General features: G+C 37.5%; 1 protein-coding gene across 3 annotated transcripts; it reads right to left on the reverse strand.

Annotated features, from left to right (window-relative positions):
- Positions 1-34823: 34823 nt before the first annotated feature.
- Positions 34824-47279, reverse strand: LOC141605689 (AUGMIN subunit 4). 3 transcript variants are annotated; one of them, XR_012526428.1, is made up of 14 exons: positions 46933-47279; positions 46779-46826; positions 46531-46701; positions 45731-46072; positions 45529-45625; positions 44859-44904; positions 44248-44341; positions 44059-44130; positions 43898-43956; positions 40738-40806; positions 40604-40655; positions 40305-40406; positions 35242-35319; positions 34824-35163 (listed from the first exon to the last, which is right to left on the reverse strand). XR_012526428.1 is itself a non-coding variant. In XM_074424561.1 (13 exons), the coding sequence occupies exons 1-13, from the start codon at positions 47059-47061 to the stop codon at positions 35086-35088; spliced, it is 1290 nt and encodes a 429-aa protein (XP_074280662.1). In that variant the 5' UTR covers positions 47062-47279; the 3' UTR covers positions 34824-35085. The 3 variants fall into 3 exon arrangements, 2 of the variants coding, with proteins under 2 accessions (XP_074280662.1, XP_074280661.1); XM_074424561.1 differs by lacking the exon at positions 40305-40406 and having other exon boundaries at positions 46576-46701; XM_074424560.1 differs by lacking the exon at positions 40305-40406.
- Between the last annotated feature and the right edge of the window lie 24810 nt (positions 47280-72089).

Consider the following 72089-nt stretch of genomic DNA (forward strand, 5'->3'; position numbering starts at 1 on the left):
AGTTAATCAAATCGTGCCATCTTAGGAGAATAGTCTTTAGTCAAAAGAATCGACTCATTTGAATACTATAGTAGCTCTCGCCACGACCAGGCTATATAAATTTGCCAGAACTCTATAAGCGGTCATAAGGCCCGGCAGAAAGTTCCTAACAATCTGCCTATGTGATCGACTAGTCATCTCACATGACGGTATGGCACTTGAACTTGCCATCAATCGCCTCACACTCTAGTCACTTCGAGACGTCACCTCATATAAGTAACTATGGGCAAAACAATGTTAATCCATGTTCACTTTAACGGGGTTCAATTGTCTCCACAACCCGTTTGGATGTAACAATGTACAAGGTGAGTTAATAATAACTCAAACGACAAATGTCGACATCACACTCGGGTAGTCAATATCATATTACAACCTTGTGATGTTTATCATAAGTGTAAACACTCATTGATTGCAATAGAAGTTTAACATCCCATGTGTCCATGTGTTCAAACTTCTTACACTTGCTTCTTCCTTTACATTCATGTTCTCTCTCATAACATGAATCTTACCAAGCACACATCAAGGTTCCCAACCTTGGTTTCGGTTCTTTAACTTGAAAGAACTTTCTTATCGATCATCTCATAACGAACGAATTTGCTATGAATAATACAACTTGCACCGATCAAGTATTTTATCCACACACAATGCACTAGGTATATGTTTTGTAGAATCTTGTAACAATTGACAAGATTATTTAGCATAGCACTTCTCATAAGTCCTAGCTTTTACTAGGAAAGATTGTTATTGAATAACCTCTTATTCAACCAAGCATCTTTCCAAAAACTTCTCATTTCTCTTTCTAGGCTTGAAAGAATTGGGATTCTCATAAATCCTCATATTGTTCTCGGATTTTCTATAATATGTGCAACTTCTTGAAACATAATAGAACATTCCGTCAAACACCGAAATCGCTCATCGGATTCTACTCGAGAATTCATGACGTTTTTATTATGGCTCACCAAGTCAATCATCATGCTCTTATGCATATGATTCATAATTGACATGTACATGATTATTCTAATGGCGGAAACATTAGTTACTAATAATCATGAGATCGACCGTTCTCGGTTCAATGAACTACCATGACTCAAAAAGGTAATCCCATTTTTCATTCATATGAATAACCTATGTAAATGTTGATACGATGTGTATCTCTTTAATACTAATCCAACATCTCATGATGTAATTGGATTCATCATTGTCCATTTTCATCCAGAATTGAAAACTCAAAAGCTTCTTTATGAAAGAAGGTATTAGCTCGTCATTCTTTAATGAGTAATGAGTTTTATACATTCAAGGATGATAGCTCCCACTAAATTCCATGTCTTCACATGAGAATTTCCTGACTCCCACTCAATTCTACATATTTCAAAATTGACTTCTCAATCAAAATTTGTCAAGAATATAAATATAAATCGCTTTGCCAAGTTACTAGGATAAAACCATATATGTTCCCATCATATCCTTTCAAAATGCCTATTTTGAAGTGGTCTCATCTCAACCTTACGGAAAGAGATTTTAAATCTCTAACTCACTCATGTCATAATGATGTGTAGCAATGTCATTATTCAAATACAAATAATATTTAGAATAGGTCCTTTGGAATACCCTTTCGGAAGGAGGTTTAACCATTTCATAGCGAGGTTAAACAATGACATTTGCGTGGTTGTTGGCTATTGAAGATATCGGAATATCAATCTTTGCAACTTGATCATAACTAGTATGTTACTATGATTCATTTAGGCTCTTAAGTAAAACTCATGATTGAAACTATTGGTCAATTGATTCATAACCTTAGTCAAAAGCTTGTTAAGACTTTACATTAGTCATTTTTCTTCCAAAACTTCTTTTGGTCTCCTCGTGTAGTAATCTTGAGAATAAACTTTTATGATTACTTCACTTGGTCTCTTAAGTCATTTAGAACTAACTTGAGACTATAGATCTCATCTATTTGGTATACTATGTAAATAGATATACCTTCATTCAAATCATTCTCTTTTGCGTAGATCTTCATTTACACAAGTACACAATTATATCTTGCCTTGTGTGTTGTGTCCTCATTTTTCTCCCACTCTATCTTTAGAATGAATACACTAAACATTCAAAGATAGCATATGAGACACAAATTAATGATGTTGAAGTATAAGGAGAACTATCTCATAGATTAGACTAATAGTTATTGTATTCATATGTATACTTGGTGATTGCCATACCTTTAGGAGAGTTCATAGACTCAAAATCACTTTATAAGTGATCATACACACGCCTTAAGCATGTGGACATATAATGAAACCGGTCATTATATTTGTCTATTAGATCACTTTAAGTGAATAATCTTATGTTTCAAAACGCAAGCATTTTAAAGATGAAATTTAGAACATTAAAAGGATAAATGATAAAACGGGTGACTTGGGTTGCAAACCAAGTCACTATCATCCAAAATACAAATCATCATCCAAAATACCTTTCCATGTCGAACACGGAAACTAAAGTTCTAAAAATTCAAAGCATAACTTAAAATAAGACAATGAAAAACAAAGCTCCACAAGAGCTATCCTTAGCTTCTCCATGGTTTATCATGCTTGTTTTTCTTTTCCTTTGTCTTTGCTTGGTGGAGGCCCTATTTACAATAAAAAAGGAGATACATTATCACAACTTTGCATCATAATACCATAGTTGAATTTAGAAACATAAAAGAAGGTTAGTCATTTACCTCCTGGAGTGATCTTTCCAGCTTTGATATCACCAAGGTATTTGGAACAATTCCTCTTCCAATGTCCCATGCCATTACAATAATGGCATTTGTCAAGAGGACCCTTCTTGACTTTGGAGGTGCTAGCTTCACAAGACTTAGCTTTGGTGAATGTGGGAGCTTGCTTTTTACCCTTTCTCCCATTCTTCTTGAACTTCCCCTTACTCTTTGTGCTTATGTTAAGCACATCCTTGGGAGGGTTCACATTTAACCCCATGTCCCTTTCGGCTTGCACAAGTAACTTGTGCAACTCCTCAAGAGATACATCCTTGTCTTGCATATTGAAATTCATCCGGAATTGCACATATGCCTTGACCTTAGACAAGGAGTGTAGAATCCTATCTACGATGAGTTCTTTGGGGATTTCAACCTTTTGAATTTTCAAGGTCTCGACAAGCTCCATGAGTTTGAGCACATGAGGGCTAACCTTTTGGCCCTCTTTGAAGTCGAGATCAAAGAATGCCGCGCCGCCTCATATTGGACGATCCGCGGAGTTTGTGAAAACATGGTCACAAGTTTGGAGTAAATCTCATTAGCATTGCCCATTTTGAAGGCTCTCCTTTGGAGTTCCGCCTCCATCGCAAATATTAAGACATTTTTCATTGCGGCGGACTCCTTTTGGTAAGCCTCATAGGCTTCCCTAGTGGCCGCGGTGGACCTAGTGGAGGGCTCGGGTGGAGAGGCCTCGGTAAGGTAACGAAGCTTGTCGTCACCCTCGGCGGCTAATTTGAGTTGGGCATCCCACTCGGAGAAATTTGACCCATTCTTTTCAAGTTTACATCGATCCATAAAGGATCGGAGCCAAGATGAAGTAGCGAGTGGTGTAGCATTAGGAGTTGGTGTTGCCATTTGTTATGAATAAGAAGTGGTCTACAAAACAAAATATAAGGAGTAAAACAATTGTCGTTTTAATTATACTCGTAAAAATGAATGATTTAAACAAGTTTTATGCATTTTTCTAGTGACCTCTACCCAATTAGAATAAATGATTCCAAGACCCAAATTCATATCGATTTAGGCACGGGGTAGCCGATGAAACCCTCATCAATATAACTCGGTGGATTAACCTTTTAATCGATTCTACTTTTAGAACTCTTGGTCGATAAAATTACTCTAATATTTATCTATAGCCCAAAACACATCAATAAGGGCACGGGGTAGCCGATGAAACCCTTATCAATTACTTTTGTTGAGTTCAATCCAAATTTCGAATAAATGTGTCCATTATCCAAACCCACATTAACTTAGGCACGGGGTAGCCGATGAAACCCTCATCAACATGAATTCGGTGGATTAGACATTTATCACCCACTTCCTCTACGTAACAAGGTTTGTACCCCGGGGTAGCCGAGTGCACTCCCTCGCGAAATAGGTTTTCATGGTTTCTACTATTTGGTAAGGCTATGTCTCAATTGATAGTTTTAGCGTGAGGTCATGTCAATTTATTATCTATCACGTTTTAAGTGAACTAAAGCGGTGAACTACGATAATTCTAATTGACACGGTCGATAAACTCGATAAAATAACAATGCATGTTTAGTTATGGCGATTTAGCGATGCATGTGACATAAAATAAAATGCAAGCATAAAAGTAAATGAATCCTAGTATGGCCTTTCCTAAAATAGAAAAACTATTAATCTATTACATATTCGGAAACCAACTCCATTGGTCCCTTGAACTTGGGTTGTGGCACACATCTCGAGGTAACACCGTCTTTATGTATCGCCATTCTTGAAGAAATCCGTCTTTTGGAACTCCTAAATGAATAAAATTACATAATAAATTACATAATTTCCTATTATACATTTGTAACTAAAATAAAATAAATCTATTAAATTACAAAACGGTGATACGAGATCACAATAAAATTACAACCGAATCGATATTCCCATACATTTCTGGAAATACCAATTAAAAATCTAAGGCCATACTAAGTAAATTACATAATTCAAAATTACATAAATTAAAATTATGACAATCATAAAGAAAAATGCAGCATTATAATATGTATGAACATGCTCAATTTTTATGCTAAATCGCCTTTAATTAGCCAATATCGTATATTACTCGGTTTTTACGGTTTTGCGTGATTTCAACATTTTATAATCACAAAAATGCATAAACTCATATTTATGCATAAGTTAATTACCCTAACCTCTTAGGACTCAAAATATAGTCTCCACTAGTAATTTGACCATAATTAACTTTTATTTACAAAATTGTTCATAAAAGGACCAAAATTACAAAAATAAGCTATTAAACTTCAAATAAATCACAAAATATCAAATAAATTCAAAATTTGAAATTTAAATTCATGAACATTCTGGAAAAATTCCATGACACTCATAATGTTCAAAATCTTAGGTTAAAAATTTCGAAAATTTTCCGGAAAAACAATGTTGCGGTTTATCGATATTTAATAAAATAATCATAAAAACATGGAAAAATTATTTTCATTAACTTTTCAATTTTAGATCTGAAAAATACAATAAAATGCAACATTAGACGTTTTTCCTAAGTCATAGAATATATTTTATTAATTTTCACTAATAATGTCACTATTTATGTCATTTTTCTTCAAAAATTCATAAATCATGCTAAAAGACTTCTTTATAGCCAATTATTTTACACACATCTTGTAAAATTGCATGTGACAACATATAAATTTTCTATGACCAGATTCGAAATTTAACTCATATTAACCTATTTTTCTCTTAAATCCATATTTAATAATGAAAAATTCATTTTTCGAGCATAACAAGTGCAAAAATTATGAAAAATTGCAGGTTATCTCAAAATAATATGTGTGACAACATATCCAAAAACCAAGTGAAAATTCGAAGTATAGCTAATTTTCGACCAAAAATGACATTTTTACTCATAAAATCACATTTAAATGTCATTATTATTAAATATGAACAATAAAAATCCGAAAAATTAACCAAAATATCCTAAAACCTTTAGGACCAGAAATATTAACATGCATGTAATTATTTCGTGATATATCATAATAACACAAATTTTACAAGTTTTATTTTGTTATTCATATAACTCGGAAAAACTTTTAACCAATTTGCATGCAAACAACCGTGGCTCTTGATACCGATTGAAGGAAATGTAGATTCATATACATGTTAACATATTCTTATATGTCTAAATAATTTGTCATAAAATAAATTACGGATCTTATGCATGCAAACAATAATATAAATAGAGGAGAAATCATGTCCATACATTGTAAATTTCGGCTATTAGGGCACAAGAGAGATCTCCTTTCTCTTCTTGTTCTTGAGCTTTTCCAATGGAAGAACAAAGATCTAAGTGTAAGATCTCTCCCTATGTATAATACCCAAGGCTCCTCTTAATAAAAATTAATATTACAAGTACTAGTTATAATATTAATCAAGGTAGAAAATGGAACCAAAATATTTATAAACTTCTTATGTATTTCGGTTTTTAGAGAGATAATTAGGAGGATTTTTCTTCTCTCTAAAACAATATTTTGGATGATGGAATGAGAATGAAAATAATACACTACCTTTAGTATATTATTAGGCAAAATAAAAGAAAAACAATGATCACATTTTTCTTCCCAAAACCGTGTAAGAGGAGAAGGAAAGGGAAGCCAATGCATGGACTTGTTGCTCTTAACAATGTTCATAGGCTTGCATGGCTAGACCTCTAGTTAATCATTATGTTTTCTTATTAAAATACAAACACAATATTAAGTCTATTCCTCCCCTTTATTTTCGGCACTTTACATAATATGGTGTCCATATTATTTTTGTCAATTGTCTATATGTTACATGTCACATGTCACATATATTTGTTATGTATTTTTAACTTATTAAAAATCAACGTATTAATAAAAACACGTCATATACAAAATCGACTTGGTAATATCATAATTACTTGTGCCAAAAATATTTTACCATTTATAAATCACAACAGATTGTATTTATAACAATTCATTCAAATTTAATTGTTACATTAAACAATTTATTTCATCCGAGTAATTATACAATTTAATCACTCAGACCGTATCTTATTTAATCACATTTCAATATGATACGTAAATTTTACTTCCAAAATCGTCCGTCAATTTTCTAGTAATTTAATTAACTCGTAACATTATACGATTAATTAAATAATCAATTAAGAGTATTGCCCTTTAGGTATGACCTAGGGGTCAATCGATCACCACCGTCACACGACAAGAATGTCAAACTCTAGCCACCAATCATTACCGATATATGTTGACCGGTTGACAGTAACAATATTACTTCCCAATTGTATTCATTTTAATGAGACTTAAACATGTGATCATCATGATCAACAGTCGTGATCGCATTATTGTCGGAGGACACATATTCCAACAATTAATTAATCTGTATCGACATACAATTAATTAACCTTTTTCAATTAAGGGAATTGTCCTTTAGGTGTGACCTCAAGGGATCAACTGATCACCACCATCGCACGACAGTAATGTCAAACTCTAGCCAGCCAATCATTACCGATATATGTGGACCAGTTGACTATATATGTAATGTATCATCCCTTTTGTATTCTTGTAATGAGATTTAAATATGTGATCAAAATGATCGACAATTGTTCTCATTATTGTCGGAGGACATATACTCCAACATAAGGGGCTCTACCCAGGTTTTGAAATATGAAATCAAAGGGCCTCTTGGGGGCGCGAGCCATGGGGAGAATCAAGGGGCGTCTCCTGGTTGTTAAAAAGGTTGTTTAAAACCGTTTTTTGTGATTAATGATTTGCAAGTATGATTTGCATGACTCGGAATAATTACTATTATATTAGTAATATTCGTCGTCGGATTTGCATGTTTGAAAAGTATAGTTTACAAATAAAAATATAAAATGTTTGATTTGAACTAAATATGTTAAGTTCATTTATTTGTAATTAGTCAAGTTTGTCATCGTACTCGGATTAAACCGACATGGTATAAAGAACCAAGGATAATTATGAATTATGAATAAAACTTGTAAAAATAAATAAAATAAAATAATAACGGTTTGAAAATATTTGAAATGGTAAAAACCGATTATAAATATAAAAATGAATTAAATGGAAATAACGAGAACAAACATGGTTGAGTTCTGACCTGGATACCCCATTGAGGCGCGGGCAAGCCGGCGAACCAAGGGGCTTCTGTCTCAGGCCAAAAATCAGTGTTGGCTCGTTTATTCCAAGTTTTGGTTCATGTTATGCATGTTTTAGCATATTATAGTCATGAAACAAATAGAACATGATAAAAGAAGGATTTTTTACACCCTCATACTTACATGTTTGGTTATGGCGAGTGACCGACGTAAGTGTAACAACTCGTTTGGTCGGAAAATACTCGGTTTAAAACCGTTTTGGTAAGTAAAAAGAGTGTTTTAATATTAGTGACGGTGTAGTGGTCGAACTGGTCGGTCAAGTGATTTAATGCACGATGACGGTACCAAAAAATGTGTAAGGCTTGTATTTACGATCGGTAGGTCGTAAATACGCGTCGGATTGTGACATAAGAAGTCGAGTATAGAAGTTTAAGGGAGATGTGAGGGGGAGGACTCTCGCGTGAAGATTATAGTGTGTGAAGGGTGGAATTTATAGAGAATTGTAGGGAGGTAGGTCGGTTGTGTTCTCTTAGAGGCTAAGCAGACACCTGCTTTAGGCGCGAGCTACCTCGGGATACAAGTGGGTGTATTGTCCATTTCGCAAATTTGGATTTTGCATTTGTTCTAACCAATGTTTTATTGGTTGTAATTTGTGGTCTTTGATGGTTGCTTAGCCGTGTAAGCTTCCTCTTGGGTGATATTTTGGGTAGGTATTTTGTGTCTTTGACTCGGGTTTGACCCGTGTGAGTCGGGATTTGAATTTCGAGTCGGTTTTTGGCTCGGTGTCGGTTTTGACTCTAATTAGGGTCATTTTAATGGAAATGACATGATGAAGACATTCATGGCATTATTTTTGACATTCAAGATTTGGGTTGACTCAGGTTGACTCGAGTTGCGGGTTTCTGAGTCGGTTTTGGGTCCGAAGACGGTTTTAACTCTAAATAGTGTTATTTTAATGCAAATGAAGTTAGAAAACCATTTATGAAATCATTTTTCATATTCGAGTAGTGCATTAAACTGTCTCATGTATAGCCAATCCACGCACGCATATCAAAAAGACGTTATAGTCCGATCATCATCGGGTGGTTTTGGGAGGTGCAGATACTGGGTATCTATAGAGCCCCCACTTTGACTGAGGCTTGGACAGGGCGAAAGTCAAAGTATGATCTCCATGTCAATCGAAGATTACAACCTGAAGACCATTGCGACGTCAAGGCGACTCAAAAGGGTTTGAGCCAAGGACCTGCCGTCGGGAAGGGCGACGTCGAGGCGACTCGGGGATTCGAGTCAAGGACTTGCCGTCGGGAACATTTTATAGTCTTTCGACTTCTTATTCGGGTCGTTTAAAGTCCATTAGACTACTTATAAAGGCTCGCCAGCCATAAGAAGGAGTCATACCTGAGGCATCTTCGGGATACGTCCTTGAATTGTTTGCGCGCAAAGGCTCGCCAGGCGGTGTTGAAGGTGGTGCGTTTTGAGGCTCGACAGCCATATGAATGAGTCATACCTGAGGCATCTTCGAGATATGTCTTTGAATTTCTTCTTGTGTGCGTGAAAAGGCTCGCCAGCCGGTGTTGAAGGTGGTGCGTTTTGAGGCTCGCCAGCCATAGGAAGGAGTCATACCTGAGGCATCTTCGGAATATGTCCTTGACTCGTATCTTGTGTGCGTGCAAAGGCTCGCCAGGTGTGATAAGGAGACGTACCCGAGGCATCTTCAGGATACGTCCTTGAGTTGTATCTTGTTTGCGGACAAAGGCTCGCCAGCTTGTGAAAAGGAGTCGTACCCGAGGCATCTTCGGGATACGTCCTTGAGTTGTATCTTGTTTGCGGACAAAGGCTCGCCAGCCATCTATGGTCTAATGATCGACTGTAGAAAATAGCATGTGTGACATCCATTTAAAAATCGGCACTCGCTGGGGAGTTAGAAACTTCTCAAGACTCGCCGGGGATATGAGTTGCTGCTCGCGGGGAGGTAGCGTAAGCCATGTAATCGGTGAGGTTAAAGCTCTTGGACTTGATGGGTCGTCGTTTGTTTGGAAGAACCCAGCACTCAGTTGGAGTGAGTTTGTCTTCTCAAGATTACCTGCATGGTTAGTGAGCACACAAATCCGTAGTCGCATAGACAAGCACGTAGGCACGTAAGCATATAAGCACATAATCATGTGAGCAAATAGCATATAAACAACTGGCATGTAATATCTCACGCGAGGGGAGATAGAAATTTTGAAAAGTTTTAAAGTTTGAAGGCGAGTCTTGTTACTCGTAGATATGTGATTTAATAGATTGGAGACACGTGACTTCTGCGATATTGACTCACACGAACGCACACTGACAGACTGACAACTAGGCGATCGTGAACGTGATGTAAACTCAGTATCGACACGACACGGGGGTGACTCTGACAGACTTTGCACATGTGTGTGCAACTCCTAGCTAAGAAAGGGTGACAACGCGTATCAAATTTACGAGGTAGAAGGTCCGCTCGACTGGGGAACACGAATTGTTTTTCTTCTCCAAACATCTTTGCCCCCGTTTGCTTGTTTGAGATCCCTTCTCGAGGTATGATGATTCAGAGATTGGAACCAAGACCTTGTCATCGTCCGAACCGAGCACTAGGCTAAAGGCGGTTTATTTTAGACTGTAGTTGAGACTCAAAAGATGTTTGTGGATAAAGGATGGGTGGCGTCTCGAAAGAGAAGCCCCCAGAGTGAAAAAGTAAGAATTTGACAAAACAAGGAATGGGCGACGTCTTAAGGAAGAAGCCCCCAGTACAGAGGTATAAGATTAATTTTGGCAGCTGGGTGGGCTGCTTTTGAGGATTGATGTTGATGGTTTAGATTGAAATAGTTGTGCGGTTGCGTCCTTGTTGGGGGACTGCCTACGTATTCGCGTGTGTGCGAAATCAAACCAGATCGTAGTTCTGAGCTGTGTGTGCCTAAGCGAGTTGTTAGGACCTTAAAGTGATTTTGAGGTGGATGGTTGTGTCCTTGAAGGACGGCCTACGTATTCACGCGAAGTGAAATCAAACCAGATTGTAGTTCTGAATGTGTGTGCCTAAGCGAATTGTCAGGACCTTAAAGTGTGAGGGTCACGACGGTAAATTCCGTTTGGTGACTCGAAAATTGATTTGAGATAATTCCCCTCGATCATGAATCGAAGAGGTGTAATTTGTAAAAATGTTCCTTATCATGTGAGCACATTAAAAAGTGGACCCTAAGGGTAGATTGGGTATGTCCCGTTCTCGATAGCAAAGCATTCGAGGACTCCGTATCTGGGTCAGGGTGAAAATGGCTTCGACATTATGGAATGTGGAGCTTGGTAATAACAGGTTTGTTTGACAGATAAAAATCTAGAGTTGAGGGTCACGACGGTAAATTCCGTTTGGTGACTCGAAAGTTGATATGAGATAAATACCTCTTGATCATGAATCGAAGAGGCATAGCTTGTGAAAACGTTTCTTGTTGTGTGAGCACACTAAAAAGTGGACCCTAAGAAAGCAATGTTTTTTTTTTAAGACTCCGAATCTGAGTCAAGGTGAAAATGGCTTCGACATTATGAAATGTGGAGCCTGGTAATAATAAGTTTGTTTGACAGATAAAAATCTGGAGTTTGTATTTTGTGGTGTTCAGGCCGGTGGGTTGCGGCTTGTAATGTGGTGCGGAATGGGGTCTCCGGCTTGATGTGGCCTGAGCATGAAATGGTTGGTAAATGTGGGATCAGAATCCCATGTCTGGACCTTAAAGGTTAAGGTGTAATATTACGAGGTTGAGGGGAATCCTCAGAAGCCTAGAGAGGTCTCCCTGTAGCAGTCTCTAGAAGGACTTAGGGGTGAAGTGATGTTGGTTATGATCTTGAGGGGAATCCCCAGGATCCTAGATGGGTCTCCCGGTAACAGTCTGTTGAAGGACTTAGGGGTGAACCAGTTTTGGTTGAGGTTTTAGTGTTTGGTGTTTTGGACTTGTGGGTCCGGGATTTAGTGTGTTGGACTTCGTTGGTCCTGGTCTTTGGACTTGTTGGTCCTGGACTTGGTATTTTGGACTCACTTGTCCAGGATTTTGTGTGTTAGATGCTTTCTTTGGATTTTGGCCTTTTTGAGAAAAGGGTTTCAATCTTGTTTTGTTTGATTTTGGCTTGGGTCTTGGCCTTCGCCTGAGTAGCTTTTGGGTTTGGTTTTTTTTTTTTGCTTTGATCGAATTGATTTCGGCTTTGGTTTTTGCTTTGGCTTGAATTTTGGCTTTGGGTGAATGGATATTGTCTTGGGCCTTTGATTTTGGCCTTTCACTTTGGCTTCGGGTGAAGGGCTATTGGCTTGGGCCTTTGATTTTGGCCTTTCGCTTTGGCTTTAGGTGAATGGATATTGGCTTGGGCCTTTGATTTTGGCCTTGAGCTTTGGCTTTGGGGAATGGGTATTGGCTTGGGCGTTTGATTTTGGCCTTTCGCTTTGGTTTTGAGTGAATGGTTATTGGCTTGGGCCTTTGATTTTGGCCTTTCGCTTTGGCTTTTGATTGAATGGCTATTAGCTTAGGCCTTTGATTTTGGCCTTTCGCTTTGGCTTTTGATTGAATGGCTATTGGCTTAGGCCTTTGATTTTGGCCTTTCGCTTTGGCTTTTGAATTATTGGTTATTTGTCGTCCTTCATTCGAGGCAGGTAAAGGTGCAGACGGGGATGTACCCGTTGGTGAGAGGTTGAAATTTGGCGATGGGATTTTTTTAGGGAATGGGCTTGCCTTCCGTCATTGATCACGAACAAGGAGATGTTCTGGTTTGTTATCTAGGTTCATCGTAGAATCCCTTTGATAAAAGCTCGTTCTAAATCGGGTGATAATGAAAGATTTTTATTGCCAGACATGGAATAGGTAAAGAAATGGACACGGAGTGTCGAGTCCTCTGCTTACTCGGTGCGGAACGTCACTCGAGTGTACTCACATTGAATTGGAACATATTGTCTGTTTTAAATCAATTCTCAAATCAATTCTCGTTGTCAACGGGAAATGGTAAAGGAAGAGAATATATGATAGCTGGAAATTGTGCTTTTATTTAGATAAATAAGATGTTAGCACAGACTCGATGGATACGTGTGAATCATGGGGACAGCCCCCAGTTTGTCACTTAGGAATTAAAGGACAGACACTAGGATAGATATGAGAAAGCCTAAGACTCGGACTCGGACTCAGACTTAATCGTAGATACGGACTCCTAATCATTCTTTTCCTCCTCAAGGATCTCCTTTGCAGCATCCAGCGGCTTGAATGTTTGATCTTGAGCATTGACCCACTTGAGCACTTCACTCTCGTTGTTGGGGATGATATGAGGACAATAGTCGATGAGGCTTTTATCTCCTTGCAGAAACAGATGTTCATTATGGTTGTCTTCATCACTTGGTTGGCATAGGGATGAAGCTATCAGTTCATGGTTGTCGATCATATTTTGAATAACATGTTTCAGTTTGAAGCATGTTTCAGTGTCATGACCATTCCTTTGATGATATTGGCAATAGGCACTGCCGTCCCAGAAATGGGATTTCCTGCTTTCAGATGGGTCCGGAGTGGGCCCGATTGGTTGTAGCTTCCCTTCAGTCATGAGCTTTTGAAGAGCTGCGGCATAGGTTGTGTTGAGTTTAGTAAATGTCCTTTGAGAACGCTCAACCTTACTGTTTGATTTGAGACATTCAGGAGGATTGTCTTGACTGAGAGGTGCAATTATGATTTTGCCAGCTTCAATCATATCTTGAATGGCATGCTTGAGTTTGAAGCAGGTTTCGGTGTCATGGTCCATGCTTTAATGGTATTGGCAATAGGCATTACCATCCCAGGATCGGGCTCTTTTGTGTTCAGGTTTATCCGGAGTCGGACCAATGGGTTGGAGCATTCCTTCTGAAGCAAGTATCTCCAGAGCAGTGCCATATGTTATTCCCAGATCTGTGAATACCCTTTGATGTTTTCCCATGATTCCAACATTGGTGTTGTTTGGGATATTTCTGTGAGTTTTGTTTTTATTTTTGTCAATCCTGGGCGGAAGCAGGATTGGGTTGTTGTCAGTGGGAAGTTTTTGGGATGTTGCTTGATATTTTGAAGGGTATTTTGGTGAGGTCATTTCATGTTCTTTGTCGGTAGGTTCGTGGGTATGTGAACCATCGGATGATTCCTCATTTTCAACAGCTGTTGGTTGATGAAGGGAGGGTTGGTTTTCTCCATGGTGGTCAGGTTCATTTTCTGTACTACCAAACCTCTTCTCCAAATTAGCTACCCGAGTGTTCAAATCATCGATAGCCACTTGCAGCTTTGAGAATATGTTGTTGATGGAGACAAAGAGCATCATTATACCGCTTTGTATGCCATCCTCATCAATTGCATGAATTTCCTCATCGTCAGGAGGGCAGAGGTAAGAGAAGTCTAGGGAAGATTCCTGGCTGTGTTCAGTAGGGTATTCTGGAGGGTTGTTCTTTTTGTTTGTTGCGGGAGGTAATGGTAACTCACCCTTTTCAATCATGTCAAGGATGGCACATTTTAGGGGGAGACACATTTCAGTATCGTGTCCGCGACCTTGGTGATATTGGCAAAACAGTTTTATGTCCCATATACGTCCTCGCTTGTTTGGTAGAGGGTCTAGAGTTGGACCAATCGGTTTGAGCTTTCCTTTGGAGATTAGCCTTTCCAAGGCCGTGGCATAAGGCATTCCCAGATCAGGGAAGGACCTATGAGGTCGTCTGGTTTTGGTTTAGTCGTTGGTCAGTAGTCGGCTTTCAAGAAGCTTAACCCTTTGCTCAATATCAGAAGAGGGAGGATTCTCGGTTATCATTTTGTCCTCAACATGGGAGAGACGAGTGCTCAAGTTTTCCACGGTAGCTAGGAGTCGAAGGACCATGTCGTTGGTTTCAGCAGAAGTCATGCCAGATGCAGATTGATCGGCTTCTTGAGTTTCTTGTCGACGATCGATGGCACCCAAGGGATTCTTAATGACATAATGATAGGCGTTATAACTTGTCTTGGAAAGAGATTTCACAAATAAAGGCAAGTGCGACACATATGTACAAAAGGCGGTTATGTCGTGAAAACGCGACGGTGTGACTAGGTTATGAGTTCATTAAAGATCGTGAACGACCTCTTGTGTTTGAACTCTTGGTGCATGACTTTGAACTTAGACTCGAGTGTCAACTTTGGCATAGTGATGCCTAGACAGTGTCAACTTTGGCATAGTGATGCCTAGACAGACGACTTCTTACTCAGTTTGGATGTGTGTTGATGGCGTGACGCCGTTGGACAAGACATGTACACAAACTTGACCTTTGACCCGTAAGTAGGGGAAATGCAGGTTTAAAACCCGACAGGTTTTGACTCTGCTAACGCTATTGAAGATGTCTCGACAATTAGGCGACACGACCTAGACCAAAAGGTAGGTATTAACTTCGGCGGAGATCTGACGTTATCTAGACGACTTGACTTGAAATCGACTGGACTCTAATTGACTCAAGGCTGAATCAGAAAGGTGGATTAAAATTTTCAAAAATAGAAATTTTCAAAAAAATCCATTTGTCGTTTTATGGACGGCTTCCGAAGAGTAAGGATCTTTAGAAGGTCGGCCAGTTGAAAGGGTTGTCTTAGGTTTGTTTTCAAAAGACGGCTTGACTTGAGATTGCGGCGGCTCTGAAAACAATGTGTTGTTTCCGAAGACGGCTTTTTTAAATTCCGAATCACAGATTTGAAAATCTTATTTGGAATCGTCATCACAATGGCCATGAAAACGGTTAAATTTGTTTTCAAAGATTTGATTTTGAACTGAACTTTGAAAACGGGTAAATTTGTTTTCAAAGATTTGATTTTGAATTGAAATTTGAAAACGGTTAAGTTTGTTTTCAAAGATTTGAAATTGGGTTGAAATTTTGAAAGCGCTTAGATTTGTTTTCAAATATTTGAAATTTGATTGAAATTTGAAAACGGTTAATTTTGTTTTCAAAGATTTGATTTTGAATTTGAAATTAGAAAACGGTTAGATTTGTTTTCAAACATTTGAAATTGGATTTGAAATTTGAAAACCGTTAAATTTGTTTTCAAAGATTTGATTTTGAATTGAAATTTGAAAACGGTTAGATTTGTTTTCAAATATTTGAAATTTGATTGAAATCTAAAAACGGTTAAATTTGTTTTCAAAGATTGAGTTTTGATTTGAAATTTGAAAATGGTTAAATTTGTTCTCAAATGATTTGAGTTTTGATTTGAAATCTGAAAACGGTTAAATTCATTTTCAAAGATTTGACTTTGAATTGAAATTTGAAAACAATTAAATTTGTTTTCAAATGATTTGAAGTTGGATTTGAAATTTGAAAACGGTCAGATTTGTTTTCAAAGATTTGAATTTGAATTGAAATTTGAAAATGGTTAAATTTATTTTCAAAGAATTTGAAATAGGATTTGAAATTTGAAAACAGTTAAATTAGTTTTCAAAGATTTAATTTTGAATTGAAATTTGAAAAACGGTTAAATTTGTTTTCAAAAATTTGGTTTTGAATTGAAATTTGAAAACGGTTAAATTTGTTTTCAAATGATTTGAAATTGGATTTGAAATTTGAAAACGGTTAAATTTGTTTTCAAAGATTTTAATTTTGAATTTCAAATTTGAAAACGGTTAAATTTGTTTTCAAATGGTTTGAAATTGGATGGAAATTTGAAAACGGTTAAATTTGTTTTCAAAGAATTTGATTTTGAATTTGAAATTTGAAAACGGTTAGATTTGTTTTCAAATGATTTGAAATTGGATCTGAAATTTGAAAATGGTTAAATTTGTTTTCAAAGATTTGAAGTTGGATTTGAAATTTGAAAACGGTTAGATCTGTTTCCAAAGGGTTTGGAGTTGGATTTGAAATTTGAAAATGGTTAAATTTGTTTTCAATGATTTGAAATTGGATCTGAAGTTTGAAAACGGTTAAATTTGTTTTCAAATGATTTGAAATTGGAAATTATGAGGATTGAATTCGTCATTACGACGGGTTAGAAAACCGCTTTAACCTTTGAAAGGAGGTATGCAAATCGAAAATTGTGAGAATTGAAATCGTCATTACGACGGCTTAGAAAAGCCAAATTTGATTTAGAAAACGAGATTTGAACTTTGGAAAGTTGCACGGGTTGAAATCGTCATTACGACGGTTTGAAAAACGTTTTTATTTGAAAATTGATTTCGAATTTTGAAAATTCGAGGGTAAAATTCGTCATTATAATGGCATAAAAGGGCGATTTGAAATGGTTATAAAAACCGGGTTTGAAAATCGTTATTATGACGGCCTAGAAAGGCGTGTTGAAAAGCGACGGTCGGCGAAAGACCGAGGTTTGAAATGGCCATTATAACGGCGCAAAAGGGTATTGAAATGGTTGCAGAAAACCGAGTTTTGAAAATCGTCATTACAACGGCCTAGAAAGGCGTGTTGCAATGGTTGTAGAAAATCGAGTTTGAAAATCGTCATTACGACGGCCTAGAAAGGCGTGTTGAAATGGTTATAGAAAATCGAGTTTGAAAATTGTCATTACAACGGCCTAGAAAGGCGTGTTGTTTGAAATGCAACGGTCGGCGAAAGACCGAGGTTTGAAATGGCTGATACTGTCGTTTCGTACCAAAAATAAAATACTTGAGTACAACTAACAGAAGTCAGCGGTAAGTAGGGTCGATCTCCACAGGGAGGCGGTGTACTATCTATTTGTCTATTTATCTGTCTAAATGTCACAATTGGGGGTTTTGATTGATTTAACTAAACTAGAGATTAAGGCGAGGGAAATAAATAAGAGAATTAACAGTAAGAGAAAGGAAGTATGCTAGGAGTCGGTCTACCGTGGCAGCTATCAGATCTTATACTATCGGGAATACTAAGGCGATTAGACTATTGATAAGAAGAGCTATGGTCGTCACCTTTCGGTCCTTAAACCGCCCTAGAGCGTAAAACGAACTTTCTTTCGCCCTCACCGCAATACCCTATTGTAATTAAGCAAGCCTTCCCTTCCAATCTTTCGATCTAGGTCGGGGTTAACTAGATTTATGGTCTCCCGCATGCATTCATTCGACCGGATAACAATTAAATTGCCTAATACAATTCCTATCGCAAGACTAATCTATATAAGTCAGTTAAAACATTGCTACCACGGCTTCCCTAATCCTAACATACTAAGGGATTTAGCTATGCATAATTAATAGAGAACAAGAAATAAAGGAGAAGTAAACATTAAATAAAAGTAAAGAGAATAAGGGGAAAGAAGAATTACAAATAATGATCCTAATAAAAAGCAAAGTAACAGTAATAATGCAACAGTGTGTGTCGTTCCAAGAGAAAAAGAGGAGAAGAGAGCAGTTAAACCGACGTCCTAACTCCTATTTATAAGAAAATAGGAGTATAGATAAACCTAATGACGGAAATTAAGTAAAAAGCCCAGCCCATCAGCGAAATCCACTCGATCGAGTACTTAAGGCTCTCGATCGAGAACAATTCCTTAGCAATCCTCTCGATCGAGAACAATTCCTCTCGATCGAGGACTTCTTTCCCTTTAATCACTCGATCGATAAGAAGTAGCTCTCGATCGAGCAAATGGGCTCTCGATCGAATAGAAATAGTTCTCGATCGAGCACTTCTCAGCGCGTAATTCCTGCTTCGCGCACTGAACTTCAAACGGCTGCCATTCCTTCGTTACTTGGACAAATAGGGCGTGGTTGGTGGCGTTAGAAAGCTAAGAGGATAAGCTTTCACCTCCAACTGGAATCACCTTAATAACGGTTGTAGAACTCGAGATATGGCTCTCACAAGCAGGAACTAGCAAATTGAAGCACTCTCTTGGCTCGCCTAACTTCCTTACTCCAATGCGCATCTCAAAATAGCTTCATTCCCGCTCCAAATTCACTCTTCCTCCAAATGCATGCTAAAAGGATGGTAAAAGGCTTGATTTCACTACTTTTGGGTTCATTCCTGCAAATAAGACAAAACAAACCAAAGTAGCATATTCGGGGCATTTCGTAGCATAAAACCACGATAAAAGCATAGAAATACGTGCATAAAGTAGGCTAATAAGACTATATAAAATGCACGTATCAAATCTCCCCAAACCAAACCTTTACTCGTCCCCGAGTAAACTAAAATGCAACTAAAGGAACGGAAAAAGATAACTCAGAGCTAGCTACAAATGCCCACTTAAGCCAATTTAATGCAAGCAAACTAACACCTATGGCAAATAGTCAAACGCAAACGAGTTATAGGATGTTTATAATAAAGCTGAACCGTCGACCTTGCAAGACCTTTAAAATCGGACTCTCACGGGTCACTCTTTCTCTCATGAAGCAAAGGGTAAGCATATATATGTATAAGAGAGAAAGAAAAATAGTCGCTCACCTAGACTACGACCCACATAAACATGCATGCCACTAAAATGATAGACAATTCTAGCTACCGTGCATACATTCCAACCAAACAAGGTCCTGTCACAGCCGAGGGCTTACAAAAATATGGTAAAGTGAGGCAATGGGTAAGAAAAGGCAAAACATTTATGGGAATGTGGAGGTATAGGTGATCAAGCTAGTACCTAAACAAAACCATATGACAACATCCATTTCCAACTCAATTATGAATTAAGCACATGCCCTTCATTTGGCACAAAACTCACCAAACCAAACTGAACTTACTCCTCAAATAATATAGGATAAAGCATAGGAGTGAAACCGTCAACAATACAGGCTTTTTTTTTCTTTTTCTTTCTATTTTTTTTTCGGTTTCTTCTTTTCTTCACGTTTTTTTTTTCATCAACCTCCTTTTCTTCATAAAATACCAACTCCGAGACAAAGGATACAAGCCAAACTTGATACAATGAAATATATACCGCAAAACATACACTAAACTAGCTTGACAAGGCAGGCTAAATTTGGAATGTAGCTAAAGGTCAACTGGCAAATTTGGCTAATGTGGAGTTTATGGGTAAAAATGAAAGAAAAGGGAAATGTAAGCACCTCCCTGCATGTGACACCAACCACTAACCCGAATGTATGACGGCAAAAAGCAATTGAATTCTATATACGTGCAAATTGATGATACATGTTATGCAAGGAGTAACTACTCACAATCCTACATGAAACTGGTCATAAATGACACCAGTTTATAAGGCTCTAAATCTTAGAAATTATAAGTAGGTTGCCAAAATTTCAGGTCAAGTCTATTCGTTCAGCTAAATTAAACATTAACTCGTAGATATGCAATAAGACAAAGCTAATAAGATAACAGTTTATTGCAAGGCTTAAGCAAAAAGACAGATATAGTGCAATTTCATCACTGAAATCCACCGTTCCGACTCAACCTATATGCAAAAATAAACACTGAATTTTTAACAATTTTCTGATTTTTATTGAATTTTTTTGAATTTTAACGAAAATAAACAACAATGCAAACATAAATTAAATGTGATAACTGAAATGCAATGAAAACAAAATGCGGACACGAGATATGGATGCATAACCTCCCCAAACCAAACCGTACAATGCCCCCATTGTACCAAAACATGGAAAGGAAAATGCAAACTAAAGGAGGAAGAGAGTAAAAGCGGAAAACTCACAAAATGCGCGAATAAAGGGACCTCCCCAAACCGACCATGGAATGGGAGGTTGCTAAGGCCCGAAAACCGTCTCAGGAAGCTAATCCAAGTCAAAAGCGTGAAAGGGCATCCAAAAACTGCTCGATCGAGGAGAATAGCAGTCGATCGAGTAGTTCCTCATCTTGCAGGTGGTCGATCGAGTAGAAGGTCTGCTCGATCGAAGGGAATTGCCGGCAAACGTGCTCGATCGAGTAGAAAAGCTACTCGATCGAGTGATTCTCACTAGTACCGCAAAACGCAATGAAAAACAGCCCGCAAACTAACAAGACAAGCATACTGAGATAGTCTATGGTATAAAACCATTTATTACAACTGAAAGTAAATAAAAATGCAAAATAAAATCGCCGGGTTGCCTCCCGGGTAGCGCTAGCTTCAGACAGGTCCCAGCTCGACCTTCTTTTCTTCGAGCCACTTAAACTAATCACAATCAAAACAGCTCAAAGCGCGCAGCAACCTGTCAAATAGCTGCGCATGTGCTACACAGAAGAGTAAGTAGCACCAAATTGGAATAGCAAAGTAGGAAATAAAGATATGTAAACATTTAAGTCTAACAAATTTCCTATGGGCGCTCCTAAATTTATCCACAAAATATAGGAGCGCGGGAGCAATTGTCAATAAAGTAGGGCTCCATTTCAGATTAACGAAATTAAAAGGATAAGGACGGTGAAAAATCGTCAAATTATACGACCTACTGGGAAGGGGTAAAGCATTGGGATGCGCAGCAAAAGTCAACTGAGGCAATTTACTATTAAAACAAACAATAAATAAATTATCGTTTACTACCTCGGGTCGGTCACTCTCAATGACGGAATCATCGACAAAGGAAGGTATTACCTCTTCCGTGCTAGGAGCAATTACCGACGCAGCTGCCTCCTTGACACCCTTCTTAGTGGAATTCGTCCCCAGTAAATCGCAGACCTCAAGTGTATCCAACTCGGCTTTGAATAGGGAAGATTCACCGTATCCATTATCGTCATCGAAATCGTCATCAAAATCAAACCCAAATGACGAACCAAAGCTCCCAATGGCCAAACTACTCGATCGAGTAGAATCTTCATTCGATCGAGCGCTTTCCTCCGATTTCCACTCGATCGAGTAGAATGTTCACTCGATCGAGCACTTTCTCCTGGAAAATCACTCGATCGACCAATAATTGTCACTCGATCGAGTGATTCCTCCTGTGTAAAATAAATCCTCGTGTGGGGCAGTGAAATATGATAAAAACTCGTCATCCGAGTCATAGAAGTCATCCTCGGATCGGGTAACACGGTATCCTCGGGGAAGAACCGCTCTCAGCAAGGTATACTTCTTCTTCTTGCATCTCAGCTGCTATCTGAGCAACTACAGACTCGAGCTCATGGAATCGAGCGTCCATATGTTTATCACTCTCTTGCATTTTGGATACAAGCGTTCCCATTAAATATGTCAACTCCGCGATCTCTTCTTCTTCCATCTCACCGCTAGTGAGCAACTACTGACTCGAGCTTATCAACTCGCGAGACATATTCTTGTGCTTGGAATGCAAGTGTCTCCATCAAGGATTTCAGCTCTGCCGAATGTCTTCTTCTTGTATATCGAGGGGATCTTGTTGCGGCGGCCATTGATAGGGTGGATGTGACGGCACAACTACAAACGCATTGTGCTCGTGAACCACATCTCCCGTAGCGCATCACCACCGGCTGTTCCATATAGTGGGACATCGGTGATGGGTCAAAGGTACTCAAGCCTTCCCTTTGACTGTCTTTCACCTAGAACTGTCTAGGTAGTACCTGTAAGGCCTATCAAAACAGCACTAAACAAAAGATTAAAACGGCCTCAAGGGAAAAATCCCTTGAGGCTACAAACAGATAAAATTAAACAAATAAATAAATAGATTGCCTCCCCGGCAACGGCGCCAAAATTTGATACTGTCGTTTCGTACCAAAAATAAAATACCTGAGTACAACTAACGAAGTCGGGTAAGTAGGGTCGATCTCCACAGGGAGGCGGTGTACTATCTATTTGTCTATTTATCTGTCTAAATGTCACAATTGGGGGTTTTGATTGATTTAACTAAACTAGAGATTAAGGCGAGGGAAATAAATAAGAGAATTAACAGTAAGAGAAAGGAAGTATGCTAGGAGTCGGTCTACCGTGGCAGCTATCAGATCTTATACTATCGGGAATACTAAGGCGATTAGACTATTGATAAGAAGAGCTATGGTCGTCACCTTTCGGTCCTTAAACCGCCCTAGAGCGTAAAAAACACTTAACTTTCGCCCTCACTGCAATACCCTATTGTAATTAAGCAAGCCTTCCCTTCCAATCTTTCGATCTAGGTCGAGGTTAACTAAATTTATGGTCTCCTGCATGCATTCATTCGACCGGATAACAATTAAATTGCCTAATACAATTCCTATCGCAAGACTAATCTATATAAGTCAGTTAAAACATTGCTACCACGGCTTCCCTAATCCTAACATACTAAGGGATTTAGCTATGCATAATTAATAGAGAACAAGAAATAAAGGAGAAGTAAACATTAAATAAAAGTAAAGAGAATAAGGGGAAAGAAGAATTACTGAAATAATGATCCGGAATAAAAAGCAAAGTAACAGTAATAATGCAACAGTGTGTGTCGTTCCAAGAGAAAAAGAGGAGAAGAGAGCAGTTAAACCGACGTCCTAACTCCTATTTATAAGAAAATAGGAGTATAGATAAACCTAATGACGGAAATTAAGTAAAAAGCCCAGCCCATCAGCGAAATCCACTCGATCGAGTACTTAAGGCTCTCGATCGAGAACAACTCCTTAGCAATCCTCTCGATCAAGAACAATTCCTCTCGATCGAGGACTTCTTTCCCTTTAATCACTCGATCGAGAAGAAGTAGCTCTCGATCGAGCAAATGGGCTCTCGATCGAATAGAAATAGTTCTCGATCGAGCACTTCTCAGCGCGTAATTCCTGCTTCGCGCACTGAATTTCAAACGGCTGCCATTCCTTCGTTACTTGGATAAATAGGGCGTGGTTGGTGGCGTTAGAAAGCTAAGAGGATAAGATTTCACCTCCAACTGGAATCACCTTAATAACTGTTGTAGAACTCGAGATATGGCTCTCACAAGCAGGAACTAGCAAATTGAAGCACTCTCTTGGCTCGCCTAACTTCCTTACTCCAATGCGCATCTCAAAATAGCTTCATTCCCGCTCCAAATTCACTCTTCCTCCAAATGCATGCTAAAAGGATGGTAAAAGGCTTGATTTCACTACTTTTGGGTTCATTCCTGCAAATAAGACAAAACAAACCAAAGTAGCATATTCGGGGCATTTCGTAGCATAAAACCACGATAAAAGCATAGAAATACGTGCATAAAGTAGGCTAATAAGACTATATAAAATGCACGTATCAATGGCCATTATAACGGCACAAAAAGGTGTTTTTGAAACGGTTGTAGAAAAACCGGTTTTGAAAGTCGTCATTATGATGGCCTAGAAAGGCGTGTAGTTTGAAATGCAATGGTCGGCGAAAGGCCGAGGTTTAAAATGGCCATTATAACGGCAAAAAAAAAAGGTGTTTTGAAATGGTTGTAAAAACCGGGTTTGAAACGGCCATTATAACGGCGCAAAAAGGTGTTTTTGAAAGTTTGAAAATGACACGGAAGGACTTATGATCACATAACACATAAGCACTCGCAGTTCATTATATTATGCATAATGCTGACACGGGTTTTGGTTTAATAGGGTTACACACCAAGCAATCAAACCCCGATTTTCGAGAGGGATACCAATCCAAACAAAATGTGTAAGGAGGGTGCCCTAGCCTCATGCTCGAAGGTGATGAAAGCCCTTTGACGAAACATAAATGTGTAACGTCAACGGTATGCTTGACTCAATCGAGATTCGAAACGCGGGGATGAGAAAACTCACGCCGACGGGCCGAGCCAATTGGTCGATAAAGGTTAGGTTGTGGGCCCGGACAAGGAACCCGACTTATAACCTTAATATCAATTAATGCACTTTAACCACGACCTCGTTCGAGTTTCACCTCTAAGGATCACAAAGACACAAGTGTCCTAGTTTTTCCCAGCGGAGTCGCCAAATCTGTGGACATGGGCCACAAGCCGGTCTGTGGATTTGGGCCACCTACCGATCTGCGATCACGGGCCATCAGCACGCCAAGCCAATATGTGGACATGAAGCGGTCTAGAAAGCCACGCTCGGTGACATAAAATGCTTTCGGCCGGATCGCTTTAGATCGGTCGGTTTCGTCTCGGTAAAGGTCTCGAAACGATGTAGAGATGTTCGGAGTCGCCACCAAGCATTTGTGGGATGCTTGGAACCCGTTCGAATCCACTTTATACCTCGGTCAAACGAAGCACAAAGCAATGTTTGACATAGGTACTAAAGATAAGAACTCATCCCCCTTTTAGCATTCTATGCCTAAAATGACTCTCGTACGCCCTGGATAAGGCCATCCACTATCCAAAGGTTCTGAATAAAGGGTGAAGGTACGTATTGGGAAGCCCTTTAATCGGACACCCAATCCCGCCCGCGTTAGCGGCCTCTCTTGATTGATCGTGGTTGTTTAAGTGCAAGAGTTGATAAAACGGTAAATGCATGAATACACATCCAAAAGTGTTAACCTAACATGTGAGCTTTCTAAGTCGGTTTATTAATCCAAATATCAAGCATAAGATGCCAAGTTGGATTTAGATTGATTTACATGTGAAAACGGAAATTAAACATCCATTTACCAAATTCGGGTTATGATGCTTAACACGATCCATTTATTGAAAAAGGGTGTCAAATGACAAAGTGTAAAAATGTAAGCTTGTCAATCTGATCCATCATGTATTTGGATTAACCGTAATCGGGATCGTCCTAGACAAGTCTTTGAAAAACGAGGCGAACAAAGTGTCGGGCACCACGTTAAGGCGCGAGCCTATTGGCGAGGTAAGGGGCTCTGCCCAGGTTTTGAAATATGAAAGCAGAGGGCCTCTTGGGGCGCGAGCCATGGGGCGAACCAAGGGGCATCTCCTGGTTGTTAAAAAGGTTGTTTAAAACCGTTTTTTGTGATTAATGATTTGCAAGTATGATTTGCATGATTCGGAATAATTACTATTATATTAGTAATATTCGTCGTCGGATTTGCATGTTTGAAAAGTATAGTTTACAAATAAAAATGTAAAATGTTTAATTTGAACTAAATATGTTAATTTCATTTATTTGTAATTAGTCAGGTTTGTCATCGTACTCGGATTAAACCGACATGGTATAAAGAACCAAGGATGATTATGAATTATGACTAAAACTTGTAAAAATAAATAAAATAAAATAAAAAATGTTTGAAAATATTTGAAATGGTAAAAACCGATTATAAATATGAAAATAAATTAAAGGGAAATGACGAGAACAAACACGGTTGAGTTCTGACCTGGATACCCCATTGAGGCGCGGGCAAGCCGGCGAACCAAGGGGCTTCTGTCTCAGGCCAAAAATCAGTTTTGGCTCGTTTATTCCAAGTTTTGGTTCATGTTATGCATGTTTTAGCATGTTATAGTCATGCAACAAATAGAAACATGATAAAAGAAGGATTTTTTACACCCTCATACTTACATGTTTGGTTATGGCGAGTGACCGACGTAAGTGTAACAACTCGTTTGGTCGGAAAATACTCGGTTTTAAACCGTTTTGGTAAGTAAAAAGAGTGTTTTAAGATTAGTGACGGTGTGGTGGTCGAAGTGGTCGGTCAAGTGATTTAATGCACGATGACGGTACCAAACAATGAGTAAGGCTTGAATTTACGATCTGTAGGTCGTAAATATGCGTCGGATTGTGACTTAAGAAGTCGAGTATAGAAGTTTAAGGGAGATGTGAGGGGGCGGACTCTCGCGTGAAGATTATAGTGTGTGAAGGGTGGTATTTATAGAGAAATGTGGGGAGTTAGGTCGGTTGTGTTTGCTTGGAGGCTAAGCAGACACCTGCTTTAGGCGCGAGCTACCTCGTGATACAAGTGGGTGTATTGTCCCTTTCGCAAATTTGGATTTTGCATTTGTTCTAACCAATGTTTTGTTGGTTGTGATTTCTGGTCTTTGATGGTTGCTTAGCCGTGTGAGCTTCCTCTTGGGTGATATTTGGGGTAGGTATTTTGTGTCTTTGACTCGGGTTTGACCCGTGTGAGTCGGGATTTGAATTTCGAGTCGGTTTTTGGCTCGGTGTCGGTTTTGACTTTAATTAGGGTCATTTTAATGGAAATGACATGATTAAGACATTCATGGCATTATTTTTGATATTCGAGATTTGGGTTGACTCGGGTTGACTCGAGTTGCGGGTTTCTGAGTCGGTTTTGGGTCAGAAGACGGTTTTAACTCTAAATAGTGTTATTTTAATGCAAATGAAGTTAGAAAACCATTTATGAAATCATTTTTCATATCCGAGTAGTGCATTAAACCGTCTCATGTATAGCCAATCCACGCACGTATATCAAAAACACGTTATAGTCCGATCATCATCGAGTGATTTTGGGAGGTGCAGATACTGGGTATCTACAGAGCCCCCACTTTGACTGAGGCTTAGACAGGGCGAAAGTCAAAGTATGATCTCCAGGTCAATCAAATATTACAACCTGAAGACCATTACGACGTCAAGGCGACTCAAAAGGGTTTGAGCCAAGGACCTGCCGTTGGGAATGGCGACGTCGAGGCGACTCGAGGATTTGAGTCAAGGACCTGCCGTTGGGAACATTTTAGAGTCTGTCGACTTCTTATTCGGGTCGTTTAAAGTCCATTAGACTACGTATAAAGGCTCGTCAACCATAAGAAGGAGTCATACTTGAGGCATCTTTCGGGATACGTCCTTGAATTGTTTGCGCGCAAAGGCTCGCCAGCCGGTGTTGAAGGTGGTGCGTTTTTAGGCTCGCCAGCCATAGGAAGGAGTCATACCTGAGGCATCTTCGGGATATGTCCTTGAATTTCTTCTTGTGTGTGTGCAAAGGCTCGCCAGCCGGTGTTGAAGGTGGTGCGTTTTGAGGCTCGCCCGCCATAGGAAGGAGTCATACCTGAGGCATTTTCGGGATATGTCCTTGAGTCGTATCTTGTGTGCGTGCAAAGGCTCGCCAGCTGTGATAAGGAGTCGTACCCGATTTACCCTGTAACACCCCCTCATACCAAGGTACCTTACCAGGACTACCCCAGCATGAAAGGCTGTTACCATCTCGGTTGCCCGAGGTTAGTACATATCAAAAGCAACAGTCCCAAACACGTTTATTAAGATACGGTAAAGTATTAAAAGTTACAATGTTCCAAAATCCAATAATGTAAATCCAAATGCTATCAATTACAAAATAAATGCTAAGACTCATGATGGTGATACTAAATCTGGCGTGACGACTTTCCCATGACCGCCCCAAGCTCACCAAATGCATTACCTGTCACAACCTGCTCACCATCCCCGAATGGATCACCGCAGATTTTACAAAACAACAACGGGGTCAGTACTGCTCAATCAAAATAAGACAAGGCACAAGTAACCAGCTGATCATCCTCCATCCCCAATCTCCCGATCTCACACAGTAACCGACTACACACCGAAGTGTGTAGCCTTGTCAGACTACCCATCGCAACAGGTAGTCCATGCCGCAAGTAGGGGACCGCAGCCAATCCCCACCAAAATCCCGCTCATCAACGAGCGATAACCATGTCCCTTAATGTGTACATCCCCTCCCGTGATGGGTTCCACGGAGGGCGAATTAGGGCGTGAAGCCACTCCCGCAAGTGACTCCACTACAACCAACACAATAACATCACAACCACCACCACAACACCAACACTCCGATGATCAGCAGAAACAGGCATATACAATACAATCACATCTTAAATCAATTAATAGTAACTGAGTAGGGAAACCCTACCTTAGCAACAACAGCAGTGAAGAGAATCAAGCAACTAGAATGGTTCCTCTACGAAGTCTTCGCCTAAACAATAATCACATAACACAATTACTAATTGCAAAACCCCATTTCCCCCAATTCATGATTAAAGACAAACCCTAGAATAATCACCAACAAACATGGGGATAAAGACTTACCGACGGAAGAATGAAGGATTGAATACGATTGCTATGATTGTCCACACACACACAGAAGAGAGATTCGGAGTGATTAGAGCGTCGTACGTTGATTAGGTTTTGTAAATAGTGTTTAGAAACTGATTATCGAAATTATATAACGCTCTAATTACTCCTGAATCAAACCGCTGAAATATTACTCGCCAGACCGGATACTCGGTCGAGTATAGAGTATACTCGGCCGAGTATCCTCTACTCGGTCGAGTATTCAGTATACTCGGCCAAGTGTTCCTCGGCAGTAGCCAAACAGACTACACAACCCACATTACTCGATCGAGTAGGCCATACTCGGTCGAGTACCAGCCTATAAAATCCGTAGTATTGCAGTCTTCCCCCCTTAAAAAAGAACTTCGTCCCCGAAGTTCACACTCTACCCAAAAAAACACAACAAAACGATCTCCCTACACAACATACTAACAATATACCAGCACAAAATATCACAAACCCGACTAGCCCAACTCAAACTAAGATAAAAAATACACATGCGATCATCTCCTACCCCCTAAAAAGACAACGGTTACGTCCCCGTAACCAACCATACCTGATCAAAAAGGTTAGGAAAACGCTCTCGCATAGCCTCCTCTGGTTCCCATGTGGCCTCTTCCACATTATGATTGGACCAAAGTACCTTGAGTAAAACTGTCTCATCATTCCTTGTCTTGCATACTTTGCGGTCAAGGATCTCCTTAGGAACCTCAGCATAGGACAAGGACTCATCAAGCTCAATATTCTCAACCTCAAGTACATGTGACGGGTCACTCACATACTTCCGGAGCTGTGAAACATGAAAGATATTGTGGACTCTATCCAAAGCTGGTGGCAAAGCTAACCTGTAGGCTACCTCGCCTATGCGATCCAAAATTTCATAAGGACCTATAAACTTCTGGCTCAGCTTGCCTTTCTTTCCAAATCTCATCACTCCTCGCATAGGTGACACTTTCAAAAGGACCTTGTCACCTACTACGAACTGTATGTCTCTGCGGTGCAAGTCGGCATAACTCTTCTGACGATCTTGAGCTGCTCTCATCTTTTGACGAATTAACCGAACCTGCTCAACAATATCCTGCACCAGCTGTGGTCCTAAAACCACTGCCTCTGAACTGTCGTCCCAACAAACTAGAGTTTGACATTACTGTCGTGCGACGGTGGTGATCAGTTGATACTCTGAGGTCATACCTATAGGGTAATACTCTTAATTGATTATTTAATTAATCATATGCCGATACGAGTTAATTAAATTGCTTAAAATTGACGGATGATTTTGTGAGTAACATTAACGTACGTGTCTCATTGTAATTCGATTAAATAAGATACGGTCTAAGTAATCGAATTGTTTTATTATTTAGATTGAATTATTGTTTACGAAACAATTAAAACAGATTAAATAATTTATTATAAATACAAGTTGTTGTAATTTATAATTCGATAAACCATTTTGGTACAAGTAATTGAGAATTACTAGTTAATTTTGTATGTGACATATTTTATTAATATGTTGATTTTTAATATGTTAAAAATACATTATATTGTGACATGTCATGTAACATGTGACATATGATAAAATTGACAAATGACAAAATAAAATGGACCTTCCATTTTATGTATGTACCGAAATATGGAGGGAGGACAAGGGTTTATATTGTGTTGTTTATTTTAAATGGAAACACAATGATTATACTCTACTCATAGCCATGCATACCTAGTTTGTCTTGGGTAGAATGTGAAGCTCGTGCATTGGCCCTCTACTCTTCCCTCCACCCGGTTTTTGCATAAGAAAAGCCAAGAGTTTTTATCTCATTATTCAACCATTCACTACATAATTTTCTAGTGTAAGAAAAATTAAGAACTCTCTACAATTTGTGAAATATTTTAGAGAAAGAAACACTCATAAAATCCTCTCCTCTCAACCGAAAAAGAAGAGAACAAAAATCCAATTTTTTGTGTCAAGTTTAAGTAAGATTTTAATTAAGGGTTTTGATATATACAACCCATTGGGTTGTATTTAAGCATTTAATATCTTCTATATTTTGTATTAAGTTAGGAATTTAAGACCAAATTATGCACAATCCAATGTAATTAATGCATATATTTAAAAATTATTTCCATATTTAGTTCCTTAAATACAACCCAATGGGTTGTATATATCAAAACCCTTTAATTAATACTAGATCATATTAATTATTATTATTATTATTATTATTAAGGGTGTTACTTTGGGTATAATTCCTTAAGAAAGATTCTCCACTTGAATCTTGTTCTTCCACCTTTGGAAAGCTCAAGAACTAGTAAGAAGGTGAACTTACTAGTGCCCATATTCCGAAATCATCAATGTAAGAATTGATTTTCTCCTTATACTTGTAATTGTTTTGCATGCAAAAGATCCGATTTAATTTTATGACTAAATTAAACTTTCATACTATGAACATGTACACATTTGAGATTAATGAATTCCAACAGACCCGAGACCCAAAGTGGTCTGAAGTACATCACCCGAATGTAACCTGAAAACCCGAATTGACCCGACCTGACCCGAACATGACCCGAGCTTCTTGACCCGTAACCGACCCGACCCGTAAATGACCCAATCCGAAAACACCAAAACCCGAAAATGACCCGACAAAATATAATTCTAATTTAACCGAAAAGACTTGAAATGACTATTTCTCTATTATTCATTGACCCGAAAATGACCCGACCCGAAACAACCCGACCCGTTTACCCGTTTTGCCATGTCTACCTTCTCGGCTTAAATCCCTTGTAACTCATATTTGCGAGTTTTCGCCATTAACTCAAAATCAGATTTAAGAGCTTCGATTTTCCATATCGAGTCTCTTAAATTCGGCTTTTCTATATTATTTTGACCTGTTTTCTGGTCATAATTACTTATTTTTGGTCTTTTTAATCCACCAAAGTCCCATTTGTAATTCGAGTTTGTTAATCCGTATAATTATTTCAGACTTCGTTCTTCTATTGTAAAAATGTCGCATAACCTACGCTAAATCCACCTTCGACTTAATTCATGACAATCTAGTACATTAAAACATGTTTAATTCACTTCCTTCGAGCCAAATTAATCAAAATAGTCGACTAAATTCATTAATCTACGCTAACGGTTGCGAGCTCGACTTTCACAGTCAGAACCCACCTCTAGAACAAACTCAGTGACTGTTGCGCCCCTTCCACATGGTGCATCATCTGTTGCGCCTGTTCTGAGTTGGTTTCTGCTTCTGAACTCGGCTCGACTCGGCTTAACTCATCTATTTCCTTTATTCAATTGCCTAATATGTAATTATATAGGTGTAGTTCTAATAATATTTTCGATTCCTTTTATTTGATTTCTTTTATTCTAATAATGTTTTGAGTATCTTTACAACATTAATTTCATTGTTTCTCCATATAATTTATCTTTATTTTGTTATTTGTTTTACTTTTCTCACATGTAAAGAATGTAAAACTCCCGACTTGACCATTAATTCTAAATTGTATGATCGACTTAGTCTAATTCACATGCTAGGATTAAAAAGTTAGATGTTGCATTGCATGCATATAATCAAAAACACATCGAGTATAAATGATTTCTCTGATCATTAGTAGAGGTCGTTATCGAGAGGGGCGGGATTAGGTATTCGATTAAAGAACTTCCTAATTACATACCCTCAACCCTTACTCAAGATCTCTTTGGACATCCTTGTTCTTTGGTGTCGCGAGAGTCATTCTAGTCATAGAATACTAACGGTAAACGAATGTCTTTAGTGTCTATGTCACGCTTCATATTGGCATAGCATGAAGTCTTCGAACGGTTTCCAATTTTCCACAAAAATTGGTGGCGACTCCTCAAATGCAGGCTTGTTCAACCTTTCACTGGTTTCAAAGCCTTTCAAATTTGTAACGGCCCATGACGTGCTTTGTTCACAAAGTTCTGTGGGAAAAAGTGTTGCCGCCTTAATTACTTCTAACGCGCGAATGTGCGTGGCGCGGGTGGCTTGGTCAACAAATTAACGAATATAAAAGGCACGCATCACTTGCATATGATTGTTTTATTTACGATGATACAATCTATTTTTGGTTTCTGGTTTCTTGTTTCTGATTTTGGAATGTATCGTTGTTACTTTGGCTCGAATTTTCAAATAATGGTTCATTCTAAAGTATTGTTTTGTAAATTGTTGTTTCTTAAACGCCGTAATCAGTTTTGCTGGCGTCATCAAAGTTTTTGTTCGCAGTGGTGGAGCTAGGGGGGCTAGCAGGGGCGGTCGCCCCCCCTGGCGGATGAAATTTTTGAAGTTTTTAGTTAAATTTTTCGAAATTTTTTTGGGGTGCCTTATGAAATTAGTCGTTCGCCCCCCCTAAAATTTTTCGCCCCCCTAAGTTCAAATCCTGGCTCCGCCACTATTTGTTCGTTCCCTATCTAGAACTTGTACATGTTTGTTATTTTGGGTACATTTGTAGGTTCTGATAAATTAGAAGTACAAGTGAAATTTTAAAATCATGATGTGTTAGTTGCTTCCACCGTTGTATTGTAAATAAAGTGGTTTTGTTATAGTTATACTTTACAGACTTTGTATATTGATTATAACATCTTTGTATATTAGGCGAGTTTTGTATATATTAATATTAGTTTTAATTTAGAAAAAAATTAATAAATTAAGGGTATTACAGGTTGTCTTGAGTTGAGTTTGGTTATTGTAATTGATCAGGTAATTGTGGGAAGCCGCCTCATATTTGCTCGGGGAATCGAAGTGGGAAGCCGTCTCCGCTGGCTGGTTGATTGCAGACCCGCCTCTTGATTTCCCTCTTGAAGGCCAATCTCAAAGGAGTGTGCAATTTCGGAACATGAGATAACAATATTGGATTCTATTTGGTATTGTTTGTGGTCAGTGAGTCGTGTGTATTGTCGAATCGGTTTTTGTCAATTGCCATGATAATTGATTCTACTTGACCTTTTGGTTGACAGATGCTGTTTTTTGTCCATATTTTCTCTCTTTTTGTTTTGATGGGCTTCATATGCGGTTCTCGTCCGTATATGTGACAATCTTAACAAGTACTTGATTGGTTGCATTAGATTGCTTGGTTGCTTGTGTGGGACGGATGAGTGCATTTGTCCATTCAATTGGTCTCCCTTGTGACGGGTTATCATTTATGACGGATATTTTGTGAGATAAAATGGTAACAAAATGGGTTAGTGGAGAAAGGGGACCACATGAATAGTGTTGCAGAGAGAGAAAAAAGAGACATCAGAAGTAAGGTAATGGTATCCGTCTTCTTGTTTGACTTTTATATGCTATGCCTTCAATGAGAATTTGTGTTGTCCATTAGCTTTACTACTCTTAGCTAAACTTAATAAATGATGAACTTCTTAGTGTTATTTAGTTCTTTCGATTGATTGTATTAATTTAAGACATCCGCTTTCGTTTTCACTTGATTTGGTTTAGAGTTGAGAGCTTTACACTTTTTTATTTCCCATTTTGGGGTATTTGTTTAATTGTTTCATTTGATTCACTACCACGGTTTACTCCGTGATGGTAACACACTTCATTATCCCAATATTGTCGTGTTTAAGCACTTGGATAATCGAGCAATCGAGCTCGACTATAACTCATTCTCACTTCCCACCCAAATCCACCTTGTAATCAATGTCTTTCGACATCTCATTGCTCGTCTAAAGAACATCATTCACCCACAATTCAACTCATTTCCTCACCATAAAACAACACACTATTCACCTTAATTCAACTTGATTCTGTTTGAAAGTGTCTAAAATGTGTCCAAATACCATGGATATGTGCCCAAATAAATGAAGACAGTTAGACATGACTTTATAGGTGTCCGACACATTTAGACGCGTTTTCCACGAGTATCGGTGTTCGACACGGGACGTTTGGTTAAGAGGAGTGTTCGTGTTAGCTAGTGCTTAGCTTCCTAGACGCCGTACTTGTATACTTTCAAGTGTTCTTAACAAGAAAAAGTGAAATGCGCATTAATCACGTTCGTAGGAAATTCAAAATGAAGCTAAATCCGAAAAAAAAAATGCACATTTGGGATAAAATCTGGAAAGTTCTTGGGCTTTCTCGTCAGCAAGAGGGCATAGGCGCCAACCCTCATAGGTTACCAGCCATTTTAAACCAGAGACACAAGATAACAAACAAAATCAGAGACATACATGAGCTAAATGGGCGAATGACGGCATTATCCAAGTTTATGTCCCGATAAACCGATAAGTTAACACCATCCTTTCAAGTATTGAAGGGAAAGAAGTAGTTCAAGTGCAATGGTTTTTTATCCTCATGCTATTGCTTTGAAAGGATGGATTGATTACATGGGGAAAACAACACTCAAATTAGTGTTCAGTCTACTACATACATACCACATATAATCTCTTGGAAATTGTTTCCGTTTTGCACAGGCAGACTTCTCTTTTTATACAAACTAACAACACACTAACTTCTACTAGAAACATGAGGATCATGTGTTTGAGTGTTCCGGTAAGCGCTTCAAGTCCATTTCAACCTGGTGAATTGTCCATTGCATATTTTCCAGTTTCTGCATAAAAAATCACCTTAAGAATTACAGTTTCAAAGTACAGTATATGGAAGAATCTACACAAAGTGATAAACTAACCTTGACAATGTCATGGTACTCCCTTGCTATCTTGTCAAAATGTGGATCAACTCCTTGGTACTCACGCAGGCGTGTCACCTGGCCAAATTAGCCAACATCAGTTCAGTTATAAAATCCATAGAGAGTTCGTAAACCTAAGTTCAAGTCACTTGGTCAGATTATACGTGTACATTAAAGAAACTAGATTGATTGAAAATCAACCTATATCCTCCTTGCGGATGAGAACGGTAAAAGAAAATCAAAGATTTTCAAATTACCAGGAAGCAATCATAAAACAAAGGGAGGAAGCAATCATAAAAGAAAGGGTATTGGCAGAACACTCTTATTAGACAAGAATATCACTTTAAAACTCAAAAATAAATTAAAGAACAGTAAAAAAAACTTAAGAAATGGTCTTCTTACAATAGAAAGGAGTAACTCTAAAGAAGTTCAAACGGGAAACAAAGAGATACAGAGATTATGAAAAATTCACAGATCTATAATTTCCTTAACAAAGTTCAAACTTCCCTTATTCCCTAATTGTTCCCAGATCAATAAAAAAAATGATGGACAACACCAACAATTTAGAAAGGAGGGAGCGGAAAGATCTTAAGCAAATTGAAAGTGCACACCTTGGAAAAGCAAAACTAAATTAGGTATTGGGAGGTGAGGATTAAACCAGATAAACCCATCCCCAAAACCATTTTCCCATTTTTACCTCAAAAACAAATCCCTTACAAATTTCAATAGAAATCCAATAGGGTATAAGGTCCAAATTCCAAACACAATGTCACAAACTTGCCTTCTAATATCAACAAAGATGTGCTATACAATCAATCAATTTGAAGATAAATTCTTGCAATATTGCTCTTTAATTCTTGATTTAAACCTTCTTTAACTAAGATATGTGACTAAAAAGAACTCTCCTAGGCTAATATGAAGAGTAAATTAAAGTCGAGTCTTTGGGGCGTTTGTTTCGTGCATGGGTATGGGTTTGGAATCAAGAATCATACCTGGGTGGTATAGGATGGGTGGTATGGGATTGGAACTTGATTCCTCATACCATGCGTTTGTTTCAATTTTGAGTGGTATGGGTTTGGAATTCAATTAAAAGTTAAAATCTGTAAAATAAAATATTTTAAATAGAAAATTTTAGTATATAAAATCATGAAAATAAAAATTTAATCAAATAAGTATATAGAAGATTTGATTTACATCAAGCCATAATTTTGTTTCACATTTTTGCTTATTTTAATTTCATTCCTAAGGGTGTCAATCTCATACCCACCCCCGTCCTTGGGTATGAGAAACCCATACCTCATGGGTTTGAGATATGGGTATGAAACTCTTATATTCACCAACCAAACACATGGTATGGGTTTAACTCATTCTAAATCCATACCTCATACCTTTTTCAAGTGAACCAAACGCCCCCTGAGAAAGTTAAAATCAAGAAAGAAAACTGAAATTGAAGAAGAGAGATGAGTAAAGATGATTATGAAGAATTGGAATTGAAGAAGAGAGATGGAGTGCTAGGGAAGGAGATGAAGGAATTTTTTTTTTTTTTTCCAAATCTCTATCCAATTTTTGGAAAAAAAGAGAATTTCTCTCTTCTTTTTCTCACTAGTTTATTTTTCGGAATGACCGAATACCTTCCATTCTATTAGTCGGTTTACGTGTCGCATTTTAGTCCCCTCACTCATTTATTTACGTTTCCTTTTATACCTCCCTCAACTCTCTTCCCTCTTCGTGGCCCTCTCTTCCTAGCCCTGTGATGCTCAAACTCGGACCCAAGGATCCGACTCAGACACGGATCCAAGTGTGCGATCCTTGAAATCTTAAAATCAAGGACTCGGGTACGAGGATCCGTGAGTTATTTTGGACACGGCTTTTTTCTAAAATAATAAAAATATCTATATATATTTTAATATATACTTATGAACTATAAAAATATTTATACATATTTACTTATTAATCTAGTTTTTTTACCCTATAAAATAAAAATAAAAAATAAAACCCTTAGATAACACCTCTGGTACAACTGCTTCAATTTTCTATGCAAAATTTCTTACTTCTCGAGTCTAAACGGCTAAACTTTAGACACTTAGACTCCTTCAACTTCATTGACCCACAACAGCTATCTTCTTCATCTTCAAGTCATCAACAAAATTATTATTTATTTTATTATTCACTGGCTCCCTCTCAACCAAAAAAAAGGGTCCGATTTCACACTGAAGTGTTGGGCATGAAATCCATGTCCGGATCCATGTCTGGGTCGGGTCAGGGGCAACTGAAGTGTTCGAGCATCATAGTCCTAGCCAACCGATCGACCACCGGAGCCCCAAACCATCGGAATACCCTTCCCTACACCGAGAAATGCCCTTCCCAAAACACAAAAGACGACCCCAACTCCTTAAGACCCCGACCACACCTCTTAAAATTCACCCTGTTGTGTGAGTTGTTGGTTAGGATGGAGCTGAGGAGAATGAGTGATGGGTGTAGTTACAACAGCAACAACAACAACAAAGCCTAAGTACCACCATGATTTGGGGTCGGTTAACATGAATCATAATTTGAAACCGTTTAGGCGTGAAAAACAAACACACACACAGCAAAGCACAGCCTATGTTACTCCGACTCTTCTAATTTCCTCGCGTACCCGTGTCCGACACTCGACCCTCAGACATGGGTATTACCCTTGGACACCTCATTTTAGACCAAAATATGCATATTTTTCAAAAAAATAGCCGTGTCCGACACTTGGACACGCACCCGTGTCGGATACTTCTACACGAGTCTGAGTAACATAGAGCACAGCACAGCACAAACATTACTTGCTTTTCTGCGCCTTAGAAATCAGTGGAGAATTAAAACAATGCATATACTGAACAGTGAAAGTCAGCAACAAGTATATTTTTGAAACTGTTCGGTAGGTTTGATATGTAACAAATCCATGTTCCCATCTGTTCTTGGTTTTGACTGTGTTCTGTTTAAACATTTACGGCTTTAAGAAAAATACAAAACGCATTATGGACTCCAGTACTAGAAGATTCACAGCTTAGGTAATCATTATCATAAAATACCAAGAGCTTTTTGAAGACCGAAGTACACATACGCCAAAGGCACGTGTTCATAGTAACCTCAAAAGCCTAGACCCTGTAGAGTGTAGAATGTGAACTGCAGCTGTCTCAAAATCTAGTACTCCTAATAAACCGCTTTCTTCTTTGAATGTTGACAATCAATAGTAGGAGGGATGACTTTCTTAATGAAGCCTTTACAGGAAACTAGGAAGGATACAGCGAATATGCGACAGTTATATGAGAATACAGCATATAACCGATATGCCAGAAGAATGAGATCTTCATTTCGTACAGCTGAAATCATTCTTTATATCCTGCACTGATTAAGCCTTCCCCTTATTATGTTATTAGCTTTTTATCTTTTTATATATCATACCTATATCTCGCCTGCCTGTGAGAGCACTATAGCTACGATCTTTCTTCTCTTATTCAATTTCGGGACAGATCGAGCCCAAAAATGATGCGGATTTTTTTTAACCTTCGGTCCACCCGCCTAAAAGAGATGCCCGTTAGAAATGGCTTCAGCGATTCTTTTATAAGGCACACTCCAGTGTGCCCAAATGTTCTTAGCAGACAAATTTCTTCTTTGAAGCTTGACAATCACTACCAGAAAAGAACATACAACTGAGAGAATTTATTTTTATACCCAGTTGCATCGACTACCTCATTTTATGATGAAGTTCTTACTGGGCCTAAGGCAAAATAATCAAGTTTTCACCCCACCTGAACTCGAAAATCGAAATTAAATTCTCACATTGAACATTGTTCTTAGTTCCCACTATCTCATGTAGTATCAATAATAGCATAAAAATAAGCCCACCATAATTTGACATCAAAAGACTTGAACTTATGATCACATCACCACACAAAAGCTTGCCTCGACCAAAAAACTAAATGTCCAGCAATGGGTGAAGACATTCCGCATAAAATTTTGGAATTTCTCTACAACCCTTAGATGAAATCTAGTCTATGGTTGTGTTAATCATGAAGGATCTCTACAAGACAGGTAAGCTGAAATGTAGAAGTTGCTTATGGTCACTGCTCACTGATGCTTTGTCCTTCAGCTAATGGAACAGCAAAGACAATATTTTTGAAGACTTCTTTCAGTACTTGAATGAATTTATCATAAGATACTAAACATCTGGACTTGTCATCAGTAAGAAGTTTAGTGTCGGGAACACGATATGTAGCACTGAAGGGAGACCCAAGATGACTAACGCATTAAAATTGGCTGCTGCTACCATATCATAGAAGAACGTGAGAAGCCCTAACATAATGCTAAATGATTATAATGTCGCAGGCCTCGCAGCTACTCATGTATACGTCAACTAAGTATACTCTCTTATCAGCTTACCTCTGACGCAGTAGTTCTGTGCTAGCTCGGTATGCAAATACATTTTCAAGTAATGATGGGCATGGAGGATAATGTTGCAATTTTAGTGGCAGCATATAACTATATGGTGGACTCAAGTGCTATCATTACATAGAAAATGATAACTGGAGTAAATTTAATGATTCTGAAGCTCTGATTTTAGGTCTTACTATCTCTGTATTCTTTTCCCTTAGCGTTCATAGATTATTCTCAGTGAATCAAGAGAAGATCCTGTTTCAAGCGGGTAGGGAGGTGAAAAAACATACTACACAGCCTTTCTCTTGCAATACTAGAGATTTGTTTCCGATTGACCCTTTAACCAAAAATGGGCGACTATTAGCCACTTCATCAACGAGTTTTTTTCTCAAGAGTAATGAACATAAACAGTTCTTAAAAAATTGATCAAGAAGATTATGAGGTTTTGTTGGCCCTGAAGAGAACAAAGAAGAGATATATAAAGCTGATATGGAGGTTGGAAGATGATGGGGGGAAAAAACAAAGGAAATTAAGAGGTATTGAGGTAGATGTGATGGTAGTAGATACAGGAAGGAGATGAAAAGAGGGTGATAATCATCCCATAAATGGTAAGTATAGTAACACCTCAAAAAAAAATGGAAAGTATAGTAACCCACCTCCCTCCTAGGGTAATGCCTCTTTATCCTTCCTTCATCTTCCCTTCAGAACCATCATTTCACCCATTTTATTCTTTGTTTTGAGTTTTGACTTCCATTATCCTGTAAAAATTTCCCCTAATCAAGCACGCCCTTCAAATTTCCATACAAGTCTAACCTTTGAGTTAGTGACCATCATTTCAACCCATATTGTGTTTCAGTGAGCAAAACTCTAAAGTCACATTTTAAGTCGCAGATCAAAATTGAGATATAAAATGAAGACAGCAGAGCTCCAAAAGATTGGTGTCAAAATAACATACTGCTTTGTTATATGCCATCGAGGCCTCTTCTGTAGCCTCAGCAAGAAATTTCCTGAGAACAAAAGGTCAAATAATCAATAAGAGATAGGGTTGAGAAAACAATTGCCAAACAAATTTTCATTATTAATAGTCACCTAATCTTGTGAAGAGCTGGTACAGTATCTTGAGTATACGTAGTCACAAGGAACATATGCTCCAAAACCCTACATAGTAAGAAATTGAAGGCTATAAGCACTTTCATATGCACTATGATCTTCAAACTAAGTTAAGTTGGCCCTTGTTGCTCCAAGTAAAAAGCATAAACATTCACAAGAACAAAAACCGACAAAAATGATAACCACCAAGTGAAAAATTGAAAATCATTCAGAAGCAAGATCTACGGAGGTCATAAGCATGCAGCCTCACGCCCTCCCCCATTATTTAGCCGATATGCAATTTCCAAGAGAACCAGGATAAAAAGGGACAAAAAGAGACAGAGAAAAACAGATTGTGTTAATGGAGAGAGAAAATTTGTACTAATGGAACATAGAACAAGGATTTTGACATAGAAAGGTAGACCTGTCAAAAGGGTCGGGCAGGGCGGGGTGCAGGTCAGGTCAAGGTCATACGGGTCGCGGGTCGAGCAGGTCAGAATACGGGTCAGAAAAAAGTTTATGATGTCTTCTATTTTACCATTTTTCAGTCAAAAAAAACACAAATTTTAATATTAAATTTTATTTAATAAAAAAAAAATCATATTCATTACTTATCGTACTTATATTAGGAGATTTATAAAAATAAATCATTATAAAAAATTATTTTATTATTAAATGAAATTTAAAGTTATCTAAAATTGATTTTTTAATTAATTTTTTCATTTAAAATATTAAAATAATTATCTTTCTATTTATTATTTCAAATAAAATATAATAATATGAATATTTTAATAATATTCTTAATTTATCTTTGACTCATCGGGTCGAACGGGTCGGGTTGGGTTTCAACCCTAAAATAACGGGTCGTTTCGGGTTTCGGGTTGCGGGTCGAGATCTACAGGTCCTGGCCCTGAAAAACCGGGTCGGGTCACATTTTGACAGGTCTACATGGAGGTGATGCTTCTTTAGTCCCATATTAATAATCAACAATAGCAAATTGTTAAAGTTTGGCTTTGTTAAACAATGAAAACAGGCGTGGGCCGCACCTACAAGGAGGGGAGAGGGCCCACTTCACAAGCCCAATGAGGTTCCATCTTAAAACCAGTTGGTGATAGGAGGAGTAACCCCTTGGTTTATAAACTAGTGAACTCTCTCCTCATTATACCAATGTGGGGGACTCACATGTGGGTAAACCCACATGTGAAGTCCCTTCGAAACCCACGACGAAACAATGGGAACGCACCGGAGTAGAAATTTTAACAAACCCTCTAAGAGGCCCTTCTCCGGTGGCATACCTTCTCCGGTGGTATAATTTGCGTTCAATTTAAACATCAAACCCAGAACAAAACCTTGGGCTCTATACCATGTTGAACCATGAAAACGGATCTGTGGCTGCACCCACGAGGAGGAGAGAGAGTCCATTTCACAAGTCTAAGGAGGTTCCATCCTAAAACCAACTGGTGGTATGAGAAATAACCCCTTGGTTTATACAATAATGAACTCTCGCCTCATTTTACCAATGTGGAACACTAACATATGGGTAAACCACAAACAGGAGCTGTTAACATCAATGCGGAAAAAATAAAATTAAAAAAAGTTTTGTTTTTTTTTTAATTTCATAAACTACATGAATGGGGAACTAGGTGATTAGAAAACAGGAGCACTACTCTAGAAGAATCGGCAATTTCTTTTATAGGGTTCGATTGGACTTTGGATACATTTAGAGGTGGCAATCGGGTCAGACGGGTCGGGTTTGGGTCGGGTCACTTCAGGTCGGGTTATATCGGGTTCGGGTCATATCGGGTCAGCATACCATTTCGGGTCGGGTTCGGGTCGTTATCGGGTCGGGTCGGGTCATTTCGGGTCAAATGATGTATCGGGTTGGGTCGGGTCATTATCGGGTCCGGTAACTTAATCGCATTACTATAATTTTTTACCATTAAATTTAGTTTTTAACCTATTATTTGGTTTAATTAATCCATTACTAAGTCAAACATATCAATATAAACACAAAATCACTTTCATTTTGATCAAAATTAAGCTTAATAATTGTCGGGTCATCAATTTAATCGGGTCAGTATCGGGTCGGGTCAATATCGGGTCGGGTCTGGGTCGGGTTCGGGTCACTGATAATCGGGTCGTGTCGGGTTACAAGTCGTCATCGGGTCGGGTCGGGTCACAATATTTTCGGGTTCGGGTCGGGTTTGCTCGGGTTCGGGTCGGGTCACTCGGGTCGGGTCAGACTTGCCAGCTCTAGATACATTTATAGTTTGTTTAGATGGAGAAAAAGCAAGGGGAGAGAAAGGGAGGTGTTCAATCCTTTGGTTGGATAGTAGGTTGTGGGTTAAGGGAAATAGAGGGATTCAATTTCCCTCCTACCAGCCAAATTGAAAACCTTCCAACATAGAAAGGATTACACGAAATTATCCTCTTTTCCCTAACCTTCTTTCCCCTCTTATCCCATCACATTACTGCGACTTCTATCCAAAGTTCCTAAAAAAAAGGTTGTCTTGGTCAAATTAAACATTGTAAATGGCACGTGCAAAATAACACTTTGACGATGTAAAATTAAGAAATACTCATGCTGAACTAAATATAAGTAGTAGCTATGGTGGGGTGGAGAAGGTAGCTAGGGTAAGGTGGTGGAAATGGGTGGTGGTGTTAGATATTGGGTGAGGTAGGATGGTTGTGCTAGCTCCGCTAGAAGTGGTAGGTGTGTGAGAGCCGGCAAATGAATTGACTTGATGGTTTAGTGGGTCTACTTGGTGCTTGAACCTGGTACTCTATGGTTGGAGAAGTCCAATGAGTTAATGTGGTGGCTGAAGAGTGGGCTGGTTGACTCAGTGGGTGGGAAGTGGGAACAAGTGCTAAGGGCATAGATGACATTTCACAACTAAAAGCTTGTTTCACTGACAAAACTAACTTAAAAAGAAAACTAATAACTATTGACTAACACATCGCAAGAATGAACACTTAGGATCAAAGAGAGGAAATACAATTTAAATGAAAGGTAATACCCTAGTATCCTTTTCTTGAAATAATTTTACAGCGTGTTCATGACTCAAGATCAGCTACTGCTTTATGAGCCTAAGAGTTGACTTGGGTCTCAAAGCTATATCAACTTTATACATGCAACATTTAGTAACAAGAGCCACCATACCTGAGTTTCGCACCCATGGCCTCACATCTCTTGATTAACCATGTCTTGTGCATATCATCCTATAAAATATTTCACATAACAAATTAATAATAATAAACTGCTTGACTATTTTGAGGATGTGTGTGGGGGGGGGGGGGAGGGACAAAAGAGAAAACCCTCACATATTTATGTTGATGTTCCAACTTCAAATCTTTAACGAGCTTCATAAGCACACCTAGAATTTGCTCCAAGACCTAATAAAACCAAACGAAGTTTCAAGATAATATCATCAGGAATTTAGCCAGGACTAAGGAAAAGAGGCAGAATATTCAGTTCACTAAGTCGAGAATGTAAAACATATGCACACATACATTATAGTATTCCGCAAATTTTCTATCAACAGAGTAGAGGTCCTCTCGTAGAGCTTCTTCTTCCCTTTCTATCTCTTCAATGATTAACTTCACCCTAATATGCAACATATCAAGCATAGTCAAAACAGCAGATTGATCATTGATGTCTCTTTGGCCTTAACCAGCACACAGACTCATAGAGGGAGGTTTTGGAATCATTGTCACCCCTGGCAGCACGGTCTTAGAATCACTGTCTAAAGAACAACCAACGCCCTCTAGATACTAATTTCTAAGTAGTTAAAATCTGTACTTCTGGGGTGTCTTTTTCTATGAAATGTTCGAAATGTTCAGTTTCCCACATGAGACATGAGTAAGCAACTTAACAATCCAGCGTTAAACGACTCAGAGGGATCACAGTTACAATGACAACATTGCATATCAACCAACCACCAGTCTGTGATAGCTCCTGTACTATAATCCATTGTTTTAGGAGCCCATTGACTTAAACATTTTCACTTAGATGAATCAGGCCGTAAGTCAGTATCATGATGTAAAGAAAACGAATATACATATCTGCCACCATGCCATGATTGCCATCCAACCTATCTAAACATTACGGGAAGAGTATTCACCTTTCTGGAAGTCGTGAACTTGCATTCTGACGGCCATTCAAACTGTCTGTGCATGACAACAGCATGAAAAAATTACATATATTCGACTTTACGTAAGTATCAATTTCTTGAATCACCTCAGAACCCCATATAATTCAAATTATGCTAACTATATTCAGCGATGTTAAGATTCTAAGATCATTTAGTGTGCCGGTAGAGGTTACAACCCAAATCCAACTCCTCTTTTATTCATAACATAGCAAACTAAATCATTTGGGTGTTTTTAACTACTTTCAGGAGCGGCTAATAAATCCTCCGTTAGCACCTTAATGAAAGAAATTTCATACTAGTCCATCATTTGAAATTGAATTACAGCGGACATAGCTCAGCTTTTGCCAGCTCCAATACTATAGGTGGTAGAAAAGTGCAACACATGGATGACACTGAGCAACTGATGAACTACTCAATGTTGGCTGAACTCAGCTAATAATAGAGTAGCAGACTTGCAAGCTAAGTGTTCAAGTTACATTTGAAGAGAACAGAAGATAATCATCACTAAACCGTCTACAGCTGCTATTAATATGGTGTTAAACAAGACCATGCATAACCTTTCATACTTCTCAAAGTTATAACGGACTCATAAGGAAAACGGAGGAAGAAAATAGTCACTAGAAATGAGAGGGACACGTACCAACATCATCCACAAAAGCATCTGCCAATTTATCACATTTCAGTTTCAAACGAGCCTCAATCTCATGGAACAGTGACATTTGATACTCTGCCATATCCTACAATAGAAATTTCAATATCGCATCTCATTCAGAATCTAGCATATACCTTTTAACTAATTGGATAATTACTTTGAGGAGTTCATGATACACATAGCCACATACCATGGATAATGAGACTTGTTGGAGCTGAGTTTGCCATAAATAAGTCGAAGTGATTCCCAAAAAACGATTTGGAACACCACCAATTACAGGATCACTTGCATCAGAAGAACTAGAAGAGGGGGCATTGCCTGCGAAACTGGGAGTACCACTAACATAGTTTGTCGAATTAGAACTTGAGCCCATTGTCACACTCGTACTGGTACTATCAAGAGAGCATCTTGACATGACACACCATTTCTCAATTTCCTCTTCATGGATCTCCCCATCTTTGGAGATAAGAGGAAGTCTAAGTTTTTGAGCTGCCTCAGCAACAACAAGTCGGTGCTCCAGAGTCTCATAAACCTGGTATTAACTAGCAGCTCAGTTTATATGGTAATGTGACAAATCCAAACAGAAGATACCACCACTGGCCGAAATTTATTAACAAGACAAAATCTTAATACATCTGATATAAACAGGCAAAGAAAACCTTAACCCTCTAGATACGAAAATTTTTTGTCCCCATTTGAAATGGATGATCAACCAATGTCAATTTTGACCATTAATTTTCCCTTGATAGCATCACAAGTCATAAGTCTTCTTTCATACAAACATCGGGCAAGAACACAAAAGTTAGATAATAGCTAGCCAACTATGATGCACTCACCATTGTTCAGTCATTCCCAAAAAAAAAAAAAAAAAAAAACAAGATTACAAATAAGGACTATGATAAGCTGAGAAGTGAGCATAGAAAGTGTTAAATTCATAAAAGCATTTTCAGGGCACATTTACAATCAACATCACAGGCGGAAAGGAGGTACCATTCTACAAACCCTGAAGAAATAAGGAGCGGCCAAAGGTGAAACCTGAGGAGAGCTGATCAAGCCAAGCTGTGAGTGTAGAGCTTTAACATCACGAATGCCACCAAGATTGGCAACAGATAAAGCCTGCTGATACTCCTCTATCATGGCAACCGCCTCGCGGTAAATGGCCTGCGCAACAACCCACATTATGATAATCGAATTATCCAACAATCGGTTAAAAGGGATTGAAGATAAACAAAGAGTACCATAGACTCCAAATATCGCAATCGTTCACGAGACATCTCTTCCCTGGCCTGCAAATGACAATCAAAATTAAAAAAAAAAAAAAAAAAAAAAAAAAAAAAAAAAGTAGAGTATGATTTTCCCCCTTTTATCAAAATTCAAAATTAAAAAACATACAAGTTGAAGTTCAAAAGAGGCAGATTTGGAGACAAGGGAGGCATCAGAAGCCAAACAATGTCTCTCTAATTGTTCAATAACTTGAGTCACATCTGCTGATACATTTTGTTGCTGCATTCCTTTCCCCATTTTTCACTCTTTGATCAACACCGGACGCTACAAATCTTATATCTGCTCAAATCGCGCGGATCGAACCACCAAATTTGTAGTCCTTGATTATTCAAATTTGAAACTATCAAATCAACACAGATATGGCAGCTGACGTCCTCGAACCCAGGTGGTGAACAATATTGTTTTTTTACGAGTCAATTACACCCTTTTAAAATAATATTTCAAAAATCTCCCCAAAATAATGGAGTCCATTTTAAAAATAATGGTCAAAAATAAAAAAATTTGTCGTTTTGGGTCGGTTTTGAAAATATTTGTCAAAATGGTGTCCACGTAGGCTCGGGATTTCTAGACCTGAAACACGCCACTACTAATGGCGTGTTTTGTGAAGGAAACACGCCATTAGTAGTGGCGTGTCTTTAGAACAATTTTTTTCCTCAACTGACTGAACTTAAAAAAAAAAAAAAAAAAAAAAAAAAAAAAAAAATTACATAAGACACGCCATTAGGGGTGGCGTGTTTCCCCTCCGAAACCCGCCATTCCCAATGGCGTGTTTGTTTTAGTCCATTTTTTAATGAAGTTTCTTTCCGTACTCATTATAAACACGCCATTGGTAGTGGCGTGTTTTAGGTCCAGAAATCCCGAGCCAACGTGGACACCATTTTGACAAATATTTTCAAAACCGACCCAAAACAACAAATTTTTTATTTTTGACCATTATTTCAAAAATGGATTCAAAATAATGCCTAAAGTTAAAAAGTTGTTAGGAAGTATCTTATAATATTTTTTCGTCATTTTATGATGAAATTGCCCTAATTAATTTAGTTCTCATGTTATCAATCTATCTCAATTGCCGCTAGGGGTGTTCATTCGCGGTTCGGATATTACTAACACAATAGTAATTATTTCGAGTCATGCAAATCATACTTGCAAATCATTTATTCACAAAAAACGGCTTTAAACAACCTTTTTAACAACCAGGAGACGCCCCTTGGTTCGCCTCATGGCTCGCGCCCCAAAAGGCCCTCTGCTTTCATATTTCAAAACCTGGGCAGAGCCCCTTACCTCGCCAATAGGCTCGCGCCTTAATAGGGTTGTCTGGCACTGTTATGCCTCGTTTCCATCACTTGTCTAGGACGATCCCGATTACGGTTAATCCGAACACATGACGGATCAGATTGACAAGCTTACGTTTTTACACTTTGTCTTTTGACACCCTTTTTCAATAAATGGATCGTGTTAAGCATCATAACCCGAATTTGGTAAATGGATGTTTAATTTCCGTTCTCACATGCAAATCAACCATAAATCCAACTTGACATCTTATACTTGATACTTGGATTAACAAACCAACTTAGAAAGATCACATGTTAGGTTAACACTTTTGGATGTGCATTCATGCATTTACACCGTTTTATCAACTTTTGCACTTAAACAACCACGATCGATCAGTAGAGGCCGCTAACGCGGGCGAGATTGGGTGTCCGATTAAAGGGCTTCCCAATACGTACCCTCACCCCTTACTCAGAACCTTTGGATAGTGGATGGCCTTATCCAGTCGTACGAGAGTCATTTTAGGCATAGAATGCTAAAAGGGGGACGAATCCTTATCTTTAGTACCTATGTCAAACACTGCTTTGTGCTTCGTTTGACCGAGGTATAAAGTGGATTTCGAACGGGTTCCAGGCATCCCATAATTGCTTGGTTGCAACTCCGAACATCTCTAATCGTTTCGAGACTTTTACCGAGACGAAACCGACCGTTCTAAAGCGATCCGGTCGAAAGCATCTTTACGCCGCCGAACGTGGCTTTCAAAAGACCGCTGCATGTCCACAGATTGGCTTGGCGTGCAGGTGGCCCGTGACCGCAGATCGGTAGGCGGCCTAAATCCGCAGACTGGCCTGTGGCCCATGTCCACAGTGTGACTAGGCAATCTAAAAGCTTTGTGATATCTTATGTGCCTTATCATGAAACAAATGCATATGATAATTTACAAAAGATGCAAAATCTTAATCCAAAAATGTTCATTATCAAACACATCCACAACTCAACAAGATTAAAAATTAAGTTGACTCTTTCACATAATTAGCTCAATACATGAACTAATTAAGAACACATTTTATAAAATAATGTGTCAATCATGTTGGTAGTTAATCATACTTGATGACAACTCTTAGTCCTACATAAGAACTAATCTACTCTTACCACAAAGGCAAACGTTAAAATCACTTGATTACATATCATTATGCGTGTAAAGGATCGATTACGTAACAAAATACTTTATCAATCACAAAATTGAAGTTCAACCATGTACTAAACAAGGTACACATCAAAATAACAACTGCACTAGAACAAGAAACAATACTCTAATCATTTCTTGCGCTTGATCGTAAGTTTAGACATTACCAAAAATATTATTTTTCGTCCAAATCCAATATGTCACCAATTAACATAGAGAACTTATTCTCCTATATAATTTTGACATAACCACATTCCACCATTCCAACTAAATCATCACACAAATGACTTATGAAATTTAAAATAGGGATATTCTCTCGTGTACCCCTCAACTTTTTCATTTTCTAAAAGGTACCCCTCTTTTCTTGCAAAAAAAAGTTTGAGCGTCAATAAGTCTTGGCTACAAGTTCAGAATACGATAATTTTTTTTTTCAAATTGACCGTCTTTAAAAGGTCTTCAGTTTGAAAAAGAATTTATCGACGTCTCAACTCGTAGTCGGGAATTATGGTCGGTCAAAGTTTATTCGTTAAAAAAGCTTTGACCAGCCATAACTACCGGCTACGAGTTCAAAAAGTGGTGAATTTTTTTTTTTCCAATTCAAGGCCTTGACGATATAATTGGTTTAAAAAAAATTACCGTTTTCTGAACTCGTAACAGAGAATTGTTGTCGGTCATAGTTTTTCTGTGAAAGACAAGGGGTATACCTTAGAAAACGTTTAGGAGTACACGAGAGAATATCCCTTTAAAATATATTTGGAAGATTATTCAACACATGTATAATCTTGAAGGACACTAAGATTTATCATCTAATCATTTGAGAAAAACTCAATTGATCGATCCACATTGATAAGTTTCTCGAGCACCTTGATTCGAGAGATAGTATTTACATCCATTTGAAAACAAAATCCAAAATAAATGACCAAAACTTAGAAGAAAAGCGAAACAAATCCGAACATTTGAGAACATATCTCATAATAATCTTAAACATAACCGTCATAAACACATTGTGACAATGTCTATTTGCCCTTATAATAACCATCCATTTTTATTACTTGATGAAGACTCTCAATTACTAAAAGTGATAACTCCCACTTACTAAAAGTGGTATAAATAACTGAATAGTTAGAACAACTCCCACTATCCTTTATAATGAGCAAAACACTTTAAGGATCGACCTTATGTTAATCCTTATAACTTGACATACAAGTTAATGTTTACTCTTTAGTAGAAAAACTCTTATTTTTACCTTAGATCATGAAACTACTCCCACTATCCAAACATGAAGAGAAATTAAACTATCTTTAGTGTCTCAATAAGATCACAAATCCTCTCACTCACCAAAAGATAGTTTTTGCATTGTAATGAATACAAGACAAATGTCTACTAATCTTCACCAACACTTAAGAACATCTAAGTGAATAAATATCGTGGGTCACTTAAACACAAAGTTTAACAAATGTTAAGGCATGAATGACCAACATACTATCCAAAACTTATTTTAGAGCGAACAAATTTTCCTCAAAACATATTTAAGAATTCCGCTTCTAAACCAACAGAAGGAAAAGTTGATCAGCATCATACTTCACTTAATCATGTCAAGTGTATGCAATTCCCCAACTAAAACAACATTTTGTTGTACCTATTAGGAATTGTAAGATCAACGTACATATTTTCCTCGTTTACACTTTGAACATATCAAAGAGTTATTCACAACCAACACATTTACTAGGAGTTCTGACTCTAAGTTTAAAGTCGGTTTCTCACTTTTATCGTAAAATGTTTGAACATATCAAACATTATATAAAATGACAAAATAATGAATACACCCATGTAACATGAATCATCTCAAATGAAGAGGGAAAAACATACGATCTCATGATGCTCCTTAATATTTAACTACCCACAAATAAAATAAAAATAGATTGAAATATAAAAGTAAAAGACAATAATGAACGTATAATAAAATGTAATCAAATAGATAAGCAAAGTAATGCGATGAGCATATATATTATGACCAACACATAGTCATAACGAACTATTAACAAGAGGTTAAATAAGAATCCGAGATTTCCAATAAACTAATTATTGAAATACAATCATGCACTCCAAGTGCGTAGAGAACTAACACATCAAAGTAGCATAAAGTCTCTTTGAAACACAATTTAGCTGGCATAGCTAAAACTGTAACACCCCCACTTACCAAAGAGCCTTAATAAGGCCTTCCCTAGTAGGTAAGGGTGCTACAATCTCGGTTGCCTAAGGTGAATATATCAAATAGACAATAACAGAACGATTATTCAATGTATCCTTATGATTATACAAACATGATAAAAGAAAACAACTCCGAAACTATTAATAAGACTTTTAAGTAGAGCTGATCGTTTGCGGGCTTGGGCCGGACACGGGCCGGGCCTACCCTATACAAAGGTGTCCAGCGGGCCTTCTTTTTTTGGCCATGTCCGCTATAGCGGGCCTATTGTTGTTGTCTATTCCCGTCCGCTACAAGTTGGCGGGCTTGCCCACGGGCTTGCGGGCTTTAAAGGTTAAAAAAATAAAAAAGGCTGCTTAACAAATTGGTACTGAAATTTAAATGTTTATCTCAAAAAACTATCCAGAAGTAAAAAAAAAAAAAACAACACAACAACAGTATGTCAGTGCTGCTAGTCTGCTAGCAACTACCAAGTACCAAAGTTTGCAGTTTTTTACGTAAGAAAAATTTGAGAATAATACACATAAGTGTGGGAAATAATCTGTATACTTCCCTTTAACATGAAGGATTATAACGATTTAATAAAGATGATCTAAGGTCATAAAATAAAATACATAAACAAAAGTAAAAGGATTTAGAATTAACCTCAGGTCCTAGCAAAATTGGCCTAAGAACAATATCAAAACAGATATTCGCCTATTAGTTGAACCCAAGACGATCTGAGATATACCCTTTGATTATGCTAGAAATCAATCTAAAATTTTCTGTAAAATTTTATTGTCTTTGTGTTTTGTGATGAGAAAGAGGAGGCAAGGTCAGAAAAAGTATTAGGTCAGAATAATTCTCTACCTTTCTTTTTATATAGACCGAAATCCGAAATCAATTAGGAAAGAAATAAACTCCTAATTTTCGGCCAAACAGACCAAAAATAAGGAGTGTATTTTCCTTATTTCGGTCTTTCCAAAAATATATAAAGTGTGTTAAATTGTCATCTAGTGAGGATCGAACCCATGACCTCTTGGCTTGTGTACCCTCACTATTACCACTATGACACATTCAACTTGTTGATATTAAATACAACTGATTATATTTAACTACGAATTAACAGATTAATTCGTCCAAACTAACCTTATATATATTTAATTAAATATAACTTATTATATTTAATTTACGAATTGACAGTTAATTCGTCTCAACTTAATATTATTTAATTTTCATTAAATAATTATCTCATCAACACATTGACTAACTTTTTAGTAATTTTGGGCATCAATGTAATTATATTTCTATAACCACATTTCTCAAATACGTCCTATAGGTGTGACCTTTAGGGACCAGTTGATCACCGCCACCTGTATGATAATAACGTCAAACTTTCTAGCAAGCCAACCGTTATTAGGTAAACGTTAATCAACTGATTAAATATACGAAGTATACCCTTGTGAACTCAGTAATGATTTACAAATGTTATCACACTAATTTGTGGAGGACACAAGCTCAACAAACTCCCACTTGTCCTCACAAGTGTATGTGCGATAACCGATTCTCATATCCTTTAAAATTTCTCCCACTCAATGTAAAACAATTTGCAAATCCGAATTCACAAAGGTCGTATTTTACAAGTGATCGATATCAAGAGTGGTTTTCCCGACTAGAGAGTAACTTAACTGATAAACGAATCAACATTCGAGCATGGCCATGCATTTCAGTTACAACTCCTCGAGTGGCCCTGAGAAATAACTATACCTGATAAGGGATGGATATTTTCCTCAACTCGAATCCTGCAGATGTAAGCACAGTATGAAATAACCCAAAAAAAATCTACTTAGCCCCGATTCACGGTGAGACCGTGAGAAAGAAACCAAAGTCACCCAAAAACTGCCTTAATCTCAAGAGACAGTCGATAGTCAAAAGAATCGACTCTAGGAACACAATGGATGTCCTATCCACGACCTGGCACCGAATGTTATAAAACATTTAGGACTCCATTACGTTGTCACAAAAAGTTATCCTACGAGGTATCGTCATAATCTCGCATCTGTGATCGATCAGTCAACCGTTTGACTTATGGCTCGTTGAACCCACCATCAATCGACTGCACAATATAATAGCCGGAGTTATCAGCTCACATTGGTGATTACGGACCAAAACAAATATAATGTAATTCAGTTCACTTTGTGGCGTTCAATGTTGTCAGTACAATCCACATGAAAAACAAAATATTATAAAACCGATGAAGTTATAAATAGTATATGAAAAAGATAACGTATCGAATTCATAATCAACTACTATAACTCAAGTACACGTTAAATACTCATGGAAATAATGTGTCCTCAATGCTTATCATATTTCAATGGCTCAGTAGTAGAATCTGCTACAACTTCCTGTTTGGAACTATTCCAGCTGACCGCAACACCATTAAGAGTAAGAACGAATCTAGACTGAGATTTCTAATCATTTCGATCCGTTTGGAAGCTGGCATCTGCGTAACCGATTGCGCATAGCTTTGCATCGCCTCCATAAGTCAATACCCAATCCTTAGTCCCCCGTAGGTACTTGAGGATTCTTTTGGTACCGACTCGTCATACTCAATGCATATGCCACGTCAGGACGTGTGCATATCATGACATACATGATTGATCCTATTGCAGATGCATAAGGAACATTACTCATGCGCTCAATCCTTTCAGGCGTCGTGGGTGACTAAGACTTGCTCAACTGCATCCCATACGTCATTGGAAGTTTCCTCTTCTTGGAGTTGGTCATGCTGAACCTCTCAAGAACCTTATCCTAATAAGACTCCTGACTAAGTGATAACGTCCGTCGTGATCTATCTCGGTAGATACGGATTCCCAAAATGCGCTGTGCCTCACCCAGATCTTTCATCTGGAAATGGTTCTTCAACCATTCTTTAACCAAAGATAGGAGAGGAATGTCATTCCCAATCAAGAGTATGTCATCGACATACAATATCAAGAATACAATCTTGCTCCCACTCGACTTGATATATAAGCATGGTTCTTCGACCGATCGAGTGAAACCATACTCTTTTATCACTTGGTCGAAACGATGATTCCAACTCCGAGAAGTTTGCTTAAGTCCATAAATGGAACGCTTAAGCTTGCATACTTTCTTAGGATGTTTAGGATCTATGAAACCTTCGGGTTGCACCATGTACAACTCTTCCTCCAAATAACCGTTTAAGAAGGCGATTTTCACATCCATTTGCCAAATCTCATAATCATGAAATGCGGCAATCGCTAAGATTATCCGAATGGAACGTAGCATAACTACAGGTGCAAAAATCTCATCGTAATGTAATCCTTGCACTTGAGTGAAACCTTTTGCCACAAGTCGTGCCTTATAGATATCTGGTTGCGCGTCTACAGAACGCTTTATTTTGTAAAGCCATTTGCACTGTAGAGGTTTTACCTTATTAGGTAAATCAACTAGATCCCATACGTTATTCTCATACATGGAGTCCATCTCGGATTGCATGGCTTCGAGCCATAGCTTTGAGTCGAAACAGGCCATAGCACCTTTATAGGTTGCGGGTTCATTACTTTCTAGAAGTAAAACATCATTCTCCTCGACCATACCAATGTATCTGTCCGGAGGATGAGAGTCTCTACCCGACCTCCTAGGTTCCTCGGGAATATTAACCGTATCATCGCTTGGAGGTACACTTCCTCCATCTGTTCCTCGGTTGTTGGTTCTGGAATCTCCGACAGCTCGAAGGTTCTATTACTCGACTTGTTCTCGAGAAATTCTTTCTCTAAGAACGTCGCACTAGCCGCAACAAATACTCGATGTTCGGTTGGCGAATAGAAGTAATGACCAAATGTTCCTTTTGGATAACCTATAAAGTATGTCTTGACCGATCGCGGGCCGAGCTTATCCTCGTGTCTCCACTTCACATAAGCCTCGCAGCCCCAAACCCGAATAAAGGACAAGTTAGGTACCGTTCCCTTCCACATTTCATATGGAGTCTTGTCGACAGCTTTAGCCGGACTTCGGTTAAGTATAAGAGCAGCTGACAAAAGAGCATAACCCCATAATGAATCAGGCACTACCGTGTGACTCATCATAGATCGAACCATATCAAGTAAGGTTCGATTTCTCCGTTCGGACACACCATTTAATTGAGGTGTTCCAGGTGGAGTTAACTGTAGAGCGATTCCACAGTCTTTCAGGTGTTGATCAAACTCATTTGAAAGATATTCGCCACCCCGATCTGAACGGAGTGCTTTAATCTTTCTACCCAGTTGGTTCTGTACCCTATTCTGGTATTCCTTAAATTTCTCTAAGGACTCACTTTTATGCTTCATTAAGTAGACATATCCGTATCTACTCAAATCGTCCGTGAAAGTGATAAAATATCTATAGCCATCTCTAGCGGTAATTGACATAGGTCCACATACGTCCGTATGTATGAGTCCTAATAGGTCACTAGCGCGCATTCCAACACCTTTGAAGGAAATTCGAGTCATCTTGCCAATGAGACATGATTCACACGTGCCATATGCAGAAAATCCGAATGAGGGAATAGTCCCATTATCGACGAGTTTTTTTACGCGTTTCTCATTTATGTGTCCCATTCGACAATGCCATAGATAGGTTTGATCTTTGTCACCAACATTTAATTTCTTATTATTCATGTGTAATACTTCCGTGGTTTGATCTAAGATATAAATTCCATTCATGGAAACTGCTTTGCCATAAATCATTTCATTAAAAGAGAAAATACAACTATTATCCTTTATTGAAAATGTAAAACCGTCTTTAGCAAGTACGGAAACAGAAATAATGTTCTTAGATAAACTGGGTACATAGTAACAGTTATTTAAAGATAACTCAAAACCACTAGGGAGTTGGATTACATATGTTCCCTTCGAGGCAGCAGCAACTCGTGCTCCATTCCCGACTCGCAAGTCCACATCACCTTTTTCGAGAGGTATGATGTTCTTTAGGCCCTGCAAATGATTACACAGATGAGAACCACAACCAGTATCTAGTACCCAAGTTCCGAAACTTGCATGGTTAATCTCAATCATATGAATATAAGATGACATACCAACAAGAGCGACACGGCCTGCTTTGATGTCCTCACGGTAGACGGGACAGATCCTCCTCCAATGTCCAGTCTTGTGACAATGGTGGCACTCTATGTCACCGCCCTTGCTCTTTGTCTTGCCATGTGAGTCACTAGTCTCACCAGGCGCACTCTTACCGTTTCCTGGCTTCTTAAACTTTGGCTTACCTACAGCTAGGTCGTCATGAGCCTTGCCCTTACCTTTACCTTTGTTGTAAATCATGAGAACATCCTGCTTCACGCTCCCACTCAATTTCATATCCTTCTCGGTCTGTACGAGAAGGGAGTGTAGCTCATGAGGACTCTTTTTCAAGTCATTCATGTAGTAGTTCGACCTGAAAAGGGCAAAACCATCGTGAAGAGAATGAAGCATTCGGTCAATGACAATGCTCTCACTGATTCTACAATTCAGTGACTCCAGTTTCTCGACATTTTCAATCATGTGAAGAATGTGTGGGCTAACCGGTTGGCCCTTCTGGAGTTTCGCATCAAAGAAGCGACAGGTATGCTCATATGTGATGATTCTCGGTGCCTTTGAGAACTCATTAGTGAGCGTGGTGAAAATCTTGTTTGCACCTTGGACAATGAAGCGTCTCTGCAAATTGGTTTCCATTGCAAAGATGAGTACGTTCTTTATCGCACCCGCTTCCATAACGAAATCACTATAAGCGAGTGACTCGTTGGCTCCTGCATTTGGGCCTGGGTTGACCGGTATTGGCTCAGTTAAATACCTGAGCTTACCGTCAGCAATGGCAGCATTCCGTAGTGCCGCCTCCCAATCCGCAAAGTTGGACCCATCATTCTTCAGTCGCGTGGACTGATTCATTTGGTCCATGAATACTTTTAGCCAGGATGAACGATCTAGTGTGGCACTAGGCATTGGGATTGCGTTATTTCCAGCCATTTGTTGTAACAATATTATTGATAATAAGCGTGTTCTACACTGCGAAAGAAGAATAAAATAATAAGCATTCATCGTTTTTATTTTAAGTCTAATGAACTAATGTCATAACGCGAAGACTCAAAGACATTTATACAATTGACCTCCCTCAAGAATTATATAAATGACCCCAAGACTCAATTCTCTGTAAATTGATAAGCTAACCTTTTAGCTAATTCTACCGTTAGAATTCTTGGTCGATAAATTTCTGTAAATTCTATCTATAGTCCATCATAATCACGAGAAACTCTTCGGACTATGATGTTGAGGTAAACTAAGTCAACACAACTACTTACCCAACGTAGAAGGGGTCATATTAGGCCTACCGATGAAGAAGGGACTCATAGATGTTTGCCCTTATAAAGACTAGTCTCAATTTCCGGTTTTAGAGGAAGATCCCATCACTATTTTTAATTCATTTTAAGTGAACTATAATCTAGCATGCGAGAATGATTTAAACTAAAGTGATGGCTTATAGACTGTGACATCTGCATGTCCATGAAAACTAACATACAACTATATGAGTCAATTTTCATGCATTTTAGTAGTAGGTGGTTTGGTTTTAGGCGGAATATGATGCAATTACTAGCAAGTGAATGAAAAGCAATAAAATGAAAAACGTAAAAAAAAAAAAAAAAAAAAAAAAAGTCCTAGTGTGGCCTATCCTATCAAAATGAACAATAAATACAAGTTTGGAATCCATCCTTGGACCCGAGAAGCTTGTCTTGATGTTCCATCTTGATCCATGTAGCGGGAGTGAGCTTGAATCTTTATTTTTAGTCTTCTTTGAAATTACAATAATTAAAATTACATAATTGACCTATTAATTACATTCTAATTTCAAAACCCAAAACTAAAATAAAGGAGATTCGAGATCTCATAATTACATAAAAATTATGTTTCCTTCATTACGAAAACATAATTGACTAAGGCCACACTAAGTATTACAAAGTACATCCGATTGCAAAATTAAATACGTAAATAAAATTCATTCATTCGATTCATTCAACAAAATTAAAAACATCAACTAAAATAAATTAAACATACATAATACAATACATTAATTATGTTGATTAATTTATCCAAACCACCTATTTAAATTAAATTAAGTGACAATTCCGCAATTTAATCACATTAATTTCATTTCAATCCATATTAAACTTGTAATATGAATTCTATCCGTCAAAATTTTAAACCGCTTTAAAATAACTCGGTATCTTTAAATTGTGAACCGATTCACAATAACTAATTGGCAAAAAAAAAACAAAAACCAATTTTTAATTGTACTCGGCTGAAAAATAAACAATTTTTTTTTTTATTAAAATCCAGCTGAACGGCTGAAACACAGCCCCCCCCCCCCTTTTTTATTATTATTATGCAATTAGGAAAACAAAAGGGAAAACTTTCCAAATTATATTTTTCTTTCGGCAATTAGGAAAACTTTCCAATTTTTTTTTTTTTTTTTTTTTTTTTTTTTTTTGCTGTACGTGAACAGTACAGAAACGGAAAAAAAATTCACGGTTTAAAAAACAGGAACCCTAATGCCTAATTTTTTTCCTTTTGCGGCAACAAGCCCTAATACAAAAATTGATGAAGAACAAAGTTTATAGTTGCTAATAGAACATGGTTTAGCAAATGAATTAACAATCATGATTAATCTTATATGCTAAAACTATATAGCAAAAACAAGTTCTTGTATCAATGACATGATGATACTATATTTATTTTAACTTAATCTGCATTAAATCAAAATCTACCAATTCTCATATGATAATTTTAACCGATTAAAACAATGATATGATCTAAAGAAATTGGATATAAATCATCAAACAAAAGGAAAAACGAAAGAAAAAAAAAAAAAACAGGCCGAAAGATAAAAAACTAGGCCAATTTTTTTTTTTTTTTTTTTTTTTTAGCCGAAAAAAAAAACGAAACCCTAATTTTTTCGAGAATAAGGTTATTGTTTACATACAATTTTTATGAAAATCATCAAAATCAAAAACGTGGCCTAGTGCTCTGATACAATTTTATGAAAATCATCAAAATCAAAATCTGTATACTTCCCTTTAACATGAAGGATTATAACGATTTAATAAAGATGATCTAAGGTCATAAAATAAAATACATAAACAAAAGTAAAAGGATTTAGAATTAACCTCAGGTCCTAGCAAAATTGGCCTAAGAACAATATCAAAACAGATATTCGCCTATTAGTTGCACCCAAGACGATCTGAGATATACCCTTTGATTATGCTAGATATCAATCTAAAATTTTCTGTAAAATTTTATTGTCTTTGTGTTTTGTGATGAGAAAGAGGAGGCAAGGTCAGAAAAAGTATTAGGTCAGAAATAATTCTCTACCTTTATTTTTATATAGACCGAAATCCGAAATCAATTAGGAAAGAAATAACCTCCTAATTTTCGGCCAAACAGACCGAAAATAAGGAGTGTATTTTCCTTATTTTGGTCTTTCCAAAAATATATAAAGTGTGTTAAATTGTCATCTAGTGAGGATCGAACCCATGACCTCTTGGCTTGTGTATCCTCACTATTACCACTATGACACATTCAACTTGTTGATATTAAATACAACTGATTATATTTAACTACGAATTAACATATTAATTCGTCCAAACTAACCTTATATATATTTAATTAAATATAACTTATTATATTTAATTTACGAATTGACAGTTAATTCGTCTCAACTTAATATTATTTAATTTTCATTAAATAATTATCTCATCAACACATTGACTAACTTTTTAGTCATTTTGGGCATCAATGTAATTATATTTCTATAACCACATTTCTCAAATACGTCCTATAGGTGTGACCTTTAGGGACCAGTTGATCACCGCCATTTGTATGATAATAACGTCAAACTTTCTAGCAAGCCAACCGTTATTAGGTAAACGTTAATCAACTGATTAAATATACGAAGTATACCCTTGTGAACCTGTAAGAGATTTACAAATGTTATCACATTAATTTGTGGAGGACACCAGCTCCAACAATAAGAATTGTTTATATCAAGCTAAACTAGAACTCTAAAAGTTCCAGACAGTCACATAAACGTAGAGACGACTTCCTCATCCACATCTTCACCTTCATCTTCGATATCTAAGCCAATTGTGTCACCATAGCCAACCAAATTTAAAGGACCTTCAAAGGAAAAAAATGAACTAATTAGAATAATAAACAAAATTATTTAGCACTTAGTGAAACAATAAGAAAGTACCCAATGACAATCTTTTAGCTCGTAGCCAATCCTCATAACAAGCGAGTACTTCAATAGTTGTCTTTCCAAGGGACACTCTCCAAGGATTAATCAATTTTTTACCCATACTAAATGCAGATTCTGAAGGGACAGTGCAGACAGGAATCGCCAAAATATCACGAGCCATACAAGCAAGGTTCCAAAATCGAATAGAATTATTTTTCCAGTATGACAAAACATCAATATCTTCAACCCGCTCCTCTAAATACAACTCTAGCTCAGACTTTTGACAATATAACTTCCTTTTCCTATTCATAAAGGCTAAAAAGCCAATCTCGTCTTGATCCACAACACCACTACTGCTGCTGCTAGTTGAAAATGAAGGTGCAGAGAGATCAGGTGGCCCTTTATAATCATTAAACAAGTCAACCAAAGCCTCCTTTATACGACAAGCAGCCTCCTTAGCATATGTTTCACCAAACAACTTTTCATAACAATACTCAACTGTATCCAATTTATAACGAGGATCAAGCACAACAGCACATGAAAGCAAAAGACTGTAATCTGACCAGTACTTCTCAAATTTTATTTCCATCTCTTGTACCATAGTAGACAAAGAATTTGAAGGACCCTCTGAAATTTCAGTTAACTTTTTGTGAATCTTCCATACTCCTTGAAAATAGAGATTTGAAGTTGGAGTTTTAGATGCAGAAAAAATATCAGTGACCTCATAAAAAATCTTTAAAAAATCATGGAGCTCTGAGACCCGAATCCATTCTTTCTTTGTAGGAGCATAGACTTTAATGTCCCGATCACGACCAACAACATGATTAATCACATCTTTATAGTAAAGAGCGCAATCAAGCACTAAAAAAGTGGAATTCCATCTAATAAGATTATCCCCATGCAACTTTTTTTTTGTGTTCAAATAAAACATTGTTTTTGCTACGCCAAAGAAATGTTTCTTCTTAGGAATTGAATGTTTCAAGTGCTTAACTATACTTCTAATTTTGACCATCACATCATCTATCAACCCTAGTCCAGCTTGCACAACAAGATTAATTATATGCCAAGCACATCGAATGTGAAAAAATTCACCATCAAAGAACAAAAATTTCTTCCTTGGCAGATCAGATTTGAGATAACCAATCATCGAATCATTATAAGAAGCATTGTCGACTGTAAAGCCTATGACTTTGTTATCAATTTTCCATTGTCTTAAACACAAGACAATCTCATCAGCTAAAGACTGCCCATCAAACGGAGGTGTCAAAGCTCCAAATTTAATAATTTTTTTATGCAATTCCCAATTATTGTCAATCCAATGGGCAGTAATACACATATACTCATCATCAGTATGCTTACTTCTCCAATTATCTGTAGTAAAACTAATTCTCCCACAAGTCTTTTCAAGTAGTTTAGTGATAATAAGTTTTTCATCGTTAAAATATTTCATAGCATCTCTTTTTAATGTATGCCTACTTATGAGATTGAATTGAGGACACATAGAAGAAACCATGTTTTTGAATCCAACTTCCTCACAAGTACTAAAAGGATGGGCACCGACTACAACATATATGCAAATAGCTCTACGAACCTCTTCCAAAGTAACAGCGGGATTTTTCATAGACAACAATGTGCCACTGCCAGTTTGAGCACCAGATATGCAATAATTCCTAATGTCGTGATTAACTCATTTAGGACACGTATGGAGATGCCTTTTAAGATGAGATGTTCCACTATTTTTATTTGCGGTGAAAACAGTAGAACAATAATCACAAGTGACTTTTACCGTTTTATCAGGTAAAACATCCCTGGCCATATATTTCCATACCTCTAATTTTAATTTCCATCCCTTAGCATTCACAGGAGGTCCCTGAGTATTACAGGGAATTTCATCTTCGTCATCAACCACTATAATTGGAGGTTTTGCGTTCCCAGAGGCCATTTATTCTACAAACAGAGGCAATAAACACAAAATTGAATTACATTATACAAAATGATATTTCAGTAAACTAAAACTAGATTATGCACTAGATTGAAACCAATTATAGTATGTGGTGACTGGTGTTGAAAACCCTCAATTAAATAGAACTCTTCTATTTATTTCCTTTCGATGAAAATACCATTACCCCTGTTATTACGACTTTGTTTATGAAATAGAAATTTCATACACAAGCACATAGATTTGACAACAATTATGCAATAATATATATCTAATAACGAAATTTTTATTGAAGTAAGACAAAACGATATCAAAACTGAAAATAAAACATATAACTAATTAAAACTTTGATGAAAACATAAATGACATACCTTGTTACGAACTAAAAAATTAGGTAGATAAGATGAAATACCAATCTAAGGAAAGACTAGGATAATTGATTTTAAAATAGATTGAGAAGTGAGATGAATCAAAATTTGAAAAAGTAGAATTAAAGGGTTTTACAGTTTAGGAAATGGGAATGGAGTTAAGAGACGTATGAACTGTGTGAGTTGAGGGAATGTGTAGGGTTTTACTTTTAGTCATTTACTATTTTTTATTTGAGAAATGTGAATTAGAGTTGAAAATTATGCGACAGTATAAATTTTAGCGGGCCTAACGGGCTGCCCATGGAGATTTATGTTTAGCCCGTATCCGCCCATTAAATTAGCGGGCCGATTTGGACTTGTCCATTACCCATGTTTAAAGATATTTTATGAGTCCAAGCCCGCTTAAGTAGCGGGCCGGGCGGGCCGGGCCGGACGGGCCAGGCCGGAGATATCAGCTCTACTACTAAGTATAAGTGCCAGCGTGATGACTCGAACCTATCCATATCCCACGAGCAACTTCAACATCCAACCTGCTAAACCAACTGCTCACCATCCCCAAATGGATCACCACAGTTTTGAAAACATAACACGGGGTCAGTCAACTGCATAAAGGAAGTAAAGCTTCACAATAAACACAATCCAAACAATCTTCCAACACCAACAATAACTAGTAACCGACTACACACTGAAAGATGTAGCCTTACCAGGTTCCCATCGCAACAGAAAACCCAAACCGCCAGTGGGGACCGCAGCCATACCACCTAAGCCCCGCTCATCGCAATGAGCGAACCCAGCTTCTTAATGTGCACATCCCCCTTATGACGAGAGTCATAAAGAGCAAACATGGGGATGAAACCATCTCCCGACATGGTCCCACAACAACAACCAGTATAATCTCATCAACCTCCTTCCATTCCAATCAAAGATAACATGCCAACAAATAAACACAACAACTTAATCAATTACACAACCAACTAAGTAGAGGAAACCCTACCTTTTCATTATTTCGTGAAAATGCGTCCATCACATTAAGACAAGCAAGACTCCACATCGAACCCTACAAGTAACAACCGTACCCTATCACTAAGCTATTTTGGATCTATTAAAAGATAAGCGTTATTCATAACTTACCTTGAGAGGCGGACCGATGCCGACGGTGGCGATAACCCGACTTGATGAGTTTATATATAGAACGTCTTCCTCCCGGGATTAGATCTTGGTGAGATGATAGATGGGTAGTGAGAGCTGAGAAGATAGAGAGAGAGAGAGAGAGAGAGAGAGAGAGAGAGAGAGAGAGAGAGAGAGAGAGAGAGAGAGAGAGAGAGAGAGAGAGAGAGAGAGAGAGAGAGAGAGAGAGAGAGAGAGTGTATTAGGTTTAGGGAGTGACGAAATAATGAAATGAAATGTTATAAGATGTAACCTCCGCGTAATATAAACCATCACGCTGTCAAATAGGTACTCGGTCGAGTAGGCCTTATGCGACTGAGTACACCGCACTCGGTCGAGTGACCGCTACTAGGTCGAGTTTCTAGTCTGGTCTTTGACTATATGTATCTCCCTTGTTCTATCTCTCACTAGGGTCCCCTAAGGTCAAAGGGTCGGTCAACGAGTCCCTAAAACGGCGGGTATTACAGTCTTCCCCCATAAAAGGAACTTCGTCCCCGAAGTTCTGTAATACCCGCCGTTTTAGGGGATCGTTGACCAACCCTTTGACCTTGGAGGACCCTAGTGAGAGATGGAACAAGGGAAATACGTATAGTCGATGACTAGACTTGAAACTTGATCAAGTAGCGGTCACTCGGCCGAGTAAGATTAACTCGACCGAGTGCCGTGGATTCGGTCGAGTAGGTACTTACTCGACCAAGTACTTGATTGACAGCGTGATAGTTTATATTACGCGGAGGTCGTGACTTATACACTTCATTCTATTATTCCGTCATTTCCTAAACATAATACTCTCTCTCTAACCTCTCATATCTCACTACCTATATATAGTCTTACCATGATCTAAACCCAGGAGGTAGAAAGTCTATGCATGAGGTCATTGAGTCGGGGTTGTCGCCGTCACCGGCATCAGTTGTTCTTCAAGGTGAGTTTATGATTGATTATCTTTTCTGCAGCAGTCCTTGAATAGCTTAGTGATAGGATACAATTGTTGCTGTAGGATACGATAAGGAGTCTTGCGTGACGTGACGATGGATGCGTTCTATGGTCTTACAAAAAGGTAGGGTTTCCCTACTCAGTTGGTTGTATAACTAGTTTATTGTTTATGATTAATTGTTGGCATGTGATCGTTGGTTGGTATTGATGGATATTGATTGGTTGGTATTGTTGATTGGATGATTGTTGTGGAACTATGTCGGGAGACGGTTCTATACCCAGTTCGCCCCTTGTGACTCCCGTCACAAGGGGGATGTGCATATTAACGATCTGGGGTTGCTCGTTGCGATTAACGGGGATTAGGTGCTACGGCTATGATCCTCACTGGCGGTGTGGGTTACCTGTTGCGATGGGTAACATGGCAGGGATACACACTTTAGCGTGTAATCGATGATCAGTGTTTATTAGAGTTGGAGATCGTCGGATGGTATTATCGTATTTCTTTCTGTTACGTACGTTGATTTGGTTATCACATTATCAAAACAGAGTAGGAGGAACCTACCTTTTAGCATATTCCATAAGCAATCCATGACAAGCAAGACTCCCTCTCATCCTACATAAATCCAACAATGATATCACAATACATTCTATATACCTATATAATACATAACCCCTTATTATTACCCTTTAATTAAACATATTATACATACTAATTACTAATTAATTGTCCACAACAAAACCCCCAAAAGTTAGGGTTTGATAAAAGAAAGAGAAAAGGTAGATATTACTCACAAGGTGAAAGGAATAAGGAGAAAGATGTATAATCTTCTAATCCAAGCTCAGCATCCATGGAGAGGTGTTTAGGAGGGTTTTAAATATAAGGGAGAGGATTTGGAGTGATAAGGGGAAAGAATGAAATGATTTTGGGTTAGCTGAAATAAGACTGCACTCAGTCGAGTGCTGAGTCCACTCGACCGAGTGCCACCCAGTTGGTCGAGTACCGCTTGTACTTGACCGAGTGGCACCTGCTCGATCCATTATAGCCTCCATTGGTACACTTCACACTCACTAGGTGTAATACCTCGAATTTATAAAGACCTTACTTGACCGAGTAGACCATCCACTCGGCCGAGTGGAGTCCTACTCGACCGAGTGGAGGACTGAGTGGGGTTTTGCTGGAGTTTGAAAGTTCTGAAAGTTGGTCACTCGATCGAGTGACCATCCACTCGACCGAGTGAGCCCCACTTGATCAAGTGGACCGACAACATTACCGAGTGATCGGTCGAGTCTATTTTACGTGAGAAGATTGGTTGGTGGAGTGTCACTTTCGAATCTTAGCCTTTCAGATTTCCTCACCTAAATTCACTCCCCAACAAATTCCACCACTCTCTAAACTCTCTAATTTCTCTCTAAAATACTCACCTAAATTATCCTCTAAAACCTAATCTCCAAGTGAAGGATTCTTGTCATGTTTCCTCCCTTGTTCATCCACTTTGTTTGTAAGTTGATTTATACCTTATTTCCCTTCATCTTATGTTAGTAATCTTAATTTATCATAGTATATTATCTTATAATTAATTAGGTTATGGAAAATTAAGATGGGTAATTAAGGGATCTTATTAGTATGTTTGTTGTAGTAGATTATGGTAATGAATGTAGTAATTGATTTGTGTAGGAAGCTTCATTGAGGAGCATTTCTAGTGGTTAGCTTGAGGCCTTGTCAAAATAAACTTGAGGTAGGGTTTTCCCTACTTAACTCTAATAATATGAGTGGTTGATTATGCATTTATTATCATTTATTGTACTTGTTTTATGTCGTTGCATTATAATATGTTAATGGTAATTAAGGTTTAAGACATAATATGGTTTCATGTTGTTTATGTATATGGTAAAAGAGTAAGTATGATTAATCGTCTTATACATGGTTAGAATGCATTATAACATGTTAGAAAGTAATTAGATGAAAGAAAGTGAATTGGTGAAGGTTGAGAATTTTGACTTGTAATATGTTTGGTGTAATTACATGAGTATTCTTGTTGAGAATTGTTTGTGTTGATTGTACTTTGATTGGTGTTGGAGGATGGTGGAACATATTTGGTTGTGGTTATAGAAACAGAAGGCGGTTGGGAAACCGTCTTCCGCTTGAGTCACCCTTGGAGCTTCCCACTCCAAGGGGGATGTGCTCATCTAGTACTTGAGTTTTGGAGGGGCTTGTGTGGTTGAGGCACGATGTCTGGTAGGGGACTCGAGTCTCTCTCGGGCCCGGTACCACGGACGTGTTCCGAGTACCTAGTGTTGGTATGTGGTGTCATGGGCGTGTCCCGGCCACCGGTTTTAGAGACGTAAGGAACTTGGAGGTTGATTGCCATGCATTTCACATGTTTGTTCAATTCATGATTGGTTGCCTTAACATTTATCACATGATCATGAAATCCTTATCATTTGCATTTATTGAGCATTTGTATTATTAAGCTAACACTTGGGTTTTAAATGTTTGTGGTGACCATATGTTGATTTCCGCCCATATGGGGAGCGGTGTTTGACAGGTTAGCTTGATTTGATGCGAGGGCTTGAGAGCGGTCTTCATTTAGTTGTCACCATTTATGCTTATTTAGTTTTTGACATTTTAAATCCACTTTATTTCAATTGGGTAGTACTAAATGTGATGGCATTTGCATCCCCTAAACTGGTAACTATTTATCTAACTAATACTTATCTGTTGTGAAAATAGAATTGTAGAGTGAAAGTTAGAGAGAATAGAGAGAGAGAAAGACAGAACTGTATATTATTCCATTATGAGAAAGGGGGAGAGGGGGGGGAGGTACATTGAGGGTAGAGTTTCCATAAGATAATACACTCTAGAATATTCTAAGATTTGGACATCCTTATAATATTATATTATAATATTTCATAACACTCCCCCTTGGATGTCCATCACTGAAGAAGATGCCTCGTTAAAAAACTTCCTAGAAAACCTCATGGGAAAAATACTACTGAAGGAAAAGAGTACACTAATCTTCAAACACGCATAACAAGCTACCTCGTTAAAACCTTTCCATGGAAAACCCAGTGGGACAAAGCATGGCTAAGGAAAAAGAGTACAGCGCGTATCAACTCTCCCTGATGATTACATAACTTGATGTATCTTGAAATGATCCATGCTTTGACATAACTTCTCTACTGTTGAAGTAGTACCCATTGTGGTTGATAAACTTGAATCTTTGATCGATAGAAATCCATGACAGCTTCGATATCATATTTCTTTGAGAACTCACCGTCTGGATATAATCATTTCATAATAACTCTTGGATCTTCATTTCAAAATAATAATTCTGTAATAGTGATACAATTTCTCCTCAATAAATGACATAACATTATATGTCTAAAATAATTGTCATCTCAACAATCACAATGACATGACTATAGCGTAATAATGCGCTTATAGTGCTATCTCGTTAAAAACCTTGCTATGAAAAACCCATTGGGACAAAAAACCTAGTTGAAGGGAAAAAGAGTGTAGCTTTCCTTCCTGAATTCATTGTCTTCAAGAGAATCAATCCGATCATTATTGAATAATTCATCCAATACCTTTGAGCGATTATCTTTAATAAACTATTATGTATCGATTAACATTTTTCATCGTAGATTTTCACTGCATTATTCTAATCGTTATGGTAATTTTGGACCATAGACTAATTTCACATGTTTAGCAAAAGCTCATTCAAATCTAAATTCCAATATGCTCAAACATAAAGTTGAGACAATAACTTTTCAAATAAACTCTATAGGAGTTTTGATGTTCCATTTTGGAACTAATCACGATATCTTCCAATCGTATTGTAGAGGTTTATATATTTCATCAAGAGTTTTCAATAACTCAATTGATCAACCATTAACAATTGATGATCATTTATAAGAGGCTCCTACAAGAAGTTATCCTCAAAGGAGTATATCATAATATATTTATCCTTTCCAACATAATCCATTCAAAATTGTATTATGAAACATGTGTATGCATATAATATGAAACTAATGTATATAGTAAAATTAAATGCAATGATGAACTTACTATCTATATGCACATGATGATAACTCCATAATGCAAACTGTACAGTTTACTTTTCCAATATTCATAATTTAAACTGACTTCAAGTCAATAACTGGACATCTAGTCCATGAGCTCATTTATAATCATAGATTATATGTCGTCAATTAAAATGGAATTAAATTTACGATCCCTATTTATAAAGTCCATAATATATTGCGCGCAAATGTATGTAGGTTCCATAAATATATCGATATAATTTCATCACCTCTTGATGATATCAGTACTGTTTAATGATATCGTACCATTATATTCATTTAAGCCATCTATTATCCTTCAGATATCGTGTCACTTCAGGGACATTTCAAATATAGCAATTATATGTCATACCAACTGCTTGAACTTGCTATTTCGCATTCATTGGAACCGTCAATTCATCTTGACTTTTATTATAATACACTTCAAGTGTATATACTTGTATTAATCAGGTAAAACATATGGTTATATCAAATTGAAAAACCTCTACTCAATGAATTTAACGTATAACCTTCTTTGAACTTTTGGTTCAGTATGAGATCAATTTTATTTTTACCAACTTTAATTCACTTTTCTCCCTATAAGGTTGTAAAAACTATAACCAATTTATAGTCTAAATATTTATCATAACCACTTTAGATCTCAATTTCTCATATCATCGATGAGAATTTATATGGGCATCTTTGTACAATAACAAAATATTTTTGGAAGAAATGTATAATGTAGTTGGATTTTTAATGTGCTGATTCACAATGCTCAGTTTAAGAGATCAAAGATTTTATATAAAAATCTGAATGTGATTTTTAATCACGGGAACTACTCAGAAATATTATTATGTGACTACAAGTTACACAATATAGTGTCAATCCATACACGAACATTTAAGTTCTTTATTCAATATCGAGTTGTTTAGATCTCCAACAATCCAACATCATATATACTCAATCGCAGTGTAGTGTCTTGCCTTTAATAAAATTTCTACACGAGAGAATTTTAGCACTTATCTTTTCTTGAAGATAAAAGAGTTTATCAAAACGGGTATAGTAAGAACCCGGACGGCTTTAATTTGTCACATCTGAATTATTTCATGTCAACTTTTTTAGTTTGCCAAAAATACACGGCAATCTTTAATAAGAATTGGATGTATCTCAATAATTTCACTTATCACATGCCATAATTTAGTTGATTATATTCATCATGGTAATATTCTGGCAATACTTGTATCATTAAATCTCAAATTAAAATTTTATTTCCAGCCGGATAGATGATGTGACATCTGGCATAGAACATAATAAGTGTCTCATATATGTAAGCAAGACTCGTCAATATTCCAATAGGAAATATATTACTCTTTGAGTATTTTCATATGACCAATAATTATAATCGTCAACATATACAATGATGACACACGCATGCTTATCACAACGCACATTTCAATGTGCTATATAGCATGATAATACATGTAAGTTGATCACAATTCAACTTATGAATCAATTATTCCCTTTAAGGATCGAGATGATTCAACAACTTTCACATTAGTTGTATTTTTCCACCATTTACTTCACAATATATTATATGTTGGTCACATTATCACGCTTATTTCAAATGTGAAATAAAGTCAACTTCTGGTGGGAATACCAGTGTTTTAAAATAAACACATAACTCATGAAAATATCCATATCCTCATACTTAACCACTGCTAGTGGTATACTTTCATTCTTTTATTAGATCAATAAAGCAATGCCATATTATTCTCGGGAATAATGGTCGGTAATCAAATTTATTATGTAATGTGTCTACAGGATTACATTACTTGTATGAAAGATAAAATAATTTCATCCTCAAAACATGATATCTCATTCACTCCACGGAATGATTTGAATCGGTTTTATATGATTTTGAATTTTCCAAAAGTGTCGCATAATTTGCAGATATCCATGTATAAACACCAAGTTTATTCTTAATATTGATACTCAAAATAATACTAACTATATGAAATGTGAGAATTTATAAACACTGTAAACTTCAAGTCACAGTTTCAATATCTGCAAACATTATGAACTCCATGTCATAATTTAGTATATGTAAACACTATGAACTTTGGTTATAGTATGAATATCAAAATTTCAGCTCATATATCATTTTTTCTTTTCTCATATCAAACTCTTGCATATACGAGTCTTATATTTTCACATGACTTTTCATGAGATACTCACTTTCATGAGATATTTTCATTTCTTTCATTGAACAAATTTTAGCTCAATAAGGCCACATGATAAACTCAATTAAGGCTTCTTTACTTGGCTCAGTAAGGCCATATCATTAGACTCAATTAAGGCCGCAACATTAGGCTTATCATAACGCCATATTCTCGATATCTGCTACAGACAGAGTCTTTACGAGATGTGACATTCACATCAAAGAATGGATCAAATTCATATCTCATTATACTGTTCAACTTCAGGTGAACAAGAATCAATTCGCAAATAAATTTGCCTTTCTTAAAGACTGTTTTAAACTCAACAATGATTCATATACTCATAGACATGGACTTCCAGCCACTAACATTTCCACGTGGACTTCTGGCCACTTACATTTATACAATATGAATATATTTTACTGATGAGACGGTGTTAAATTATTACACACCTTTGAATCTCTTAACTTCGGACCAAAGTTATAATATAGACATATCTCTCATCTTTATAAAATAAATCTTTTGAAACTACTGGTCCAAAATTACATGATTTGTCCTTTTCTCAAAATTGTTAATCATTAGTTCACAATTATTCAATTTTATAAAATCTATGTTGGTAAACAACCATGATTAAATCTCTTATGCGGTGTACATGCGT

The sequence above is a fragment of the Silene latifolia genome, chromosome 10 (genome assembly GCF_048544455.1).
Source record: "Silene latifolia isolate original U9 population chromosome 10, ASM4854445v1, whole genome shotgun sequence".
NCBI classification, from domain to species: Eukaryota; Viridiplantae; Streptophyta; class Magnoliopsida; order Caryophyllales; family Caryophyllaceae; genus Silene; species Silene latifolia.

Excerpts from the sequence above, each read along its gene's own strand:
- LOC141605689 (XM_074424560.1), bottom strand. The coding sequence starts at position 47,061 with ATGGGGAAAGGAATGCAGCAACAAAATGTATCAGCAGATGTGACTCAA. Across the intron at positions 45,626-45,730 it reads AACAAGTCTCATTATCCATG|GATATGGCAGAGTATCAAAT; the intron begins GTATGTGGCTAT and ends TTTCTATTGTAG. Across the intron at positions 44,905-45,528 it reads TGCTTTTGTGGATGATGTTG|ACAGTTTGAATGGCCGTCAG; the intron begins GTACGTGTCCCT and ends TGTCATGCACAG.